Source organism: Mytilus trossulus, chromosome 2 (assembly GCF_036588685.1).
Source record: "Mytilus trossulus isolate FHL-02 chromosome 2, PNRI_Mtr1.1.1.hap1, whole genome shotgun sequence".
NCBI lineage: Eukaryota > Metazoa > Mollusca > Bivalvia > Mytilida > Mytilidae > Mytilus > Mytilus trossulus.
This window is the reverse complement of record NC_086374.1, coordinates 98,832,891-98,904,979: the sequence shown is the minus strand read 5'-3', so window position 1 is coordinate 98,904,979 and position 72,089 is coordinate 98,832,891. Positions and strand designations below refer to the sequence as shown.

At 32.6% G+C, this 72,089-nt stretch overlaps 2 protein-coding genes across 7 annotated transcripts in view; both read left to right on the top strand.

Annotated features, from left to right (window-relative positions):
• LOC134708510 (26S proteasome non-ATPase regulatory subunit 3-like) overlaps positions 1 to 681 on the top strand; it is a 16,535-nt gene extending 15,854 nt beyond the window's left edge. The window contains exon 11 of the mRNA XM_063569118.1: positions 1 to 681. This exon is cut by the window's left edge and continues 99 nt beyond it. The gene's annotated coding sequence lies outside the window, so the exon portion shown is untranslated.
• A 10,995-nt stretch (positions 682 to 11,676) lies between these two features.
• Positions 11,677 to 68,372, top strand: LOC134708507 (NGFI-A-binding protein 1-like). Of its 6 annotated transcripts, none has more exons than XM_063569112.1 (11): positions 11,677 to 11,770; positions 55,632 to 55,754; positions 57,238 to 57,375; positions 58,124 to 58,392; positions 61,908 to 62,063; positions 62,547 to 62,666; positions 64,423 to 64,556; positions 65,188 to 65,311; positions 65,986 to 66,179; positions 67,034 to 67,077; positions 67,616 to 68,372. In XM_063569112.1, the coding sequence occupies exons 1-11, from the start codon at positions 11,722 to 11,724 to the stop codon at positions 67,987 to 67,989; spliced, it is 1,725 nt and encodes a 574-aa protein (XP_063425182.1). In that variant the 5' UTR covers positions 11,677 to 11,721; the 3' UTR covers positions 67,990 to 68,372. The 6 variants fall into 6 exon arrangements, with proteins under 6 accessions (XP_063425182.1, XP_063425183.1, XP_063425187.1 ...); XM_063569113.1 differs by lacking the exon at positions 11,677 to 11,770 and adding an exon at positions 18,395 to 18,619 and having other exon boundaries at positions 67,616 to 68,370; XM_063569117.1 differs by lacking the exon at positions 11,677 to 11,770 and adding an exon at positions 18,677 to 18,748 and having other exon boundaries at positions 67,616 to 68,371.
• Positions 68,373 to 72,089: the final 3,717 nt, after the last annotated feature.

Here is a 72,089-nt window from a genome sequence, read left to right as displayed (position 1 = left end):
ATATAGTTGTTTTGGTATCATGTACCATTTGCATTTTATTCTTGTTTATTAAAACTACATAATTATGTAGCTTTAATGGAGATCTAATGGAGATGTTTCAATTTAAGGCTCATGTGTTGAAAAAATAACGACAAATTCACTTGAAGGGTGAAAATTCATTCATATGATTTATTAAGAAGTGCCGCCTTATTATTATGTTTATTTCAATGTCGAGATATTTTGATAGGTTCCAAGAATCCTTGAAATCAGCTTTTAATAGAAACTGATAAAGCATAGTTGGAATTTCTATTTATTAATAAGTTTTGGATTATCAGAATTTTTAATACCTTTTTTTTTGTCTTTATACAACTGTGATTTCATTCTGTTTTGTGGGTACTCATTTTTGTGTAATGAGTAAAGTGTCCTCTTTTAAAGAGAATTTACCTCCACGAAAGCACATTTCTATTTCATGTACTGCCATTTAACGACCCATGGAATTTTGTCTCCTTCATAAAATGAATCCATATCATTTCAACTGATATACATTATGACAAGGGTTGTAATCAAAATATGAAAGATTTAAGTAATTAGAGAAATTGTGATTGGAAATTCATCACAATATCAGTTGATGTCAAAGTACTATCAGTGTAATTTAATATTAGAAGAGTCTTTAGAATTGAAATAAAGTTGTATATATATTTATATTTGTTTGTTAATTTTAATGTGAGGTTCCATTGGTGTTCTCTTTTTGGTGGCGTCACTTTAACAGTTTTATAGTTATGCCCCTTTACAAATAGATTTTCTTTGTTTTCTTTTCCTAACTTTAGATTGCCTTAACCAAATGTTAAAAAACTTCTTCAAAATGCTTATTACCACAAAACACAGATCAAGTTTGAGTTTTGGTGGTGTCACTTTAATTGTTCTAGAGTTGTGCCCCTTTACAAATCGAAAAATTGCTGGTGTTACCTAAGGACTGTTCGAAAATTGATCCTGCTATTATACCATAAATATTCAATAATTAATCCACAAAATATCACTTAAACCACAGGCTGGATTGATCTGTTCATATTACAAAAAGACGTTACCATATCTACTGTTATTTGTCTAGCCTAAAAAAAAATGATGGGTAGCATGGCAGTTACACTTGCAAATGAGCTGCCTATAAAATGTATGTTGTATTTTAGAAAGTTAGCAGCCAAGCTTTAAACAGGAAATAATAATTCACCTGAGGTTTGAAGGTCTAAGGTATCGGAACTAAAATAAAGTTACAATTAAAGTTAGTTGAAAACAAAACTATTAGAAAAGGGATGATTTTAAGTCGAGCCTGCAACTTTTGTTGCAGAAAGCTCGACATAGTGATAGTGATTAGGCGGCGGGGGCGGCCTTAGCTTACTTCTTAAAAGCTTTATATTTTAGAAGGTATAAGACCTGGATGCTTCATACTTTGTATATAGATGCCTCATGTTACGAACTTTCCGTCAGTCACATGGCCAATGTCCTTGACCTCATTTTCATGGTTCAGTGACTACTTGAAAAAAAAGTTAAGATTTTTTGTAATGTTAAATTCTCTCTTATTATAAGTAATTGGATAACTATATTTGGTATGTGCGTACTATGCAAGGTCCTCATGCCTGTCAGACAGTTTTCACTTGACCTCGACCTTAATTCATGATCCGTGAACAAGGTTAAGTTTTGGTGGTCAAGTCCATATCTCGGATACTATAAGCAATAGGTCTAGTATATTCGGTGTATGGAAGGACTGTAAGGTGTACATGTCCAACTGGCAGTTGTCATCTGACCTTGACCTCATTTTCATGGTTCAGTGGTTATAGTTAAGTTTTTGTGTTCTGGTCTGTTTTTCTTATACTATATGCAATAGGGCTACTATATTTGGTGTATGGCATGATTATAAGGTGTACATGTCTAGCTGACAGGTGTCATCTGACCTTGACCTCATTTTCATGGTTCAGTGGTCAAAGTTAGGTTTTTGAGTTTTTTGTCTATTTTTCTAATACTTTATGCATAAGTTCAACTATATTTGGTGTATGGAAATATCTTATGATTTATATGTCTGTCAGACAGTTTTCACTTGACCTCGACCTTAATTCATGATCAGTGAACAAGGTTAAGTTTTGGTGGTCAAGTCCATATCTCGGATACTATAAGCAATAGGTCTAGTATATTCGGTGTATGGAAGGACTGTAAGGTGTACATGTCCAACTGGCAGTTGTCATCTGACCTTGACCTCATTTTCATGGTTCAGTGGTTATAGTTAAGTTTTTGTGTTCTGGTCTGTTTTTCTTATACTATATGCAATAGGGCTACTATATTTGGTGTATGGCATGATTATAAGGTGTACATGTCTAGCTGACAGGTGTCATCTGACCTTGACCTCATTTTCATGGTTCAGTGGTCAAAGTTAGGTTTTTGAGTTTTTTGTCTATTTTTCTAATACTTTATGCATAAGTTCAACTATATTTGGTGTATGGAAATATCTTATGATTTATATGTCTGTCAGACAGTTTTCACTTGACCTCGACCTTAATTCATGATCAGTGAACAAGGTTAAGTTTTGGTGGTCAAGTCCATATCTCGGATACTATAAGCAATAGGTCTAGTATATTCGGTGTATGGAAGGACTGTAAGGTGTACATGTCCAACTGGCAGTTGTCATCTGACCTTGACCTCATTTTCATGGTTCAGTGGTTATAGTTTAGTTTTTGTGTTCTGGTCTGTTTTTCTTATACTATATGCAATAGGGCTACTATATTTGGTGTATGGCATGATTATAAGGTGTACATGTCTAGCTGACAGGTGTCATCTGACCTTGACCTCATTTTCATGGTTCAGTGGTCAAAGTTAAGTTTTTGAGTTTTTTGTCTATTTTTCTAATACTTTATGCATAAGTTCAACTATATTTGGTGTATGGAAATATCTTATGATTTATATGTCTGTTATGCAGGTTTTATTTGACCTTGACCTCATTTTCACGGCTTATTGCTCAGTGTTAAGTTCTTGTGTTTTGGTCTGTTTTTCTGAATTTATAAGCAATAAGTAAACTATATTTATTGTATTGAAGAATTGTTAGCTGAACATGTCAGCCTAGCATGGTTCATCTGACCGTGACCTCTTTTTCATGGTTCATTGATCAATGTTTTGTTTTCTTGGTTAATGTTGAGTTTATGTGACAGTTGTAACAAAGCTTTATATTTGGTCTATCAACATTATATCTATGATTAGTAAAGAAGGCGAGACATTTCATCGTGTGCACTCTTGTGTTTCCAAAATAGGAACATTCCAATTATATGAAGTATCATTCCTACAGCGATTGCCTATGGAGTATAAATCTCCCCGATGATGGGATATTCCCTATATTAAAATAAAGTATGATTGCCAAAAGACAACTACTAGGCACCAGAGTTAAAATGTAATGGTAAAATTCTTTGGGCGGCTGTGCGGTTGAAAAAATATGCGTATTAACAGATTTAAGAAAATACTATTAAGTCAATTATTAGAAAACTGAGCAAAACTATATTGAAAACCGGAGACTCGGTGAGCAACACTATATTGAAAACCAAATTCTCAGTGAGCAACACTATATTGAAAACCAAAGTCTCAGTGAGCAACACTACATTGAAAACAAAGACTCAATGAGCATCACTGCATTGAAAACTGAAGACTCAGTGAGCAACATTACATTGAAAACCGGAGACTCAGTGAGCAGCACTACATTAAATACTGGAGACTCAGTAAGCATCATTGAGCAACACTTTATTGAAAACCAGAGACTCAGTGAGCAACACTACATTGAAAACCGGAGACTAAGTGAGCAACACTACATTAAATACCGGAGACTCAGTAAGCATCACTGAGCAACACTTTATTGAAAACCAGAGACTCAGTGAGCAACACTATTGAAAACCGAAGACTCAGTGAGCAACACTACATTGAAAACCAAAGTCTCAGTGAGCAACACTACATTGAAAATCAAAAACTCCGTGGGCAACACTATATTGAAAACTAGAGATTCAGTGAGCAACACTACATTAAAAACCGGAGACACAGTGAGCATCACTACATTGAAAACCGGAGACTCAGTGAGCAACACTATATTGGAAACCGGAGACTCAGTGAGCAACACTTCATTGAAAACCGGAGACTAAGTGAGCAACACTATATTGAAAACCAAATTCTCAGTGAGCAACACTATATTGAAAACCAAAGTCTCAGTGAGCAACACTACATTGAAAACAAAGACTCAATGAGCATCACTTTATTGAAAACCGAAGACTCAGTGAGCAACACTACATTGAAAACCAAAGTCTTAGTGAGCAACACTACATTGAAAATCAAAAACTCCGTGGGCAACACTATATTGAAAACTAGAGATTCAGTGAGCAACACTACATTAAAAACCGGAGACACAGTGAGCAACACTACATTGAAAACCGGAGACTCAGTAAACATCACTGAGCAACACTAAATTGAAAACCGGAGACTCGGTGACCAACACTACATTGAAAACCGGGGACTAAGTGAGCAACACTATATTGCAAACCAAAGTCTCAGTGAGCAACACTAAATTGAAAACCAAAGACTCAGTGAGCAACACTACATTGAAAACCGGAGACTCAGTGAGCAACACTACATTGAAAACCGGAGACTCAATGAGAAACACTACATTGAAAACCGGAGACTCAGTGAGCAACACTACATTGAAAACCGGAGACTAAGTGAGCAACACTACATTGAAAACCAAAGTCTCAGTGAGCAGCACTATAGTGAAAACCAAAGACTCAGTGAGCAACACTACATTGAAAACCAAAGTCTCAGTGAGCAACACTACATTGAAAACCAAAGTCTCAGTGAGCAACACTATATTGAAAACCAAACACGCAGTGAGCAACACTACATTGAAAACCAAAGTCTCAGTGAGCAACACTATATTGAAAACAAAAGACTCAGTGAGCAACACTGCATTGTAAACCGGAGACTCATTGAGCAACACTACATCGAAAACCGGAGACTCAGTGAGCAACACTACATTGAAAACCAAAGATTAAATGAGCAACACTATATTGAAAACCAAAGACTCAGTGAGCAACACTACATTAAAAACATAGTCTCAGTGAGCAACACTATTTAAAACCAAAGACTCATTGAGCAACACTATATTGAAACCAAGGTCTCAGTGTGCAACACTATTTTAAACCAAAGTCTCAGTGAGCAACGCTACATTGAAAACCAAAGTCTCAGTGTGTAACACTATATTGAAAACCAAAGTCTCAGTGAGCAACACTATATCGAAACCAATGTCTCAGTGTGCAACACTACATTGAAAACCAAAGACTCAGTGAGTTACACTATATTGAAAAACAAAGACTCAGTGAGCAACACTATATTGAAAACCAAAGTCTCAGTGAGCAACAAATATTGAAAACCAAAGACTCAGTGAGCAACATTACATTGAAAACAAAGACTCAAAAAGCATCAATTCATTGAAAACCGAAGACTCAGTGAGCAACACTACATTGAAAACCGGAGACTCAGTGAGCAACACTACATTGAAAACCGGAGACTAGGTGAGCAACACTTCATTGAAAACCAAAGTCTCAGTGAGCAACACTATATTGAAAACCTAAGACTCAGTGAGCAACACTACATTGAAAACCAAAGTCTCAGTGAGCAACACTACATTGAAAACCAAAGTCTCAGTGAGCAACACTACATTGAAAACCAAAGACTCAGTGAGCAACACTGCATTGAAAACCGGAGACTCATTGAGCAACGCTACATTGAAAACCGGAGACTCAGTGAGCAACACTACATTGAAAACCGAAGATTAAGTGAGCAACACTATATTGAAAACCAAAGACTCAGTGAGCAACACTACATTAAAAACAAAGACTCAATGAGCAACACTACATTGAAAACCATAGTCTCAGTGAGCAACACTATCTAAAACCAAAGTCTCAGTGAGCAACACTATATTGAAACCAAAGTCTCAGTGTGCAACACTATTTAAAACCAAAGTCTCAGTGAGCAACTTTACATTGAAAACCAAAGTCTCAGTGTGTAACACTATATTGAAAACCAAAGTCTCAGTGAGCAACACTATATTGAAACCAAAGTCTCAGTGTGCAACACTACATTTAAAACCAAAGACTCAGTGAGTTACACTATATTGAAAACCAAAGACTCAGTGAGCAACACTATATTGAAAACCAAAGTCTCAGTGAGCAACAAATATTGAAAACCAAAGACTCAGTGAGCAACACTACATTGAAAACAAAGACTCAATAAGCATCAATTAATTGAAAACCGAAGACTCAGTGAGCAACACTACATTGGAAACCGGAGACTCAGTGAGCAACACTACATTGAAAACCGGAGATTAAGTGAGCAACACTATATTGAAAACCAAAGACTCAATGAGCATCACTTTATTGAAAACCGAAGACTCAGTGAGCAACACTATATTGAAACCAAAGTCTCAGTGAGCAACACTATATTGAAAACCAAAGTCTCAGTGAGCAACACTTCATTAAAAACCAAAGTCTCAGTGAGCAACACTACATTGAAAACCAAAGTCTCAGTGAGCAACACTACATTGAAAACCAAAGTCTCAGTGAGCAACACTATATTGAAAACCAAAGTCTCAGTGAGCAACACTATATTGAAAACCAAAGACTCAGTGAGCAACACTGCATTGAAAACCGGAGACTCATTGAGCAACGCTACATTGAAAACCGGAGACTCAGTGAGCAACACTACATTGAAAACCGAAGATTAAGTGAGCAACACTATATTGAAAACCAAAGACTCAGTGAGCAACACTACATTAAAAACAAAGACTCAATGAGCAACACTACATTGAAAACCATAGTCTCAGTGAGCAACACTATCTAAAACCAAAGTCTCAGTGAGCAACACTATATTGAAACCAAAGTCTCAGTGTGCAACACTATTTAAAACCAAAGTCTCAGTGAGCAACTCTACATTGAAAACCAAAGTCTCAGTGTGTAACACTATATTGAAAACCAAAGTCTCAGTGAGAAACACTATATTGAAACCAAAGTCTCAGTGTGCAACACTACATTGAAAACCAAAGACTCAGTGAGTTACACTATATAGAAAACCAAAGACTCAGTGAGCAACACTATATTGAAAACCAAAGTCTCAGTGAGCAACAAATATTGAAAACCAAAGACTCAGTGAGCAACACTACATTGAAAACAAAGACTCAATGAGCATCAATTCATTGAAAACCGAAGACTCAGTGAGCAACACTACATTGAAAACCGGAGACTCAGTGAGCAACACAACATTGAAAACCGGAGATTAAGTGAGCAACACTATATTGAAAACCAAAGACTCAATGAGCATCACTTTATTGAAAACCGAAGACTCAGTGAGCAACACTACATTGAAAACCATAGTCTCAGTGAGCAACACTATTCAAAACTAAAGTCTCAGTGAGCAACACTATATTGAAACCAAAGTCTCAGTGTGCAACACTATTTAAAACCAAAGTCTCAGTGAGCAACTCTACATTGAAAACCAAAGTCTTAGTGTGTAACACTATATTGAAAACCAAAGTCTCAGTGAGCAACACTATATTGAAACCAAAGTCTCAGTGTACAACACTACATTGAAAACCAAAGTCTCAGTGAGTAACACTATATTGAAAACCAAAGACTCAGTGAGCAACACTATATTGAAAACCAAAGTCTCAGTGAGTAACACTACATTGAAAACCAATGTCTCAGTGAGCAACACTATATTGAAAACCAAAGTCTCAGTGAGCAACACTATATTGAAACCAAAGTCTCAGTGTACAACACTACATTGAAAACCAAAGTCTCAGTGAGTAACACTATATTGAAAACCAAAGACTCAGTGAGCAACACTACATTGAAAACCAAAGTCTCAGTGAGCAACACTACATTGAAAACCAATGTCTCAGTGAGCAACACTATATTGAAAACCAAAGTCTCAGTGAGCAACACTACATTGAAAACCATAGTCTCAGTGAGCAACACTATTTAAAACTAAAGTCTCAGTGAGCAACACTATTTAAAACCAAAGTCTCAGTGAGCAACTCTACATTGAAAACCAAAGTCTCAGTGTGTAACACTATTTAAAACCGAAGACTCAGTGAGCAACTCTACATTGAAAACCAAAGTCTCAGTGTGTAACACTAAATTGAAAACCAAAGTCTTAGTGAGCAACACTATATTGAAACCAAAATCTCAGTGTACAACACTACATTGAAAACCAAAGTCTCAGTGAGTAACACTATATTGAAAACCAAAGACTCAGTGAGCAACACTACATTGAAAACCAAAGTCTCAGTGAGCAACACTACATTGAAAAAAAAGGACTCAGTGAGCAACACTACATTGAAAACCGAAGATTAAGTGAGCAACACTATATTGAAAACCAAAGACTCAGTGAGCAACACTACATTAAAAACAAAGACTCAATGAGCAACACTACATTGAAAACCATAGTCTCAGTGAGCAACACTATCTAAAACCAAAGTCTCAGTGAGCAACACTATATTGAAACCAAAGTCTCAGTGTGCAACACTATTTAAAACCAAAGTCTCAGTGAGCAACTCTACATTGAAAACCAAAGTCTCAGTGTGTAACACTATATTGAAAACCAAAGTCTCAGTGAGAAACACTATATTGAAACCAAAGTCTCAGTGTGCAACACTACATTGAAAACCAAAGACTCAGTGAGTTACACTATATAGAAAACCAAAGACTCAGTGAGCAACACTATATTGAAAACCAAAGTCTCAGTGAGCAACAAATATTGAAAACCAAAGACTCAGTGAGCAACACTACATTGAAAACAAAGACTCAATGAGCATCAATTCATTGAAAACCGAAGACTCAGTGAGCAACACTACATTGAAAACCGGAGACTCAGTGAGCAACACAACATTGAAAACCGGAGATTAAGTGAGCAACACTATATTGAAAACCAAAGACTCAATGAGCATCACTTTATTGAAAACCGAAGACTCAGTGAGCAACACTACATTGAAAACCATAGTCTCAGTGAGCAACACTATTCAAAACTAAAGTCTCAGTGAGCAACACTATATTGAAACCAAAGTCTCAGTGTGCAACACTATTTAAAACCAAAGTCTCAGTGAGCAACTCTACATTGAAAACCAAAGTCTTAGTGTGTAACACTATATTGAAAACCAAAGTCTCAGTGAGCAACACTATATTGAAACCAAAGTCTCAGTGTACAACACTACATTGAAAACCAAAGTCTCAGTGAGTAACACTATATTGAAAACCAAAGACTCAGTGAGCAACACTATATTGAAAACCAAAGTCTCAGTGAGTAACACTACATTGAAAACCAATGTCTCAGTGAGCAACACTATATTGAAAACCAAAGTCTCAGTGAGCAACACTATATTGAAACCAAAGTCTCAGTGTACAACACTACATTGAAAACCAAAGTCTCAGTGAGTAACACTATATTGAAAACCAAAGACTCAGTGAGCAACACTACATTGAAAACCAAAGTCTCAGTGAGCAACACTACATTGAAAACCAATGTCTCAGTGAGCAACACTATATTGAAAACCAAAGTCTCAGTGAGCAACACTACATTGAAAACCATAGTCTCAGTGAGCAACACTATTTAAAACTAAAGTCTCAGTGAGCAACACTATTTAAAACCAAAGTCTCAGTGAGCAACTCTACATTGAAAACCAAAGTCTCAGTGTGTAACACTATTTAAAACCGAAGACTCAGTGAGCAACTCTACATTGAAAACCAAAGTCTCAGTGTGTAACACTAAATTGAAAACCAAAGTCTTAGTGAGCAACACTATATTGAAACCAAAATCTCAGTGTACAACACTACATTGAAAACCAAAGTCTCAGTGAGTAACACTATATTGAAAACCAAAGACTCAGTGAGCAACACTACATTGAAAACCAAAGTCTCAGTGAGCAACACTACATTGAAAAAAAAGGACTCAGTGAGCAACTCTACATTGAAACCCAAAGTCTGAGTGAGCAACACTACATTGAAAAAAAAAGGACTCAGTGAGCAACACTACATTGAAACCAAAGTCTCAGTGAGCAACACTTCATGGAAACCAAAGACTCAGTGAGCAACACTTCATTGAAAACAAAGACTCAGTGAGCAACACTACATCGAAAACCGAGGACTCAAAGAGCAACTCTACATTGAAACACAAAGACTGAGTTAGAAATGCTATATTGAAAACACATAGACTCAGTGAGCAAGACTTCATTAAAAACTAAATACTCAGTAAGCAACACTACATTGAAAACCGAGGACTCAAAGAGCATCACTACATTGATAACCAAAGACACAGTGATCCGGCAAACACTTTATTAAAAACTAAAGACTCAATAACAACACTTCATTGAAAACCAAAGATTCAGTGAGCAACACTTCATTTAAAACCAAAGACTCCATGAGCAACACTATTTAAAACCAAACACTCAGCGAGCAACACTACATTGAAAACCAAAGACTCAATGAGCAACTCTACATTGAAAACCAAAGACGCAGAGATCCGGCAAACACTTTATTAAAACTAAAGACTCATGAATAATAACACTAGATTGAAAACCAAAGAATCCGCTAGCAACACTTCATTAAAAACATAAGACTCAATGAGTAACACTACATTGAAAAACAAAGACTCAGTTAGCAACACTACATTGAAAACCAAAGGATCGGTAAGCAACACTTTATTGAAAACCATGGAAAGACTCATTGAGTAACACTCAATTAAAAACATAACAATGAGCAACATTAAATTTAAAAGCAAAGACTCGGGCGAGCAAAGCTTCATTGCGAAATAAAGACTCAGTGAGCAACACTACGTTGAAACCCAAAGACTCAAAATGATGAGAAACACTATAAATAAAACAAAAGACCGTCAGTTAGCATAATGAGCCCAATGTTAAATGTGCAAAAATAAGTACAAATTTCCAATTTGGGGCCTTCTTACCGTATCTCTGCTATTTTACATTGTTGTAGATACCATCATCCGTCGTAATCGATGCTACCGGTATCTTGTGAATGCTGCCAGTGGCCCACTTATCTTAATTTTCAGGGAATCAACGAAAGCAGTTGTTTGTTCATTTTATGAAAAAAGTCTCCGGAAAAAGAGATCGAGTGCATCGAACAGCCTAATAGGAATGCATTTAAACCATTCTATTTGTGTGCACTGCGCTTTGACGAGTACCAAAACTTACCTTAGTAACTTTGATGATGATTTTTTTAAATCTTGATGATTACTGCATTCATATTTTTTTTTAAAACCTCTTCCACATTTAAGACCTAAGTATTGAAATACATATAGTGTGTTCACGCTTCAATAACTCCGAAGATCTGACAAATCTTTATTCTACTTTCTGTTATTTTCGATATATATCATAGTCATATATGACGGTCAAACCAAACACACGCAAACAAACTTGATCCGCACCTTTCGGTGACCATTCAATTTGTCGTTGCTTTTCCTGATATCTTGTAACATAAATTTCATTATTTATCATACAAATGTTTTACTGTGAACAAACATGTTGTTCCTCTAGAACGAATCGTCATCGATCATACCAATGAACAATGTTATTATTACGGATATAATCGTGTACTTCACGGCACAGTTTCCGTATTTTATAAACATCCAAGTTCAGTAGCGGGGATTTCAGTCAAGATTTTAAGGATGCATGGTTCTAAATTCACAAGGCTCTTTCTTATTACATCAAAAAACAGTTGAGTATATAAAGAATAGTACTGATTCTGGTATCAACTTTTTTTCTAGAAAAGGGTGCTATAAACAGTTTCGTATAAAAAACTAGGGGTTATTCCCTGACTAAAAATAACCATGGAGGGAAACCCCTGTTTATTAACTCAATTGGTGCAAAAGTATCATGTTTTTTGTGTTTGATTGAAAAAAATAGTTAATTAGCTTTCAATTAAAACAGGTTGAATGATTGAAATATTTTTAAAAATTAAATTAACTTTACATGTTTTGAGGGGAGACAACTTTGTAAACATCCTGTTTTTTTGGCAGTGAAAATTGAAAACTTATTTGCAGCCACTGTAGCTCTTTTCGGAGCAGGAAACCGTACCCTGAAACAAGATTTTTTTGAAAGGCTAGGTAAAAACCTACAAATTTCATACAGTTTTGATTATGAAAAATGTGCATGGATCATGTCTTCATGTCTGTGCACATGACCTGGTTTCAAGTTTTTTTCTGTCAAAATTAGAGCTTTTTTCCCCCATGTTCATTGGATGGAATGTTTTTAATATATTAAAAGTACACATTATTTTTATTTCATTATAAACTAGAGAACATTCTGATTCCAGTGATATCAAGTTTTATACAAGTATCTTTATTAATCAGTCCACCACTAAGGGTCACTTATGCATGGTCCCTAAAAATGTGACGTCATAGAAAAAAACTGTTGATTGCACCCTTAAAGGGACAAATATATATTATAGTGATGTTTTAGCATAGAAAAGTGCATGCGAATGGAGTAAAATAATTCTGAAAAATATTGTACGGCATGTATACTTTAATTTAAAAGCATCAGTTTGGTATATTTAATGCAAATATTACAGATTTGTACATAGCAACCAGAAATAAGAAAACCAGACTCTGTGCGAATATTGAAGTTTTTTGCATCTTTTTGCGACGTCATGATATTTTATTTAATCTCTCATATATTTGAAACCATAGGTTGCACATTTAAAGTGTAGATATTTTCTACTTTGACCTTTACTACTGATCAGTGTGACATAAATCTTAATTCATTATATTATATATTTGGTACTTTTTATAGTCTTAAAGGTACATGTGCCATTCCTAAGAAAAACACTTTTTCCATATTTTTCTCAACTCAGCTATAACTTAGTTCACATAATACTAGGGACAAAATATATTTCAAGTAACTTTAGTCATGCTTATTTCATAGTTTTTATTCTATTTATTGAAAAGAAACCCTATTTTATGAATTATTTTCTTTGTAAAACTGATGAAAATGAGATACAGGAAATGTTTGGAATTAGCTGGTTTAACTGTTTGCCACTGGCCAATATGTCAGTACTACGCGACATGAGAAAAGAGCTGTATTATCACTATTCGTGGTCACAATCCTTAAAGTAAGACATCATTTTAATCGGTATAGTGTACAGATTCAGAAAAGCTAAGAAATTTTAATATATTGAATATAAAGTTTTGCCTTAAGGGTGCTATAAACAGTTTCGTATAAAAAACTAGGGGTTATTCCCTGACTAAAAATAACCATGGAGGGAAACCCCTGTTTATTAACTCAATTGGTGCAAAAGTATCATGTTTTTTGTGTTTGATTGAAAAAAATAGTTAATTAGCTTTCAATTAAAACAGGTTGAATGATTGAAATATTTTTAAAAATTAAATTAACTTTACATGTTTTGAGGGGAGACAACTTTGTAAACATCCTGTTTTTTTGGCAGTGAAAATTGAAAACTTATTTGCAGCCACTGTAGCTCTTTTCGGAGCAGGAAACCGTACCCTGAAACAAGATTTTTTTGAAAGGCTAGGTAAAAACCTACAAATTTCATACAGTTTTGATTATGAAAAATGTGCATGGATCATGTCTTCATGTCTGTGCACATGACCTGGTTTCAAGTTTTTTTCTGTCAAAATTAGAGCTTTTTTCCCCCATGTTCATTGGATGGAATGTTTTTAATATATTAAAAGTACACATTATTTTTATTTCATTATAAACTAGAGAACATTCTGATTCCAGTGATATCAAGTTTTATACAAGTATCTTTATTAATCAGTCCACCACTAAGGGTCACTTATGCATGGTCCCTAAAAATGTGACGTCATAGAAAAAAACTGTTGATTGCACCCAAAGGGCCAAAAGTGGCACACATCCGTGTGCAATTATGACTACCCAAGCATTCAGTTGAGAGACCATTATGACGCATGTGACGTGTTATATTCTAAAGTATTAGTAGACACTATTTGTGCTTTAGTAGTCTCGTTGTTGAGGCAGTTGCATCTCTGTTAAGAGTATATCATGATAGCGTGCAGACATGCTCAGTACTTTGTGAAGTCAGAGATTGCTATTGTCCAACAGCTGTTATTCCAGACAAGCCGGGGCCGTCCCGTGGTCTTAGCTTGTCTGACTAACTGACAAAACAGCCTATGGACCCACCGGGCGTCCCTCTACGGCCCAAGCTTGTCTGACAAAACAGTCGTTGGACTTCAGAGACATCTCGGACTATACTTTGTGAAGCTAATACCGTGAATAAGTCAGAGGTGGTACATTGAAAATGTATATAAAAAATAATCAATACTAGTAGTTCTTTTTACAACAAAACAGTTCTAACATTTTAATGTGCTAGATCTACCCCTAACAGCTTTTTTTTATAAAATGTAACGTTGATCATTGTTGCATCTAATACATGAGTAACATGTTTACAAACCGATTGTATAGTGCTTCCCTCAAACGTCTTACCTATGGACAAAGTGTAGTAGTCAGCTGAGAACCAGCTTAATATATATGAGTCACAAAATAACTTATTTTTTTAGAAGGATATATTTATGAGCTCTATATAAGGTATAAGTGAAGGTGTATATTTGATGTAGTATCTACCGTTCCTGATGATATCCGTCCTCATTGATTTACATATAGTATATATATATATATATGCTTGCTATTTCTATTGCCACTTGCATTGACACAAAAAATCAAAAGGGCTGGACTAGGTTCCCGATTTATGATGTAAAGGTACAGTGGGTGTTTTGTTTTCTTCCACCCTTGTGTGTCCCTGTTGAAAATAACTTACCATCAATGATTTGCATAATAAATATATAGTTTTGTGGGACGAACGTTGATCAGAGGGTAACCTCTCAGTCTGGAAATATAAACAACAGAAATACCTTCCGTAGTCGAATTGTTAAGAAGTTAGCAAGTGTTCTTATTCATGTTAATTTAAAAAAGTGAGTGTGTGAAGTGAGTAAGCACCCTTGTCCCCCCCCCCCACCCCCGGTTTCTACCCCTCTGAAAATTATATGTACTTTTCAAGTTGATTTCCTCTTTCTAAACCAGTTAGTGTTAATATTAAACAAATCATTCTTTTATAATGGAGATTTTTTAACATATGAAAACTTGAGTTTCTTGGTTTTGAATATTACATTCTTTTATTCGTTCGCAAAATAACAATACGTCATCACATCATCATTTCATATAGATCTGTCTCTTTGTAGTGGGTTCGTATGAATGAGTTGTACCAAGTCAATGAATGTCACCATTTATTTTAAAAGTATTTTTATGATTTGAAGTACCGGTCAAAACCATTCGTCGCATAGAGCCGGAAACAAAAGATATCGGACATGACTGGTAAGTTATCGGTTATAAATACCACCACACGTTGGAAAACAAAAACAAAATTATGCAGGTAGATCAGTCAGAATATTGATATATTTCAACTCTGATATACATAAGTTTTAAGTGATTTTCATATCATAAGCATACAGAAAATTTAAAAAAAGTGTTTTCAAATTTAAATGTTTACTGATCGTCTCTGAAAAGGATCATCATGCATCCTTTTCGCATTTAAAGGTTCAAAAGACTTTTAAGAACCCTTTAAAACAAAAGTATAGTATTTGTGCTACAGTTCTAGATATCCTAATTTTCCATGGGTAGACGAAATCACCAGCCTTCAAACCGGTCAACACCGTTTGCAGAACCTGCCGAGTTTTATCTTAAGTGTTCTCGTTCTGCATATGAATGAACTGTTTGCCACTGGGCGTTCAACAAATCAATGTTATAAAGAGAAACAAACAATGTTATTCAATTCAGTATTTATTGGAAAGAGCACAACAGAGGCGAGTTTTAATTACATTATACAAATAAACTAACTGAACAAACCAATCTTATTAGTTTACATATGGTATATAAATAACAAAATAAGTAATTATTTTAATTGATAGATTAATCATATTTCGTGTATTCATGCTATCATAGTAAAATTATTTTGTTTATTCCAGTCGTGAAATAAAGATACATATTATGGGTTGTCTATGAAGGATTGATATTTTGGGAAACAGCAACAATTTCAAATTAAACTTAAAATAGAGATAGAATGAGCAAAGATAATTCTAAGTCAATATCAAGATATTATAATTGATTTTTTTTATATTTAGTTGTTAATTTCAAATTTTCCGTATTGATACTAATACTAGTGATTATAAATATTAATATTCTAGTAATAATAAATATTTAACTTTATTGGTCATAAAATCACTAACCAGTGTACTAGTAACTATAGTTCTGAAAAAAAGTTCGAAGACCGTGCATATCGATCGTCCATAGTCACTTGTCGCAGAACTTTTTTCTATTTGCCTTAATTTAACACAAGCACAGGCACTTGTCTCAGAATTTTTTTCTACATACTTTAATATAACTAAATAAGGCATTTTGAAAAATCATATATATATGGAAGTGTTTAACGACCTTGACTGGCTTTTCATGAAAAATTATGAGACAGGTGTCTGTGATATATCGGCTTAGAAATTCGGTCTATACATGCAGGGTATATATATATCGACTGTTTATACTGGACTTAACCCTTCCCTTGCATATACAAGTACGCTAGTTGATATCACTTCTTATTTGAAGTATGCTGAAAAACACCCCACCAAATCTGGCACGAAATATCAAGAGATGAGGTAATATTAGTACGCCCATATATATAAGATTCCAGACCTAACTAATTGGCTTAAAGAACGATTTTTTCTTTGTTCGAGAAACTCTAACCATTTCAATTGTATCGGATAAAAAAATATATATGCCTCTTTTTTATTTTCTCTATAACGAACTGGCTGACTTATATACACGATTTTTTTTCTTCTTAAATACACAATTTGTACGTTGTGATGTGTAAACTAACTTCTGGTGGGTGTGTTCAGTCTGTGAAATGACTTGTTAAGCTATTCAGTAGGGCGTTAGTCTTTAGGAGAAAAGATCAATAGATGTGTATACCATTTGCATTTGAAGGAAGATTGATTCGGAGACATTTTTCGGGTGGTACGCGATCAATATGGACGGGTTTTGTGGTTTTTAAATATCTTCGCTTCATTGTTAATTCAATAGTAGTTTTCCCCCGAGAGATCATAAAACGTCTGGCCCGTATCCAAGTGGTATGATATTTAAATTAGATGTTAACCGTACCGGGGGTCGACTACCGCTGTAAGAGGCTCCATACGGGATTCCTCTGAATATCGTTGTTGGTGAAGTTTAAAATCGTAAGGGATTATTTTTTTCAAACTGATACTTTTCAATATTAGCCCCAGATACAATCAGGACTGTTATATATGATAAATATTTTATATTTGTATAACACTATACATTATAAGGGAAATTAAAGATTTTTTTTTCTCACGCTACAACAAGGATTTTTTTAATACATTTCCTGCTACAAATTATGCAGAGGTAAGATGATGACATTACGAAGAGTGTGAATGCTGTTTTGAATTACATGATTATATGAAGTCTTGGAATTAAATTATTGAATCGATCGACTATTTTAATAGGTATTAACAATAAAATTTTCATTTAAATCATAGATTCTGTTCCAATTTAGATTATACGGCAACTGAAAAAATAAAAAAAATAAATTTGGATGGTTTATTGCATCTATTTGATTATCTGTAGATCTCTGTAGTTCATTGATATAGATATATATACATATAAATATTTATATACTTCTTTATTACTATACAAATACTTGATCATGTTGATTGATTGACTGTTGGTTGCTTAACGTCCAGTGGCAAATATTTCATGCATGTTTAGGACGAACAAATACTTGATAGAGACAGGCAAATTTATCAGGTTTTTTTTGTGGCCTCATGATTGAAATCTACGGTTATAATTATTCAAGCTCGCCTTGCATCACTTTCTATAATACTCTCCTACTATACAAATCCTTGTTCTAGTACAAAATTAAGTTATGTTTGTGTAAGAAAGAATTCAGATTTTAAAATTTAAGTTTTAATTATTCAGTAAAAAAAGTATTGTGTAACAGCAAGAACTATCTTTGAACGGAAACCAATTGAAAAGATCCGATTTGATGTATGTTTTTATAAATATACATATTGCCAAGGCCAATACCTTCAATATTCAAGTTAGATATAAATATCCTAGCTCTTTGGAATTTTTTATTTCTATTATTAACTTATTCTAAAATTACTTCTTTTATTTTTTTATCTTATAAAAACTAATTATTTCCCCATCAGCTGTTGATACTTAATAAATCATATTTGTAATCCGCTTATACTTGTTTGAATTCCCCCGGTTAATGACCCCCACACCCTCCTGGGGAAATACGTCATAAGTTCCTACCCACGACAGCAAATATTCACGTGGTATCCTGCCCAATCAGGGTCGGGATATGAAGGCACGAGGAACTATAGTGTAGTGACGTAGATCGATCGACCATATATGGAAAATTAACCCCCACCCAGACGTACGATACCAGGGACGGGAAGTCATTTACTTTAATATAGACATAGCACATTGTTAAAAAATAACAGAAAAGGGAATATAAACAAAACAAAGGTAAGTGAAACATACGGATGTAAACATTATAGACACGTGTACACAATGTGCAGACGATAAGTCGATTATGTACCGACCCCCGGGGTCATGGGAACAACGCAGCTTGTTTGTGTATTATTTATCTACACGGTAACTCTTTGTGTAATGGATTCATCGTAATGTATCAAAGTGTGATTAAAACACGAGTTATTTTTATTTAATAATAGTGTACACGAAATATTGTCAAATTCGCGGAAGTATGGAAAGTGGGTGGAAATGGGAGAGAGAAGCCATGTCGGTTTTTGTTTGAGGTACTCAAAGGGGTAAATTTTATGTAAAATTTTAGATGGTATGGTAGATTGGAGGTTGAACATATTCAAGCATCTATAACGGGGGTTTTATTTGTAGAATCACACAATGACCTTAATGACAGGATACAAAAATAATATTATGATCTGTATACCGGTTCATCTCTGATACATACCCCCTTTTATTATTATTAAACTCTAGATGTATGTTCTTAAGAACATGATGTTTATGCATTCAAACAATTATTAAAATAGTCTGTTCTTTCATTTTCATTTTAAGTAGAATACTGCTGTTACTGTATTTTAAATAATAACCTGTATAGTGGATTGTAGGAGTTATTCCCCTTTTTACAAAGCTGAATTTGTGTATTGAATTAACAGACAAATACACAATGAAATTTAATTGTCCACAATGTGATGATAACTCTGGAATTACAACATAAATAATTACAATGTAATTGATAAATGTTTGATGTACATTTACATGTATATTGAATTTTAATATCTTTCTATACATGTATTAAAATGAAACCCAGCTAAATGTATTGAATTTATCTTTGTATACAAATGTACATGTATTAAAATGAAACCCAGCTTAATGTACAGAAATGTTGTATTTGTATGTAGTGTTCTCCTGTATATAAGCAATCAAATATTTTTTTTCATCCTGAATGAGGTTCTTACATTACTATTATAAATTTTATCCAGTCCAGCTAGTATTAATTTAGCTTTTAAGAAACCAAGTTTGTAATTATAAATCCCTTTGTACCTACAGTACATGTAGATGGTATTAGTAAATACAAATGTAGAAATATTTGTTCAAATTCAATTGATTTAAATTATTTTACCTGCCTGGCTAGTTTAGAATTCATATGATACAATTTCCTTAGGAAAACTTTTTTTTTTGTGCTTTGTCTCTGGACATTTTGTTATTCACATATATATTTGTCCTGTGACTTTTTGTCCTACCAAATTTGTGACTTTATGTCCTGTGACTTTTTTGTCCTGTGACTTTCTGTCCGTTAAGCATTTTACCTATATGGATACTTTAATTGTTTCATGGTTTAAACTTTTGACAAATTCTAAATACTATGCTATACATGAATGTATTTCATCAAACACTTTCGTTAATGGTAAAGTTGAACAATTATTACCCATACATGTATTTATCCATTCTCATAATAACTAGATTATTTTACATTGTCTTATCGGGGCCTTTTATAGCTGACTGCGGTATGGGCTTTGCTCATTGTTGAAGGCTGTACGGTGACCTATAGTTGTCAATGTCTGTGTCATTTTGGTCTTTTGTGGATAGTTGTCTCATTGGCAATCATACCATATATTCTTTTTTAAATATTTGTTGAGAGTACTGTAAATTCAGAAATTAGTGTGATTTTGTCATTTGAGACTTACAAAATGACTTAAATGAGATTTGAATTTTTGCAATATTGAGGAAAAAAACCTGTTTAATTTAGATAGAAAATTTCAATATGCAAGTTTAAATTATTGCCATTATAAGCATTTTTTATTTTTTGCAATTATTAAAACATTGCAATAATTTCTGAATTTACAGTGAGTAGTATGAATTCTCTAATGTAATTCTGTTCACACATTTACTTTGGACATTACTCTGAAGAAGGTTATGTCTTTTGCACTGTTTTAACATTGATATTTTGAAAGCCTGCATAAAATTGTAGTAGCCAATATTTGAGTACTTTGAAGAAGGTACACCATTATTTCTGTTTGATCAGTAAAAAGCATTGGTACATTGAGTTTGCATGTAAAATGATGATTCTTTTATAATTTTATCATTTTGATTCAAGATATATCTAGTAATTTCCAAGCCAAGGTCACGGATATAGGGCAAAGTTTAGTAAAAATTTATTTGTTTTGCTGTATGACTTCTAGAATTATGTGCAGTTAAACAATAAAAATCTGTTTACTCAATATTTACTATGAAATTTCTATTCAATTTGATGAAAAGAAAATTCATAATATGGAGTCCTATATTGTACTGGACCAGTCCTAAAATGAGAAGTTACATACTAATTGTATAGTGCTTTATGAACCATGGAGTCCATTTGAGGTTATATAGCACCTACAACAATATACAATGTGTTTCTTTTCATTGGTTGAAAATTAGATTTATATTGTACAGTGTAATGTATCAGTCATTGGCATCTTAGCTTAGCGCACAGTCTGACAGTAACTGGCAAGGGCCAGATTTGGGAAATAATTTATACATGTACTTAAACTCCTAATGCAAGCTTTCAGCTCAAAGGCCAGAAGTCACAGCACCTGTGCAAGTAATGTAACAAATTACTATAAACAGTATGTGAATGATTTTAAAAAGTTGATGAAGAACTAATCAATAACTTGTTACTACATTTTTGAGAACTTTTATTGTAGACAATTTCATTTAGAATTATGTCCAATGACCATGCTTGCCAACCAAAAAGGCTGATATGACTAAAAATAGAACATAGGGTTATATGTGAGTTTTGTCTATCACTCTATTAATTTGAAACTTTTTATAAGACTGCAAAATTTGAAAAATTTTCATCGTATATATTGCTATCTGGTTGGCGTTGTCGTCCGAATACTTTTAGTTTTCGCACTCTAACTTAAGTAAAAGTGAATAGAAATCTATGAAATTTTAAAACAAGGTTTATGACCACAAAAGGAAGGTTGGGATTGATTTTGGGAGTTTTGATCCCAATATTTTAGGGATTAGGGGCCAAAAAAGGCCTAAACAAGCATTTTCTTGTTTTTCGCACAGTAAAAGTGAATAGAAATCTATGAAATTTTAACACAAGGTTTATGACCACAAAAGGAAGGTTGGGATTGATTTTGGGAGTTTTGGTCTCAACATTTTAGTAATTAGGGGCCAAAAAGGGCCCACATAAGCATTTTCTTGTTTTTCGCACTATAACTTTAGTTTAAGTTAATAGAAATCTATGAAATTTTGACACAAGGTTTATGACCACAAAAGAAAAGTTGGGATTGATTTTGGGAGTTTTGGTTCCAACAGTTTAGGAATTGGGGGCCAAAAAAGGGCCCAAATAAGCATTATTCTTGGTTTTCGCACAATAACTTTAGTTTAAGTAAATAGAAATCAGTGAAATTTAAACACATTGTTTATGACCACAAAAGGAATTTTGGTATTGATTTTGGGAGTTTAGGTCCCAACAGTTAAGAAATAAGGGGCCAAAAAGGGACCCAAATAAGCATTTTTCTTGGTTTTCGCACCATAACTTTAGAATAAGTAAATAGAAATCTATGAAATTTAAACACAAGGTTTATGACCATAAAAGGAAGGTTGGTATTGATTTTGGGAGTTTTGGTCCAAACAGTTTAGGAATAAAGGGCCCAAAGGGTCCAAAATTAAACTTTGTTTGATTTTATCAAAAATTGAATAATTGGGGTTATTTGATATGCCGAATCTAACTGTGTATGTAGATTCTTAATTTTTGATCCCGTTTTCAAATTGGTCTACATTAAGGTCCAAAGGGTCCAAAATTAAACTTAGTTTGATTTTAACAAAAAATGAATCCTTGGGGTTCTTTGATATGCTGAATCTAAAAATGTACTTAGATTTTTTGTTATTGGCCCAGTTTTCAAGTTGGTCCAAATCGGGGTCCAAAATTAAACTTTGTTTGATTTCATCAAAAATTGAATAATTGGAGTTCTTTGATATGCCAAATCTAACTGTGTATGTAGATTCTTAATTTTTGGTCCCGTTTTAAAATTGGTCTACATTAAAGTGCAAAGGGTCCAAAATTAAACTAAGTTTGATTTTAACAAAAATTGAATTCTTGGGCCTCTTTGATATGCTGAATCTAAACATGTACTTAGATTTTTGATTATGGGCCCAGTTTTCAAGTTGGTCCAAATCAGGATCCAAAATTATTATATTAAGTATTGTGCAATAGCAAGAAATTTTCAATTGCACAGTATTCATCAATAGCAAGAAATCTTTAATTGCACAGTATTGTGCAATAGCAAGAAATCTTCAATTGCACAGTATTGTGCAATAGCAAATATTTTCAATTGCACAGTATTGCACAATAACAAGAAATATCTAATTGCACAATATACTCAAATGCACTCATGTTTAGCGAACGGTCCTACGACACGATCAATGAACAAAACTTAATTGGATCGACACGTAAAGAAACGATCATTGTCATTGGTCGCTTCAAACCTGATTCGACCTTCAAGTGCCGAAGCTCCGCCCAAACACACAAGCTAACAGCTCACATGATAAACATAGCAAGAGTTTTGTGAATGAATCAATGGGTGAAATGTGTATTTGTTTACACATATGATCGGGAGTTCCCCTTGCATATCTAGTTATGATGTGTGAATTATATAAATGTATAAGTATTATTCAAGTCTTTTGTTTTACGTTTGATTAATGTTCTATCTTTTCACGGCGTCACGGAGATATAAAGTCAATTAGATCAAGTCAAGAAGATTACGTCAATAATTAATAAACGACAAAAATATCCAAAAAACTATCCAAGGTACAAATTCAATTAGAAAGGAAAGCCTTAAATAACTAACTAAACCATACGCTCCACTATATGGTCAATCAACGGAAGGGATGGATGTCATGTTCCTGACTTGGTGCTGAATATATGTTGTTGTTACCAATTATACGTAAATCAAATGTATTTGATTTTATGCCCTTTATGGGCCCTGTAATTTGGGAAATACAAAATTGTCTATTCTATTGTATTATATATGTCGGTCTAGTATACTACATGCACTTCGAATTAGTGGATTAAATTTCATCGGGCATGGAAAATCTTAAACTTCAGTGTCAATAGCAAAACCAACATGTAACATTGACACAAAATAAAAAGCTAATAAAACATGTTTAACTCCGCCACATACTAATTGTAAGAGCCTGTCCAAACCAGGAGCCAGGATTTAGTGATTGTCGTCTGTTGATGTGGGCATATTTGTTTTTCGTTTATATCGATTTTACATAAATTTTGTCATTAGAGTTTTTGTTTAAACTACATTTGTCATTTTGGGGCCTTTTATATTGGACTATGCGGTTGCTCGTTATTGAAGGACGTACGGTGACGTATAGATTTTAATTTCTGTGTCATTTGATCTCTTGTGGAAGTGTCGCATCATTGACAATTATACCACATCTTTATATGTACCAAATATCAGGCGCTTAATTATTTTTCTTTTGTAAATATGTGACAAATGCTAAACATCACAACATAACAACAGCGAGAAGTTCCTGCACCCGGGGGCGTCCTTCGGCTGGCCCCTGGGTAAATATATATATACTAGTTCAGTGATACTAGTAATGAACGCCATACTAAACTCCAACTTGTATACAAGAAACTAAAATTAAAATAAAAACAAGACTTACAAAGGTGAGATGCTCCTGACTTGGACATAAATAGTTTTCTCATTAACAATCATGCACATTGCATTTCACCAGTGGGGGTAGGGGAGGAAATTAAACTTCTATTAGACGACGTGTCATGCCCAAGGTTAAGAATTTAATATATAAATTACACAAAATTGCCGAAAATAGGCCGTCTGGTGGTTACAGTTATTTTGGCTCAACAAACTGTACGATAAGGGTTTTACTATTTGTTGATGGATTTGTTCATATATAAAAATAATCTTTTTATCCGATGGATAGATGGCCCATTTACAATCATACTACATCTCCATATTTGTACATTAGGATCCGAACATTCGAAATGCAACAGGGGCATTATTAACGATTTTGCTTTGCTTGGTAAGAACTGAACTTGTCACAGACAGGATGAAAACTTATATATTGTCAAACAGACTACGAAAAGGACTTTGCCAAATGTTGAAATCCAAGCCAGAAAAAAATTATACCTGTTATAAAAGAAGAAAGATTTTAAGGAACTTGTCAGCAAAAACCTTAAATTAGCCGTGATAAAAGCCATTCAGGAAATAAATCAGACTGATATTCAAGGATTTTATAGACATACCGGCTATTTTAATGTTTAAATATTTTGTTTTGTTTCATTGCAACAGTGAGTAGTTGTAGTAAATTCTTTTGTAGTCACGTGGGATCATTGATGAAATTAAATCAATACTATGATTGTTGTGTTTATCTTATTGGCCAATGAAATCGATCGATACATTTCAATTTCTTCAATACAAAGAACTTTGTTAGTAGTGATCGGGCAATCGCTAAACATGAGTGCATTTGAGTATATTGTCCAATAGCAAGAAATTCCAATTGGATTTCTATTGGAGTTATCTTTCTTTGTGCAGAATAGTAGTTGAATCAACTTAAATCATTGTTTTATACAATATACAATGTATATTCACTTTTACTACCAACTGATAGATTAAAACAATATTTACCATTCAGTGATAACAAGCACTTTTTTTACATTTTAATATTTTATGATGTATTTAAATGAGCAGTTATTGTTGCAAACTTCATTAGAAATTTGAATTGAGATCAGTTTTGAAATAAGGGATAGGGGGAAGTGAAAAAAAATTGGGGTTCAATTTTTTTCATTTCAGATTTCGTAAATAAAAAGAAAATTTCTTCAAACATTTTTTTGAGAGGATTAATATTCAACAGCATAGTGAATTGCTCAAAGGCAAAAAAAATTTTTTAAGTTCATTAGACCACATTCATTCTGTGTCAGAAACCTATGCTGTGTCAAGTATTTAATCACAATCCAAATTTAGAGCTGAATCCAGCTTGAATGTTGTGTCCATACTTGCTCCAACCCTTCAGGATTCAACCTCTGCGGTCGTATAAAGCTGCGCCCTGCGGAGGGCAGAGCATCTGGTTGTCTATGCTACAGGTAGGGATAAATTTTAAGGGCATACGATACAGTTTTGATCCTGTATTTACAAGTTCGTGAAACTTTGCATATAGGCTATTTTTTACCTGATTAACTCAAATATGTAATCAAAAACATACCTTCGTGTGCTACTTTTTGAGTAAAATGAGGCCGAAATTTTGTATATTTGCTTAAAATACAGATTTGTGGCCGTAATTTCTTTTTCGAAAGAAAGACATAACTTTTTTGTTATAAAAGATAAACACAAATTGTTTTTTGTTAAATAATCGGTAATTTCTGTATTTTATAAGTAACCTAAAAAATTATGCATTTGTTATTCAGAAATAGCTCATATTTATCAAATGTTCATGAATTGAGGAAAATATGTCATTTTTTGCTGCATGTTTATCAAAATTAAAAAAAATCCTCTATTTACAGTTTTATAAAATTTGGGTCACATAATCTCCCTGCAAAATGAAACAAATTGCTGTTTTGAAAAAAAGGGGTCCATGAACTCGTTTTCAAATTAGATCAGTTTGAATGATAAAAATCAGTCGAAAAATGCATCTTTTCCCGGTATTCCACAGTTTGACGTCGCGAAAATAACATTTTACGTTAGCAACGTCATTACCTCCCCTGTAACTGTATCGTATGCCCTTAACCTGTTAAATGATTCGCAAAATAAATTCTTCAAAGAAGTCCACATGGTGAAATAGTTAATCAAATTCATATTTGAGTTATTGCCCTTTATTGTTTGATTTTTACCTTTCTTTAGGCGTTTATGCTTAATGTCTCTTAAAAATTATATGAGATAGTTAGAAACTTTAAAAGCAAAAGAGAAGATCAACAGCATGAGAAGATCTACAATAGACAATATGGAAGAAATTGTCTTTAACTCCTCATTTGAGTTATTGCCCTTTGATGATGATTGTCACCATTTTTATTGCGTTTTGCCTAATATATTATAAAAATTATAATAGATAAATAGACACTTACAAATCTAATTTTGCCGATATAGTTAGTGGACTGTCACTCTTTATAGAAGTAGTTATTGCCTATAAATGAGAATTTGCTTACCCTGTTTCCCCCTGGATCCTTCACTGTTTTGTGGGTACAGATGGTAAAGGCCTAGGACGATAATTACTACAAGTTTAGATGTTCAAAGAAATAATACTCTTTACTGGCATGGGAAACCAGGTTGTATGCCCACTTTGGCCAAACAACAAAAATCAAATATCCCCAAAAATACAACGCTTCCCTCAATCCATAAAAATTCATACCCACAAAAAATAAACCTGATACATTGAAAATGAATCCACAGTATATGGCTGAGATAAAATGCTTACATACATGTATATAGCATCCTATTATAATAATGTGTATGAATATAGAAAATGATTATTTAACATGACACTTTGTACATATTGTTAGAGGAAACTTTGTACCTTCTATTACGTAAACATGTTAATTTTGTTTTAAGAAGGAAATGTTTTATTTGTAAAAAAAAAAACGGAAATAAAAACAAAAATTATCATAATTGTAATACTATATTTCGTGTCCAACATGTTCTTATACATGTATAATTTGCATGTTCTGTTACAGTAGATTTTATTTATATGAAATGACGACATGAAAAGTGAGAAAAGTCGGTTAGTCATGATGCAATCTTGTTTCTTTTCTATTTTATATTTTTTGCACTTTTAGAGACAAACGAAAGAGCATATATATCAATAAAATTAAATGAGCGTTAAACTTTAATATGATTGGAAATTCCAAGTCTTATCTCAATTTTGATTTACAATTATATCATGCATGTTATCGTGTTACTTTTAAGTGATGAGTTTAGCGTAATCTCCTTTTGTGGTCAGTTGTTATATTGTTTGTTTTTTTTACAAAATGCATATCTTTTATCATCATGATCATGTTCATTGGAAATCCCACATCATTTGCTTTTGTAAGGAACTATTGATGTGGATTTTCCAGTAATTATAAAAGATAAATTCTTTGAAGAAGAAAAAAATGTATGATCATTATTTAGAGCTGAGATTTATTTTACACTTTAAATACAGAAAATAATATTTATCCTGCAATTGGGTGTCCTACTATTCAGATACAGCCCTACAGATATCGCTATGCTGTATCTGTATACTAAATAATATTTATCCTGCAATTGGGTGTCCTACTATTCAGATACAGCCCTACAGATATTGTTACGCTGCCTCTCTGGCGTTAGAGTCGGGCACCAGAGATAACAGGGTTACATAAAAAGGAACCTATTAGAGGTAGAGAAAGGTGTCTTAATTTAAACCACCGATCTAAACCCGAAATAGGACGAAGGAATTATATACCAATAAAGGTGTATTAATGCGCTATTGTAGTCCTGTTTTCATAAGTATTATTAAAATAAAAATAGAATAATAATGAAGTTCAACATTTTATTAATGAGATAAAATACTGGAACGAGTCTGGACTCTCGGTGCTGTCACTGGTCAGTGCCCCCGGGTATGGTTGGTCTTACAATTATTCACGAGAGTGAATACTACTCATAAACTATATATTTATAGCTTTTCTTTGACACAAATCCTTAATATTAAGGTTTCAATCATAGTTATATAATGACTCTTATTAAACAAGATCAAAAGCCTTGTTCTTCATCAAACTGTTATATTAAAAACATATAAATATATATATGTTCTTCAATTAACTATCTTTGTTACTATCTCAATAGTCACGGTTATATTTTCATTAATTTATATTATACACATCTGAATCTCCAAATCTGGTGACAAAAATATTTAGTCACCGTCACCCGCAAGTATAGTCACCGTCACCGATATTATATAGTCACCGTCACCGACAGCTATAGTCACCGTCACCGATATTATAGTCACCGTCACCGAGATTTAATCACCAGGACTTAGATTTGTCACCGTCACCTTTAATAAACTATAATTATATAATATATTTCACAATACTAACTTTTAAACTCATTACATCCGACATAATTGTATTTTAGTTTATCTATCTATTTCATACGACTCTTTCCACAAGTTTGAGCTATCTCCCTTGACGCAGTCAACCACACGTATTTATATCCTTAATTGACCAATGAGAATTGAGCTTATATAAAGACGTCCAATCACGAGCCATCACTCTTCTTAGGGAAATTCCCTTAACGGTGACAAAATAGTAAACAATGCCATGTTCTTCACGAATAAATATAGTTTAAGTATTTAAAATGCAACTAAAAGCTTGGAAAACTTTTGTAATGGATACAAACAGATACAAACTACTGGATAAAGCAATCGAAAGTCAACAAATAACGAGCATTATAACCAATACACATCAAACATGTAAGTAACACCTAGATCGGTGACCAACATTGAAAATCGGAACGAGAGTTATTTACAGTCTTTAACTGTTCCGAGAAATTAGCAATCATACACAAAAGAAACCCAAACATAACGAATTATAAGATGTAAAATTATGCCGACATGAATCACCATTTAATTATTATTTACCGCCGTAAACAAAAATCTATGGCCTACTTTCATTTTCCAACAGTACGAGAATAAACATCATCTGTCTCAAAAACAATGATACTCAGTTTTAAATCATACAAATTAATAGTTTTATATATACAAAAATAAGCCTTTCCTGACTTATCAAACACATTCGATAACCAACTTCTGATCATGGATCATAACAACAACATACATGCATATTAGAAACTGAATAGCTACGGGGAGCCGGCATAACATTGCCCCCTTCCTTAAGGATTTGGTCCCCAAATATATGAGCTTAGTAAGCTTATTGATACAGCTTAGGAAAAACTCATCAAAGTAGCTATATTTTTTTTTTCAGCTGACAGTATGCCTGTACTTTGTGGATTTAACAACAAAGATATCATTTCATTCCCAAGATAAATTTTACTAAACATATTAGCAACAAACATCAAACTACAACAAATTTAACAACAAAGTCTAAAAACTACTGAGTCTGCATGCACATAAGTCATTCAATCTCTCCTGTACTATGGAAACAAGCCCTGACAGTTTGTAAAACTTTGCCTCCTGTAATAACTCATACAGATATATGTGTTCTCTAGGTAGATATCTTTTTTCTACGTTGCAATTGTTCCTTAAATAATTAAGAATGATCTTAAAGTGAGCTGGATCTCGGTCAAAGAAATACACGTTGTTTGATGGTCGGAATGGACTTAACGGTTGCAGCATTAATGCAAATACACATGAAGGATCTGCTCTGAGTGTGTTTTTACTTGTTTCTATCTTCATCCCTCCAACATTGAGGGTAAGTGTGTTTTCTTGTGTGTCCTGTAGGGACTGTAAGAAGGTCTCTACCAATTCTGTTTTAGCAGAAAATTCAACATTCCTGATTGGATCGATTTCGGTCTCTACAGGTTCTTCTACAACGTTCTCCGTATTTTGTGGTCTACTGTCTGGAGTTGGTTTCTTTACTGTCCTTGAGGAGTTAGACGAGCTAGACGACGTTCCTGACGATGTTGTTGAGGAGGAGGAACTCTTGTTATAGTTGTCTGCTTTCTCTAACGTCTTCACTTCAGTTTCTGATACATGCAGCTCGACTTCTTCCTCTAACAATTGGCTGTTTGTATTTCCCTCTACTTTATCTGCCTCTGGCTCTACCGATATGGTTATGGTTTCCCCATTCTCACTCATAAGATCTTGTAGTACGTCTTTTATTTTCTTCAGCCTTTGTTCTTTTGTTTCTGATGGTTTACAAATCTTTGCAGGAGTTGGCCCGGAGAGGTTGCTATTTTCTTTGTTCTCTTCTATGTCAGATCTATCAGTTCTTTTTCTCGATGTTTCCCTCAATGAGCTTCCTCTCTTCTTCCACTCCACTCCTTTATTAGTACCAGTGGTTCTATAGCTGGTTTCGCCCATCTCTGATTTGGCATATCTATTACGTCTGGGTGCCAGTTCGATCTCATTCCCATTACCATCTACTAATTTGATTTTCTTTGGCATTTCCTCAGTTCTAAACTTTTCAAAATCTTCTTCCGCCTCTTTTCCCCTACGTCCGGAGCTGTTCTGAAAGCATATCATCTGGCTTTCTAGAACCTTGCATCCATGGCTTGAATTCCGTCTTTGGAATAATTTCTTGCATTCTGGACACTTCCAGGCAAAGTCTGAGTGTCTTTCTAGTATGTGTCTCTCCAGGAACCACCTCTTATCAAATGTCATATCTTCACAGATAACACACATCCATTTACTCTATAATAGAATAAAATAACAATCATAAGAGAGAGATACATAATCATGGACTGATCATTATAATAATTTATATTTTTACAACTCAACAACGTATACAAAGAGTAGTAAAACTAATTTAATTACCAGTAACGGTCATACCTATATATGGTTTTTTTTTTTTGGTATTCAATATTTAATCATATGTAATAATTATAGATATATATATATATATAAAGATAACCAACATGCATACAATACAACTTTGATCAAAGAACAAAGTTAAACTAAATTTGATAATTATCGACTATGAAAACCAGGTTGGACCATGATCTCCCAAATAAGGTTTGAGTTTATCATGGTGAACCACTTTCGGTTTCATTCTTGGACCTAGCTGAATTCTATATAAGACGTCATTCAGTCGATGGGTAACAACAAATGGACCATGCCAAGGTCTCTGAAATTTTGGATTTACACCAACTTTCCGTTGATATTGGTAATACCAGACTGGATCACCAGGATTGAACAGCTTTAAATGAATGTTATGATCATAGTTTCTCTTCATAACATCACTAGCAACATTTAAATTGGTTCTCGCAAATTCATGAACAGTCAACAATGTATGTTCAAGATCATTTACAAAGTCAGAAATAGAACTTTTAGGAGTGTCAGGAGATTTACCAAACAATAAATCTACCGGTAGATTGATTTCACGTCCATACATCATTTTACAAGGTGACACACCCGTACTTTCGTGTTCAGCTGAACGATATGCCATCATTAGAATGGGCACAAATTTGTCCCAATCCTTTTGGTGGTTCGATACAAATGAAGACAACATATTTTCCAGGGTTCTCATAAACCTCTCAGCCATTCCATCAGACTGGGGTCTCATAACCGTGGTTCTTGTTTTGTCAATATCTATCAACTTGCAAAGTTCTTTAAACAGATGAGACTCGAAATTAGCCCCTTGGTCCGTATGTATTTGTAAGGGGACTCCAAAGATCGAGATAAAATTGTCTACTAATGCTCGAGCTACCACCTCTGCTTCCTGAGATTTTAGTGGAATGGCATGTACAAACTTAGTGAAGTAATCACCAATTACGAGTAAATAATTATTTCCCTGAATTGACCTAGGCAAAGGCCCCATTATGTCCATAGCAACCCTTTCTAGAGGCGCACCGACATTATATTGTCTCATAGGTGCTTTTGGCTTCCTATTTGGTCGCTTTCGTGAAGCACATACATCACATTTGTTACACCAATTCTCAACATACTTTCGTACTCCAAACCAAAAGAATCTTTGTCTAACCTTACTTAAGGTTTTCTTGATACCTAAATGACCACCAGTGACACTATTGTGTAACTGCTTGAGCACACTTTCTTTCAAATTTTCTGGAATTACTTTTTGCCAGGTGACCTTTTCCCCTTTTTCACTTTCCCATTTTCGACATAGAATACCGTCTCTTATCTCAAATGATTCAATTCTATTCCAGAAGTATTTGATAATCGGACTGAATTTTGATATTTCTGACCAAATGGGTTTGAAATTGTTTACTAGCCAATCTCTAATTATCTTTAGTACCGGGTCATTTTCTTGTTCATTTTCTAAATCAAAATCTATCTCAACAAATTGTGCATCGTGTATCGGAGATGACGAGCTCTGTTTTTGTTGGTCCAAATGATTAGGTGTCATACTTCGAGTTTTAACTACTCCTACCCGTTGGTTAATTATGTTTTCAGGGGTCTTTGATTTGCAAACATCCACTGATGTTTCTCCTGTAAATCCTCTTTTCCCTTTTATTTTCACGGACCTTTTCAAATTGGGAACATTTAAAGTTTCAGAACTACTTGATTTACGAGCATCATATGATGCCTTTAAAGCAAATCCACTTTCATCCTTCACTTTATCAGATATGTTCACACTTTCATTTTCATGTTTTGTACAGGGTTTAGAAGCTTTTAAATCGTCTGATCTATAACTAGCATAAAGTTCTGCTGCTTCATGTTTCTTACTAGTCTCTAGACGTTGACTACCTTCAACTTTAACGGCGCCTGTTAAAGTATTCGTATCATCAACCACAACTGACTTTACTACCACTTCTTTAGCTGAAATCTCGTTATTTATTTCAACCTCTCCTAAACCCACATTTGAAAATTTATTCTCAACTTTCGAGCAATATGAACAATCATCTGGACAAGGTTTACGACTCAATGCATCAGCATTTGAATGAATACGACCAGGGCGATGTATTATTTGAAAATCATATGCACCAAGTGTTTCCAACCAGCGGGCAAGCTGACCCTCAGGATTTTTGAAATTTACTAACCATCTAAGAGACCCATGATCTGTACGAACAGTAAAAGATCGACCATAAAGATAGTGATGAAAATTTTTAACTGCACGGACGATAGCAAGCAATTCTTTTCTGGTGACACAATAATTCCTTTCACTTTTAGAAAACGTTTTACTAAAATATCCAATCACTCGTTCTACCCCATCTTGGATTTGAGATAAAACAGCCCCCATTCCTACATTGCTAGCATCTGTATCAAGAATAAAACCACCATCATCCATTGGATAACCTAAGATAGGTGCAGATATTAACAACTTTTTCAGATGCTCAAACGAGCAATTACAAGCTTCTGTCCATTCAAATTTCTTACACTTCTCGGTTAATTGATGAAGGGGCTTTGCAATAGTAGAGAAATTTTCTACAAATCGACGATAATATGAACAAAGTCCGATAAAGCTACGTACATCTTTTACATTCTTGGGAGTGGGCCAATCTTGCACGGCCTTAATTTTTTCATCGTCAGTACTTATCCCTTCATGACTAACTTTATGTCCCAAAAAGGTTACTTCCTTTTGAAGAAGGAAGCACTTCTTAGGATGTAATTTTAAATTAGCTGATCTTAGCCTATCACAAACTTCACTTAAATTTTTGAGATGCTCATCAAAAGTTTTGGAGAACACAATAATGTCATCAAGATACACTAAGCATATCCTCCAAGTTAGACCAGAAAATATTTTCTCGACTAACCGCTCAAAAGTCGCGGGAGCCCCACATAGTCCAAAACATAGCACTTTAAATTGCCATAAACCACTACCAGGTATTGCAAAAGCTGTTTTCTCCCGATCTTTCTCATCTAAACCACATTGCCAGTAACCACTGCGCATGTCCAGAGTTGAGAACCACTTACTGCCGCTTAAAGCATCCAGAGTGTCCTCTATACGAGGAATCGGTTGGCTATCTTTTTCAGTAATATCATTAATTTTCCTAAAATCTATACAGAATCGAATACTCTGGTCTTTCTTTTTCGTGACCATGACCACTGGGGAACACCAAGCACTACTTGAAGGTTCTATGATACCCCTTGATGCCATGTCTTGTATCTCTTTCTCTGCCACCTCTCTCTTTGCCAAAGGAAGTCTATAAGGTTTAAGTTTGATGGGTTTTGCATTGCCCGTATTTATTTTATGGTTAACGATTTCAGTATGCCCAATATCAGATGGAGATTTTGAAAAAACATCTTGATAAGAACATAAAAACTCCCTTAACTTTTTGACTTCAATATTATCCAAATCTTTGGAACTTTTCTCAAATACACCCTTTAAATGATCAGGAATGTCCACTTTAGTGTTACTATCTGCACAATTGACCCGACTTACAGTACTCACTTCATACGTTTCTAAGTCAACAGGTTCAAAAGTACCCACAATTGTGTTTTTATAAACCTTGACCGGCTCTGAGCTAAAATTAGCAACCCTTAAAGGTATGATATTTGAATTTGGCTGAACTACTACTCTGGCTAACAACAAACCAGTTTTCTCAATAAACGACCTGTTTGTCTCCACAAGACCTACTTCATTAAATATAACCGGGCCACATGGAACTCCTTTTATTATCATTTCACTATCAGGCGGAATATCAACTGTTTCCGCAATTGAGATTCGACAACATGAGCTATCACCTTTATTTGTAAAACAGGTTATAAACTCATCCTTAATTCTCAGGCAACCTTTGCTAAAAAGAACATCAATACTATTAGTCATCAAAAAGTCCATACCAAGTATAGCCATATCTTTGATTTCAGCTAACAAAAACTCGTGTTTGAAAACATGTTTTCCTAATTTTATTTCTAAATTAACTTTTCCAATAAACTCTGAAACCTCTCCAGTTGCTGTTAATAAATTCATTCTGACTGGCATAACTTGAGGTCTATTCTCAAGTGCAAGGCTATCAAAGAAATCTTTTCTCAAAATGGAGACACTCGCCCCAGAATCAACCAACATATTTACAGACATAGAATTTATACTAGCAACTACAAAATATCCATTATCTTTTCCCCAAGAAACATTTGAAATAACTGTGTTGGGTCTTTTTATCGTGGTCGAGCCGCGACCCCCGCACTCGACGCTTGGTAGTTTTCCGAGCTGTTATAATTTTGGTTGTTGTTTCTATTCCCAAAATTATTTGATCCTCTTTGCTGACGTGAACCATTATTGTTATTATTGGTATAACGTTGACTATTAGTATTATTTTTCTTTATGGCCCCTACATCATTTTGTAGATTTCGTATGCCTAGTTTTATTTCTTTTATTTCACTAGCCAATTTACTATCATCACTGTCACATGCATCAGCAGTTCTCACTGATCGCCCTTTTTGTCTATCTGCTAGTCTTAAAGCTTCAAGACGAACAGCAATATTTTCAGCTTCATATATCGTTTTTGGACCTACTTCTCTCAATCTTAGACGAATGTCAGTTTCAGTTATAGCGTCAATAAAGTAATCAAGCGCAAGGGTATCCCTGACAATAGGGGAAGTACCAGGATATGCTCGCCTTGTAAGTTTTTTAATTGCCTGTGCCAGTTCAGGCAAACTTTCGTTCCTTAATCTAACTCTAGTCTGTAGCTCAGCTCTAAAAACTTCTGACCGATTTATAGAACCAAATCTGCTTTTAAGCATTGTCACTAAACATTCAAAGTCATGCCTTTCACCCTCTGTCATTTCATTTAAAAGAGCACGAGCGCTACCTGTTAGACTACTTGCCAACAATAAGGCTTTAGACCTTAAGTCCCAATCATTAAGTTCCGCCAAAAGATAAAATTGTGTGAGATACTCTTCTAGATCGTCTGATCCGTCATACAGCTGAGGTTTAATTTTACATTTTATTTCAGGTTTAGCCCTGATGTTCTCAGTGAAATGGCTATTATTCAAATCTTGTTTATTATGTTTGGCTTCTCCACTCGCACTTATAGAGGAACTATCATACCCCCTTCCCAAAATTGGAGTGGTTTTATTTGTTAAATGATGGTCAAATTTTGCCAACATACTGTCCATTTTCTCAGAAAAATCTGAAAGACATTTATCTACCATAAATTTCATTTCAACTTTAGCGTCAGCAACCCTTCTATCTGCTGCTACATTGTTTTCACTACTAGAAGCTATCACTTCATTCGATAGTGTTTCATTTACCTCATGTCTACTCCCAGTATTGGGACCGAACGTAACGATATTTGAATCGTCCATTTCTATTTTTACAACAACTTTAGATTTTGATATACAAACAATATTAGACTCTAATATATTGAGAGTGGTATCCCACCGCTGCCACCAATTGTTACGCTGCCTCTCTGGCGTTAGAGTCGGGCACCAGAGATAACAGGGTTACATAAAAAGGAACCTATTAGAGGTAGAGAAAGGTGTCTTAATTTAAACCACCGATCTAAACCCGAAATAGGACGAAGGAATTATATACCAATAAAGGTGTATTAATGCGCTATTGTAGTCCTGTTTTCATAAGTATTATTAAAATAAAAATAGAATAATAATGAAGTTCAACATTTTATTAATGAGATAAAATACTGGAACGAGTCTGGACTCTCGGTGCTGTCACTGGTCAGTGCCCCCGGGTATGGTTGGTCTTACAATTATTCACGAGAGTGAATACTACTCATAAACTATATATTTATAGCTTTTCTTTGACACAAATCCTTAATATTAAGGTTTCAATCATAGTTATATAATGACTCTTATTAAACAAGATCAAAAGCCTTGTTCTTCATCAAACTGTTATATTAAAAACATATAAATATATATATGTTCTTCAATTAACTATCTTTGTTACTATCTCAATAGTCACGGTTATATTTTCATTAATTTATATTATACACATCTGAATCTCCAAATCTGGTGACAAAAATATTTAGTCACCGTCACCCGCAAGTATAGTCACCGTCACCGATATTATATAGTCACCGTCACCGACAGCTATAGTCACCGTCACCGATATTATAGTCACCGTCACCGAGATTTAATCACCAGGACTTAGATTTGTCACCGTCACCTTTAATAAACTATAATTATATAATATATTTCACAATACTAACTTTTAAACTCATTACATCCGACATAATTGTATTTTAGTTTATCTATCTATTTCATACGACTCTTTCCACAAGTTTGAGCTATCTCCCTTGACGCAGTCAACCACACGTATTTATATCCTTAATTGACCAATGAGAATTGAGCTTATATAAAGACGTCCAATCACGAGCCATCACTCTTCTTAGGGAAATTCCCTTAACGGTGACAAAATAGTAAACAATGCCATGTTCTTCACGAATAAATATAGTTTAAGTATTTAAAATGCAACTAAAAGCTTGGAAAACTTTTGTAATGGATACAAACAGATACAAACTACTGGATAAAGCAATCGAAAGTCAACAAATAACGAGCATTATAACCAATACACATCAAACATGTAAGTAACACCTAGATCGGTGACCAACATTGAAAATCGGAACGAGAGTTATTTACAGTCTTTAACTGTTCCGAGAAATTAGCAATCATACACAAAAGAAACCCAAACATAACGAATTATAAGATGTAAAATTATGCCGACATGAATCACCATTTAATTATTATTTACCGCCGTAAACAAAAATCTATGGCCTACTTTCATTTTCCAACAGTACGAGAATAAACATCATCTGTCTCAAAAACAATGATACTCAGTTTTAAATCATACAAATTAATAGTTTTATATATACAAAAATAAGCCTTTCCTGACTTATCAAACACATTCGATAACCAACTTCTGATCATGGATCATAACAACAACATACATGCATATTAGAAACTGAATAGCTACGGGGAGCCGGCATAACAATATCTCTATGCTGTATCTGTATACTATACAGATATCGCTTTAAAGCTCCGCCCACTGCCGGACTGAGTATTGTTTGAACCTGTGTGACCTCAGAATTTGTATTCCAGTTGCTTTCCAATGATTATGACGAAACTCGGCTCGAAACAGGTGTAGTAGCTCGCTAAAAGCTCGCATACACCTTGTTTCTTAGCCTCGTACAAATACAGCTGATATTTATAGACACTAAACAGTTATTGTCTATGTACGTTGTTATCTAAAAAATAAAGACATACTTTTGTCTCTAATATTTAATTAACTGTGCATTTGTATTCAGATATCGCAGATCAAATTTATTCGTTCTTTGTGTAATCATACGTTTTTTGATTGAGTTAAGTCTGCTAATTGATATTTTATCGTATGTTTTTATATGTTGTGATGTTATGCTATTGTTTTAGAAAAAGGGAGAAGGTTTGGGCCCATTAAAACGTTTAATCCCGCTGCAAATGTTTGCACCTGTCCTAAGTCAGGAATCTGATGTACAGTAGTTGTCGTTTGTTTATGTAATATATACGTGTTTCTCGTTTCTCGTTTTGTTTATATAGATTAGACCGTTGGTTTTCCCGTTTGAATGGTTTTACACTAGTAATTTTGGGGCCCTTTATAGCTTGTTGTTCGGTGTGAGCCAAGGCTCCGTGTTGAAGGCCGTACTTTAACCTATAATGGTTTAATTTTTAAATTGTTATTTGGATGGAGAGTTGTCTCATTGGCACTCACACCACATCTTCCTATATCTATTTTGGTATGATTATAATTTATCATATATAGACTGCACTTTGTATTTTGAAATCAAAGATGAATTTCACATTTAAAAACTGAAATAAGTCAGAACGAAATGTAAGTTCTCCTTCAGGCTTAAATATGAGAGGGGGAAAAAATATGTCTGACTATGTTCTATAGGAATAGAGATATCATTTGTGTGATATATATGTAGCTCAGGGTGATCTGATTATTAACCATAGAAAAAAATGTTCAATTTATGACACCGTTTTAGTCCATGTAGTTCGAAGATGGTCAATGAATTGATCATTCATTACCTTGACTATTAAATTTATTTCTCAAAACTTCCACTGTGTGAAAAAAATCTTAATTGTGTTTTAACAGTTAATCTACATTAGGCCAAATAAAAAAGCATGTGTGTTTCCTGTTTCCCTACCTACCCTATATTTTAAGCTTAGAAATAGCCTACCCTAAAGTTTTTTTGGTCATTTTTCAATAAGCACTGTTAAAGTCAGGATTTCTCTCCCATAGACTCAATGTAAAAAAAAATGGTAAAATAAAAAAAAATCCCTACCTACCTACCCTATTTTTTTCAAAGAGGAAACAGGAAACACACATATTATTTTATTTGGCCTTAACATAGATTAGACCGTTGGTTTTCTAGTTTGAATGGTTTTACAATAGTTATTTTTGGGGCTTTATAGGTTACTTAGATGTGAGCCAAGGCTCTGTGTTGAAGACTGTTCTTTGACTAATAATGGTTTACTTTTACAAATTGTGACTTGGATGGAGTTTTGTCTAATTGGCACTCAAACCACATCTTCTTATATCTCTATATGTACATGATATACATGTACGAATGTAGTAGGAATTCCAAATTTCCAATGAATTATCAAGTGGGTCTCATTGGGGTCAAGTGACACTGGATTACCAATTTTTTGGTAAGCGTGACACCTGAAAATTATTTTGCTGTGAAAAAGGGAAATGAAGTCGAGCAGGACACAGGAAATTACTTATGTACATAGTTTAAGTGGGATACAGGAATCTGACAAAACAGTAAGCAGGGTCTGGGATCAAAACTCCCCAATGAGACCTCCTATCAAGAGGATTGACTATCACCGCCCCCCTGATACATTTATGTATTCAATCTTTCAAAGGAGCAAAAATCTATATATGTATTTAACTGAATTTGATGTTTGGTGAATATAAAAATGTATTTCGTACTCTAATACTGACAAAGTTTTATGACCAAGGGCCCAGGTTGTTGACACTGAAGTATATACCCTGAACATGTACAACATACAAGAGATGTCTTCCAAGGTAAATGGTATGGAAAGAAAAAAAATAAAAGTGCACTTCCTCTTTCTTTCCCTCATAGGCATTCTAATCACTGGTTTTGTAATGTTTCTGATTTGTGACAACTACACGGTTTTTAGGAATTATTGTTTAAAGCTTGTTTAATTTGGGGAGATTTAAAGAGAAGGATTATGTATTATCATGATTATATATATGGTAAGGATTACATTTGTGAAACATTACCGAAATCTAATTTTCAAAAATGAAGTTGATCATGTACATCATGTATTAGATACACACATGAGCTTGAGAGTGTGTATCTTATTTACACTAAGATATTATCGTTAAATCAAAATGATAGATTTCAATATTAAATTTAGGAGTGGGGTTGGGTTGTTCAGCGATTTTAATTGATTAAATATTATAAATGCAACACATCAAAGTACATTTATAAGGATATATTGTGGTGTAAAATAAAATGACTTTTGGACTTTGGCAAGTTAACACTTTCAACATTAAAGCAAGGGACTGATTTTTCATTTTCACAACTATATTTATGATATTTGAAAACATACAATTTTTAAATGATTTGTTTATTATAGATAATATAGTCAAGTCATTATGTACCATTTAATCAGAATAAATCATCATCCTCTGCAGAAATGAATCTTTTATATTCCCAACTGCATATACATGTATTGCATACATACATACTATTAAAGTTTGGTTTTAATTAGCCTCTTTTAAAAGTATTGTCAAACATATTTCACCGAGTAGAGTGAGGCACAAACATTTTTGAAGGGTTTTGGAGCCACTGAAGGCCCAAGAAGCTATAGAACAAATGATGCAAAATCTTGCTTTCTGGGTGTTGCGAAGACCCTTTCATAATCTTTAAATGCAAGTTTTGTTTTAATAATTTTTTGACAATATTTTGGTCTCAAACAAAATGTATAAATTCAGTGTAAGACTTTCTAGGGACAACATCAAAAGACTAATTTGCATGATAAAGCAAAATTAGAATTCACATAGTTAAGTCTGTGGCTGCTGTTTATTTTAAAACTCATGATCAAGTTGATAACAAAATTAATAGATTACAACAGGAATGCAACACTAACAGAGTACAGAAGGGCAATCAATGAACAAAAGACAAATAAATAAGAAACATTGATCCTGAAAAATCAGGGCTAAAATTTTGCGGTTGTATATTGGTATGACATTGTCGTCATCATCGTCATCGTTGTCGCCATTGTCTTCGTCGTACGATAACACATTGGTTTTCGCACTATATCTTTAGTTTAAGTAAATAGAAATCTATGAAATTTAAACACAAGGTTTATGACCACAAATCCGGGTCCAAAATGAAAGTTTGTTTGATTTCAACAAAAATTGAATACTTGGGGTTCTTTGATATGCTGAATCTAAACATTTACTGAGATTTTGGATATTGGACCCTAATCATTAAATGTCCAATTTAAAAATTTTAAGTTTTTAAGTTTAAGTTCTTCAACCACATTCATTCTGTGTTAGAAACCTATGTGGTGTCAACTATTTAATCACAATCCAAATTCAGAGCTGTATCAAGCTTGAATGTTGTGTCCATACTTGCCCGAACTGTTCAGGATTCGAACTCTGCAGTCATATAAAGCTACACCCTGCAGAGCATCTGGTTTTCCAATGTTACCACACAAGATAAGTTATATCAGTGAAGAATACCATGTCAGTCACCAAAGGGTATTAATTGCATGCCAAGTTAAAGGAAAGCAATCAAACATGGCATCTATGTTACTATAAAAGGGAGAGACCTTTTTCATTCAGCAGCATTACTCCTCTGAAACCATACAAAGTTTGAAATGTTTGTGATTTGATGTATAAATGTAGTGTTTAGTACAATCTTAAGGAGTAGGTCCAGTAAGACCCCTTTTTGGCCCCAAAATATAGCAGTTTTACAAAATTGTTAAAATGTAAACTTTTAGTTATTTATTGTACAACAGAATGCTTCTGCTACATAAATATGGCATGTTTTTGACAATACAATGCACACATATCAGGTATTAGCACCATTAAGTCATGCTAAATAACTGAAATCTTCACAATACTGCCATTTTAGTTAAAATGTAGACGGTTTTCATGTGAAACGAAAGTGGCCGCATTCGTGTTCAACCTTAATATTAAAATGTAAGTTGTATTTTATGATAATACATAAAATATATAAAGATTGAGGATGAACACGAATGCGGCCAAGTGACATTTTTCGGCATATTTTATAGATTTTTCATTTTGAGCTTGAATCGGGTCGTTTTTAATGACTAAATCAGTTTAAAACTTTCACATACAGTAATTGATTCAATTGAAATAGATACTTAAGTGTTTAAAAAAAGGTCAAAATCTTTCGTCAGATGAACCTGAAATTTGAGGCCAAAATCGGTCCTTACCGGACCTACTCCTTTGTCTTTGAATCAATCTTTTTTCCACAGAACATGCAAATTTTAGCGAAAATATTTGAATTCACAGACACTGTTATCTATCAGTGTCTTATACACTTTTCACTCCTCTTGAAAGGAGTAGGTCCGGTAAGACCCCTTTTTGGCCCCAAAATGTAACAGTTTTACAAAATTGTTAAAATGTAAATTTTTAGTTATTTATTGGACAGTTGAATGCTTCTGCTACATTAGTATGGGCTGTTTTTGACAAAACAATGCACATATATCGGTCTGTAGCACCATTAAGTCATGCTAAATTACTGAAATCTTCAAAATTCTATCATTTAGTTAAATTTTAGACGGTTTCCGTGTAAAATGAAAGTGGCCGCATTCGTGTTCATCCTTAATATTGAAATGTAAGTTGTATTTTATGATAAAACATAATATATATAAAGGTTGTGGATGAACACGGATGCGGCCACTTTCATTTTTGACAAAAAACATCTGAAAAGTGTTGTTTTTTGACAAATTTGAGAGATTTTTCACATTTGAACTTCAATTGGATCGTTTTTAATGAGTAAATCAGTTAAAATCTTTCACAAAAACTAATTGAATCAAGTGAAATAGACACTTAAGTGTTTCAAAAGTGGTCAAAATCTTTCGTCAGATGAAACTGAAATTTGAGGCCAAAATGAGTCCTTACCGGACCTACTCCTTTAAAAACTTTTTCCTAATTGTAAAGTGATTTAGTCATGTTAGTGGGCATCTTATAGTAACTATTAAGGAAGCCAAGTTAACACTTTTATATAAGAATAGGTCATAATAATACTGATGCCAAAACATTAATCAAAGTCCAAATGATACAAGTCACTACAAAATGATCCAAAAATGCAAATGTTTTGTTGTTGCTTGAATTATAAGGCTGAGCTGATTCATTTTTTAAGTTAAATGTTGAGTTGAGTTTAGTTGACAATGTGTTCTTTTGAGTTGTCGGTTATTTTTTGGGGAAAAAAATCCACTTGAAAAACTTTTACATCTAAGTACACTTAATTATAACAAACATTTTCTGTCAATGTTGCAATAAAGGAAGATCAGTTGATTAGATTTCAGATACCAAGCATGATATATGCTTAAAATTTGGAATAAAATGGAAAACGTGCCTTAATTTTTTTAATTTCAGAATGCAACATGTGCAAAGCACTAGTCTTTTTAAATTGTTGCATTTCACCATCTACATATACCAATTTTGAAATGAGTTGGCTTGCATATCATTATGAAAAAGTCTAAATAACATGTGCAAATTTAACATTAAAAATAAATTTGTAAATCTGTTTTATTATGTTTAAGTATTAATGGTCTTGCTTGTTTTGTTTTTGAATTATTTGAAACTGACAATATTTTTAATTAGAAATGAAATAGAAGTCTGAAATTCTGAATACATATATACATTTTGTAATTCAAATACTTGGCTTGCTTTTGTCAAATTGAAAATGCAAATGAATCTGACAAAAACAGAAATCATTAGTAATTACGTATTGATTTAAAAGAAAAAAAGAAAAAAAAAAGGAACATTTATTTAAAAATTCTGCACTGATAAACTTTAAATTTATTTTTCCTTTCCGTATATGTTATTGGATTGCATATATTTAAACAAGCTCCGAAAGTATGTTACACAATACAAGCTGTGAGTCTTTTGATAAAACGTTGGGAGAGAATTTAACATAAAAAGTAACAAAAATGGACAAATCTGTTGAATTTACATTTGTGACATATTCCTTCACAAAAGCATGATCTTTAATATCATTTATTATTTTCTTCAAATGTTGCTAGAGTTATATTTCAAAGACGCATGCATCAGGTGAAAATCAGAGAATCTTTCAAAAATTTTCAATTTCTTCATGCTATTTATTGATTTAGTTCATTTGAAGTGGAAATAATTTTTTTAATTTCATTAAAAAGTCAGGTGTAATTTGTAAGTACTCAGATCTTTTACAAATCTCATGAAATTTTCATGTTAAAAAAACTGTTTAATGTTTATTTTGTAAAGTTGAATCTTCATGTAATAACAATTTTGTTCATAAGTTTTATTGCCTTTGGATATGCAAGCTAATCACACATAAAAGATTCAGAAGGAGGGAAAATTTAAAATATCATTTTTTCGGTCATAATTTATCTTTTAATATGATGGATTTTTAGAAGGTATAATACAAACGAGTATAATAATGATGTAAAAAAATATATCAGTTTCTTAAATTTTTATAGTTCATTAGATATTCGAGATTATCATTAAAAATTCACATTGAAGACTTAGAACTCAGAGTGTCACAACGTTGAAGATTAATTTTACACAATGTATACTTACATTGAGCCAGATTATTGTGGCTATTATGATGTGGCAAATTATGGAAAGTGGCATTACACATCAAGAGAATATGGAAATCAATTGCGAAATAAAGGTAAGAAAATCGAAAATTTGTCTAAAATTTGTCAGAAAATGTTGATTTTTTTACAATTTTTCAAATTCCCATCTTTTATCTTTAGATTTTCCAGTATTGATGACTGCATCTGCTTTCAGATTTTTTTGCTTTTACAAAGAAAGGAATTGTTTGAAGTTGCCTCCATTTACTAGAGTTTTTGTTACAGAAGTGTCATATATCAATGTTTTAAAGACTATGTTTTTCACTGTTTTATGAAAGTTTTCTTTGATTGTAATTTGATGTAAGAAGAACAATGTAATTTGTACTTCTGTAATTTTTGCATTAAATGGATCAAATTTGAATATAAATTTAAAACATAAAAATTAATATGTAACTATAGCTTGACATGTAGAAAATAGAAATACTGAATTAAAAATGAATTACATATTAAATGAAATGAATTGAGTATTACATGAAACCCTGTTTATGAAAACCTTCAGTTTCATCACTACTGGTATATATATTGAAAATTCAAAAATATTAAAAGATACATTAAAGACAACAGCCCTTAAAGTATTCTTATAGAAAAAAGAGAAAATGTACTGTGGATATTTGATGTTATGGACTTGTGACAGTGTGCATACCTACCAGACTTATACAATTAATTCTTTGATAAAACTGAGGTTGGAAATAGGGAGAATATCAAAGAGACAACAACTCAACCAATGAGCAGATAACAGCTGAAGGCCACAAATGGGTCTTCAACACAATGAGAAAAACCTACCCCTGGAGGTGGGCTTCAGCTGGCATCTAAAAAAAGTGTGCTAGTTCAGTGAAAATGGATGTCATACTAAATTCAACTACACATTAATGCACTAAAATCAAATAAAAAGCTACAAGACTAACAAAGCCAGAGGCTTCTGATTTGGGACAGGCGTAAAAATGCAGCAGGGTTTAAAACATGTTTGGTGAGATCTCAACCATCCCCCTATACCTCTAGCCAAAGTAAAATAAAGAAACACACAGCAATACACACTTTAAAACTTGGTTGAAAAGAATTCTGAGTCTGATATAAGAAAAGGTAACAAAAGAAACAAAGCAAAATGACAATACCAGCTTGGATTATTTGTAATATCTTCAATTTTTCACTTATTTATACAACATTTGTATAAACTTCAAGATTATAAAAAAACGTTTTTTTTTCTAAAGTGAACATTGATTGGTTAAATATTTCTCAGTGTGTTTGAATTTGTTTGTTAGCTTTTTGGTCATGAATGTTTGTCTCTAATATTTAATTTACTGTGCATTTGTATTCTGATATCGCAGATCAAATTTATTCGTTCATTGTGTAATCATACGTTTTTTGATTGAGTTAAGTCTGCCAATTGATATTTTATTGTATGTTTTTCTATGTTGTGATGTTATGCTATTGTTTCAGAAAAAGGGAGAAGGTTTGGATCCATTTAAACGTTTAATCCCTCTGCAAATGTTTGCACCTGTCCTAAGTCAGGAATCTGATGTACAGTAGTTGTCGTTTGTTTATGTAATATATACGTGTTTCTCGTTTTGTTTATATAGATTAGACCGTTGGTTTTCCCGTTTGAATGGTTTTACACTAGTAATTTTGGGGCTCTTTATAGCTTGTTGTTCGGTGTGAGCCAAGGCTCCGTGTTGTAAGCCATACTTTAACTTATAATGGTTTACTTTTTAAATTGTTATTTGGATGGAGAGTTGTCTCATTGGCACTCACACCACATCTTCCTATATCTATTTATTGTTCAAAAATGACAAATGGATTAGACACAAGTTTTTCAACTTAGTAACGTCTTCTCCAAAAATTAGCAAAGGACTACTGCCATGAACTGGTTTTTTGAATAAATATGTTTATTTCTGATGTAAAGACCCTATCAGTGAATCAATGTTAATACCAACATATGCAATCCTTAATGTCATAATGACATGAAAACAGTATCTTAACTCTATTGAAAGGTTTTGTTAGCTTTTGAGGTGAATGCTGACATTTTTGTGCTTTTTAAAGAATATTGCCTAAAAGAATTTGGATTTGAAATTCCTAAACATATAAGATGTTTGCCTGTTGATTTATATTTCCGAATGATTTCCTTGCACTTGTGTTAAAGTTAGTAAATGTTTTGTGATATCAAAAATTCTGGTGTAATATTTTTCCAGTAATACAGAGATTTCTTTCGTTAAAATAATTATTTTATATACATGAGTAAATTGAACATTAAAGTTGAGATGTTTAAACACAAGAAGATGTTGACAATGAAACATTACCATCTAAAAATGGATAATTAACAATATTAACTCTTTTATCTTAAATTTTGGTGTTTAGTTTTACCGTTAGAGATATTGATATTTTGTCATAAATTATAATGCGTTACAAATCAGAAACCGGTCAGCAATAAGTAGTGCACAGATAGTCCATGGGAAAACCTATAACGGTCCCCCCTTTAAGTAGGGAAAATTTGGTTGATTATATAGGGAATCACTGGAGCATGACTGGAGTGCCCCCCCCTTTTTTTTAGGTCAGTCAGTGGGTCCCCCTTCTGAAAAGTGCTGGATCTGCCACTGAATTGACATTGTTCTTTTGTTTGTTATTAAAAAAGGATCTAAAACAGTTGAATTTATATAATATCATGTATATATTCACATTTTGACTTTTTCAATGCCCATTTAATCAGGTGTGTAAATTTTTTCCAAATAAGATTATGAGGCAAATTGGTATTACAAATCAAATATTTTATATAGGGAAGAAAATGAAAACTTTGAACAGATTCGCAAGCACCAATTTAGCATGCAATTTATTAAGTACTTCCAATGATTTTTTTAAGCTCCAAAAGTAATCAATTCCACAATTCCTTATTTGAACAATTTATTACCAGGTTTTTGATTGTACCAAGTGTACTAGTAAGTAAAATAGATAGTTCAGAAGGGGAACAAAGTCTTAAAGACGAAATAAATCTAAATTTGTAAGGAGTTCTGTGCAGCTTCAGAAACAGCAAGTCAGTACAAAGTTTGAACTTTCATTTTATATGGTTCTGCTTGTAAAAAGGTATCTAAAAGTTTATGTTTGTTACAGATGTTTTTTTCCGAAAATGGAGTCAGTTGGAATGTTTGTGAATTTGTGATTTCTGTTTTCAGACCTCAATATAAAATTTACGTCAAACAAAAATGATATAAATAGCAGCCTTATCAGCCGGGACGAAAACAAATTCCTTGACCAGTTCTTTTAGCTTGCGTTTTATACAAGAAATAGGTCTTTAACGGTTGTTGTTAGTAGTAAAATATTCTTTAAAATGTTGAATACCTATATTAACTCCGTGTTATCCCCAGGGCCTTTTAGCATCATGGTATTGTGATGCTATCTGAAGTGGTTTTTCTTAAACATTATGTTATGGATGTGATGCCATAATATTTAGAAACAGGATGGTGTTTCAATTTCCCCTGTTTACCAGGATGCTATATGAAATATCTGGGGACAACACTGCAACTATGTCATGCAATTTTGTAACTCATTACCAAATAAAAAAAATAATCTGCTAGTACGATTATAATAAAATTGTACTACAAAGTAGTCATGTCTGCTAACTGTTACCCTTGTATTCAGAGTTTCTTAAAGTTGTTGGTCCTACCTGTTTTGAACACTATCATTTAAGTTCCAAAGGTGTGACACAATTTAGATACTATATATACATTAAAAATGATATGTGATGATCAGGCAATTTTTTTTCAAGGACTTTCCCTAATCCATTTGTAATTTGGGAATCTCTTTAATTTAATTTAGTGAAAATAAATCTTTTATTTATTTTCAATGTATGAATATAAAATAACATGCAATATGGTATTAAATTCTGAAAAAGTTTGAATTTAAGACTTCTAGAAAAAAGATATTTTCAAATATTTCTACATAAAACAATGATTAATCTTCTAGTGTGTCACGAAAGCAGGCAATAATATTTCTAATCAGCTGTTTTTACTTGCTTGGAACATTAATCTAGTACTTAAAACAAATAAAAAAATAAATACATTGGTTCAAAAAAAGTTATTTGCATATGCAAATTAGGATGTAGTTGATAATTTATTGCATGTTTTTCAAATTTTAGGTTGGAGAAAAAGTAATGTTAAGTTTAAGGTGACATAAAGTTCTAGAAAATCATAAAGGAATGTCATAGAGTGACATGAAATCTACATGGTTTGAAATGAAGTGATATAGACACTTTGTAGGGATCACCTGATTTTTTATTAAAACGTCAAATTCTCCATGAGCAATGGATGAGAACTGGTTCAAATGAAAAAGACCAATGAATTAAAACTACATGATATGACAACTTAGAATATTTGTTATGCAGGAGTAATGGATCCAGCAATACAATATTTAATGTAAAATATCACTTTTTCTTAGAAAATTTTGATATAAATTGTGAAACCAATTGATGCTCCACTAGCTTCAGAGCTGTAGGTCCTTATGCTATGAGCTATGGTTCCACTGAGCTAGCATACCCCATACCATCTATATTTAAAATTAGATACAAAGTCCATAAGAACAGCATCATAAGAACTGTCTGAAATGGTTAATAGACATATTTGTAGGTTTGACTTTGGGCAGATGTTTTGTTTTGTTTTGTTTTGCAATGGTATACCTTAGTACATGTATTACTGTTGCAATTATTAGGGGTCTTAACATATAAAAGACTTACCCAAGGGGTATCAAATCTTTCGCATGCATTCCGACCTATAGAAATAAGAAGATGTGGTATGAGTACCAATGAGACAACTCTCCATTCAAGTCACAATGTGTAAAAAGTAAACAATTTTATAGGTCAAAGAACTTCCTTCAACACAGAACCTAGCTTGGCGCACACTGAACAGAAAGCTCTTAAGGGCCCCAAAGTGTAAAATAATTCAAACAGGAAAACCAATGATCAAATCTATATAGAGGAATGTCCTTTCAACAACTGGGATTTCTCTTAAAGTGGCACTTTTTTTCTTCTTTTTTTAGCTCACCTATCCAGAAGGGACAAGTGAGCTTATGCCATCACTTGGCGTCCGTCGTCTGTCGTCGTCCGTCGTCGTCGTAAACTATTTCAAGAATCTTCTCCTCTGAAACTACTGGGCAAAATACTTTCAAACTTTAACTGAATGTTCCTTAGGGTATCTTATTTTTAAATTGTATCCGAAGTTTTGATCTATCAACAAACATGGTCGCCATTGCTAAAAATAGAACATAGGGGTCAAATGCAGTTTTTGGCTTATAACTCAAAAACCAACGCATTTAGAGCAAATCTGACAAGGGGTAATATTGTTCATCAGGTCAAGATCTATCTGCCTGAAAATTTTCAGATGAATCAGACAACCCGTTGTTGGGTTGCTGCCCCTGAATTGGTAATTTTAAGGAAATTTTGCTGTTTTTGGTTATTATTTTGAATATTATTATAGATAGAGAAAAACTGTAAACAGGAATAATGTTCAGCAAAGTAAGATTTACAAATAAGTCAACATGACGGAAATGGTCAGTTGACCCCTTTAGGAGTTATTGCCCTTTATAGTCAATTTTTAACCATTTTTCGTAAATCTTAGTAATCTTTTACAAAAATCTTCTCCTCTGAAACTACTGGGCCAAATACTTCCAAACTTTAACTGAATGTTCCTTAGGGTATCTTATTTTTAAATTGTATCCGAAGTTAAGATCTATCAACAAACATGGTCGCCATTGCTAAAAATAGAACATAGGGGTCAAATGCAGTTTTTGGCTTATAACTCAAAAACCAAAGCATTTAGAGCAAATCTGACGTGAGTCACATTGTTTATCAGGTCAAGATCTATCTGCCTTGAAATTTTCAGATGAATCAGACAACCTGTTGTTGGGTTGCTGCCCCTGAATTGGTAATTTTAAGGAAATTTTGCTGTTTTTATACGACCGCAAATTTTGAAAAAATTTTCGTCGTATATTGCTATCACGTTGGCGTCGTCGTCGTCGTCGTCCGAATACTTTTAGTTTTCGCACTCTAACTTTAGTAAAAGTGAATAGAAATCTATGAAATTTTAACACAAGGTTTATGACCATAAAAGGAAGGTTGGTATTGATTTTGGGAGTTTTGGTCTCAACATTTTAGGAATTAGGGGCCAAAAAGGGCCAAAATAAGCATTTTCTTGGTTTTCACACTATAACTTTAGTTTAAGTTAATAGAAATCTATGAAATTTTGACACAAGGTTGATGACCACAAAAAGAAAGGTTGGGATTGATTTTGGGAGTTTTGGTTTCAACAGTTTAGGAATAAGGGGCCAAAAAAGGGCCCAAATAAGCATTATTCTGGGTTTTCGCACAATAACTTTAGTTTAAGTAAATAGAAATCAATGAAATTTAAACATAATGTTTATGACCACAAAAGGAAGATTGGTATTGATTTTGGGAGTTTAGGTCCCAACAGTTTAGGAATTAGGGTCCAAAAAGGAACCCAAATATGCATTTTTCTTGGTTTTCGCACCATAACGTTAGTATAAGTAAATAGAAATCTATGAAATTTAAACACAAGGTTAATGACCATAAAAGGAAAGTTGGTATTGATTTTGGGAGTTTTGGTTCAACAGTTTAGGAAAAAGGGGCCCAAAGGGTCCAAAATTAAACTTTGTTTGATTTCATCAAAATTGAATAATTGGGGTTCTTTGATATGCCGAATCTAACTGGTGTATGTAGATTCTTAACTTTTGGTCCCGTTTTCAAATTGGTCTACATTAAGGTCCAAAGGGTCCAAAATTAAACTTAGTTTGAGTTTAACAAAAATTGAATCCTTGGGGTTCTTTGATATGCTGAATCTAAAAATGAACTTAGATTTTTTATTATTGGCCCAGTTTTCAAGTTGGCCCAAATCGGGGTCCAAAATTAAACTTTTTTGATTTCATCAAAAATTGAATAAATGGGGTTCTTTGATATGCCAAATCTAACTGTGTATGTAGATTCTTCATTTTTGGTCCCGTTTTCAAATTGGCCTACATTAAGGTCCAAAGAGTCCAAAATTAAACTAAGTTTGATTTTAACAAAAATTAAATTCTTGGGCCTCTTTGATATGCTGAATCTAAACATGTACTTAGATTTTTGATTATGGGCTCAATTTTCAAGTTGGTCCAAATCAGGATCTAAAATTATTATATTAAGTATTGTGGAATAGCAAGTCTTTTCAATTGCACAGTATTGTGCAATGGCAAGAAATATCTAATTTCCCAATATTGTGAAATAGCAATTTTTTTTTTAATTAGAGTTATCTTTCTTTGTCCAAAATAGTAAGCAAGTGATATCTTATTGCAAGATTTTTTTTTTAATTGGAGTTATCTTTCTTTGTCCAGAATCAACTTAAATCTTTGTTATATACAATATACAATGTATATTCACTTTTTACTACCAACTGATAAATTTAAATAATCTTTACCATTCAGTGATAACAAGCAGTTTTTTACATCTTAATATTTTATGATGTATTTAAATGAGTAGTTATTGTTGCAAACTCCATTAGAATATTTTAATTGAGATTAGTTTTGGAATAAGGGAAAGGGGGATGTGATTAAAAAATTGGGTTCAATTTTTCTCATTTGAAATTTCATAAATAAAAAGAAAATTTCTTCAAACATTTTTTTGAGAGGATTAATATTGAACAGCATAGTGAATTGCTCTAAGAGAAAACAAAAATTTTAAGTTCATTAGAACATTCATTCTGTGTCAGAAACCTATGCTGTGTCAACTATTTAATCACAATCCAAATTTAGAGCTGAATCCAGCTTGAATGTTGTGTCCATACTTGCCCCAACCTTTCAGGGTTCAACCTCTGCGGTCGTATAAAGCTACGCCCTGCGAAGCATCTGGTTGTTTATTATCTTGAATATAATTATAGATAGAAATAAACTGTAAACAGCAATAATGTTCAGCAAAGTAAGATCTTCAATTAAGTCAATTTGACCAAAATTGTCAATTGACCCCTTAAGGACTTATTGCCCTTTAAAGACTTTTTTCACAATTTGTTCATCATTGTTATGAAAAGAGGAATGTCCAAGCGGTGGATTCTTTTCATAAACAAATATCAAAAATAGAATTATAACGTTCAGCTACAAATATTTGAGATAACGGAGAAAGTTGTAGAAAATGATGATTTAATTAACACATATAAAATTATGATCACAAATCGGTATAAAATGTCACAGTTCCTGAATACTTAATAGTAATCTGAATAAAGTCCGTAAATATATGCTATGCTATGGAACAGTTCTTCTGACGGAAAAGTTAAGAGTATGTCCAAGGATTGCTCATTTGAATATATACGAATAATAACAAGCCAGACCGATGTATTAAATCACTGGAGCTCTATATTCTATAAACCACTTCAATACAGCATACTATAAAATCCTTTCTTTTCGTGCCCTTACTTCACCACACCCCGTGTCTAACGTCTCCAAAACAAAAGTACTCATCAACGTCATCAGCTTGCAAAACCCGGGAAACTGTACAACGTTGTTAAGAAATAATGTTCACAACACTGCCCTCCTTTTTAAAACAATTTCGTCCTCGAAATAAATAACAGTTCATCAGACCACGTATGTATAATAATCGTAATACTACAAACAACAAACTCCATGTCTCCTAATTCTATTGGCTGACTGTTTAGAATCAAGAATTTTGAATTTCTTAGTACATGCTTTCAAACGTTTTACATTAGCACAACACAATTCCTTACTAAATATATTGCCAGATGTCAGTTCTTTGTCTCTCATCTCTGGTTTGTTTATACATTTCCTCAAACGATTTTCAACAGTCACCAGGTCTATTAATTTTATTTTAGGGCATGTCCGTCTAACATGTCCTCTCTCTTTGCATTTTGAACACTTTATTTTCTTCACAGAAGTCCTCACTTTCTTAATGGACGAAACACAATGCAAATCCGTGGTTTCACACGTTCTTTTACAAAAGTCACTATTTAAATTTTCATGTTGTTTTGAATTCCCTGTATCTTTACGAAAAGTCTCTTTACAAAGTTCCTGCCAATACATTTCCTCTATAATCTCGCCAATGTTGACAGGTTGCTTAATCATTACATTCAACGCTACGCTGGAATCAGTATATCCCGATAAAGCATATTCTGTAGTGAGCTTTACCAACAAATTATTGTCTATTCCAGGAAACGATTTCCTTACCATAATCTCAACTCTACAAACATATTCCTGAATAGATTCATCTTCCGATTTTGACACATTTCTCAGTCTAAGTCGGCACATCCCGGGTGTTTCATTATCCCCAAATCGCCATTTCATAGAAGAATACAGTTTCTCAATATTAGTACGAATATCAATAGGCAAGTGTGCTGAGTATTCTAACGCTTGGTTCCTCAATGCAATTAAAAAATAACAAACCTTGTCATAATTGTCCCAGCAATTACGTTCTGCATAAATTGAAAACTGCATCCAAAATCCCTCAAATGAACCTGTTCCATCAAATTGAAGAGAATATGAATCTGTCATTGTTTTTATATCAATTTCCTCCTCTTTTTGAAAAAATCGGTTGTCTTTTGCTTCAGTAAAATCCACACTTCATACTGCACACGGTAACTTTCTATACAGTATTCAAATACTTCAATCCAACGTTATTCTTATCTTATTTAAAAACACAATTTACTTGTCACAAAACGTAGGTAAGTTCGCTGCCACCAGTGTTATGAAAAGAGGAATGTCCGAGCGGTGGATTCTTTTCATAAACAAATATCAAAAATAGAATTATAACGTTCAGCTACAAATATTTGAGATAACGGAGAAAGTTGTAGAAAATGATGATTTAATTAACACATATAAAATTATGATCACAAATCGGTATAAAATGTCACAGTTCCTGAATACTTAATAGTAATCTGAATAAAGTCCGTAAATATATGCTATGCTATGGAACAGTTCTTCTGACAGAAAAGTTAAGAGTATGTCCAAGGATTGCTCATTTGAATATATACGAATAATAACAAGCCAGACCGATGTATTAAATCACTGGAGCTCTATATTCTATAAACCACTTCAATACAGCATACTATAAAATCCTTTCTTTTCGTGCCCTTACTTCACCACACCCCGTGTCTAACGTCTCCAAAACAAAAGTACTCATCAACGTCATCAGCTTGCAAAACCCGGGAAACTGTACAACGTTGTTAAGAAATAATGTTCACAACAATCATGTTGACTTACTTTAAAAAATCTTCTCCTTTGAAACTGCTGTATCAATTTCAGCCAAACTTTGGCTAAATGAGTTTCAGAGTATCTAGTATAAATTTTATATTTTATTTCCTTGTATGTCAAGAAACATAGCTACTATGGCTAAAATAGAACATAGGAGAAAATGATTATTTTTTTTTGGCTTTTGAAGAAAATAGGACGATCCAAAAAACATTTAAATAAATTGAAAAGCCAAAATAATCATTGATGAGAGATTTAACCAAAAGAATTAAGGTGAGCGATTCAGGCTCTTGAGAGCCTCTTGTTTCATTCAAACTCTGTTGGTTTTTCAATGACAATCATACTACATCTTGTAATTTTTATATTGGGACTAACTTAACTTTATTTTTATTTTTTCCAGAACCTCCATTCTACGAAGGTGAGATGACGACAAACCAACCTAAGAATACATCAGAATGGCAGTTACATAGAGTTTTACAGAGAGCTAATCTATTACAGTATTATGATACGTTTATTAGTCAAGGTACTTTGAAGTTTCATTTTATATGGTAAAGGAAGGCACACTATTTCTATTAATTTATAAAGGAAGAGATATGATAATAAGCAAATTTTCCTAAACATACATGTAATAGTTGTTCTCTTATTCTCAGAAACGTTGGTTTTCCCGTTTGAATGGTTTTACACTAGTAATTTTGGGGCCCTTTATAGCTTGTTGTTTTCGGTGTGAGCCAAGGCTCTGTGTTGAAGGCCGTACTTTAACCTATAATGGTTTACTTTTTAAATTGTTACTTGGATGGAGAGTTGTCTCATTGGCACTCACACCACATCTTCCTATATCTATTGAGGAAGGATTCTAAATTTGATTGATTTCACGTTATCTAAACCTTTTTTAGTTGAACAGTATACATGTTTTTAAGAGTCACTTCCTGTTTGACATTAATTTCATTTGAGCCATGATAAAAAAAATTATCAGAACCAAAGTCTAACAGCATGTTCAGGTGAACTTTGCATATTTCATGCAAAATTCTTTCAAAATTCTATAAATTAAAGTCTGGTCAATTTCCAGTAGCAAATATTTGATTGTGAGTAGGATGAAATATGGTCATGGGTTTTTATTCGCTCCAGAATTGAGGGTTTGGAAATTTAAAAAAACCGACAATTTGGGTAAGAGGCGAAATTCTACGTTTTTAGAAAGTTGGTCCTCAATGCTCTTCAAATTCACACTTTTTTTTGACTTTTTGCCATTTTCTTATTCAAGCATCACTGATGAGTTGTTTGTAGACGAAAAGCGCGTCTGGCACACATTTAAAATTTCAATCCTGGTATCTTAATACATAGAGAATGGCACACTTTTAACATGGAACATCTTGTTCAAGTACATATTCGGATACATTGTAAACTTGTAAAATAAATAAAAAATGAATTGATTATGTAACATTGTATGACATGTACGTCATGGATTGTAAATTCTGATTGTGAGCATACACTATTACTATTTCGGTTAATACTGATTACCATAATTACAAAAACTTGTTTCTAAATTTAACATGTTATTTTTTTAGCTTTGCCAAACCTATCACATCAAAATTTTTGCAATATTTAATCATCACTTAAATATTTGAAATTACAGTTTTACTAGTATATTTTTATGTCCAAGCGGAATGTTAAGTTTGCCTCAACCAGATGTAAGAAACTTATACACATTGCTTATTACCACAAAACACAGATCAAATTTGAATTTTGATGGCATCACTTTTACCTTTCTAGAGTTATGCCCCTTAATCAGTGTTCTCCCCAGGATTTTTGGATAGGGCTGTGGTAAGTGCGTAATTTTCAACAATTCTCAGTAACTTTGTCGCGGTTTGTTTGTAATTGATTTGTTATGTGTTTTTCTTATATCATGCTATTGATGTTTTGACTTGTAATGATGTCCTCATCATGCTCACGGAAGTTACCCCTTTGTGTGTTAATTTGACATTGTAATATTTGCTGACTAAATTTGACAGGTGGAGATGATGTACAACAGTTATGTGAGGCTGGAGAGGAGGAGTTTCTGGAGATTATGGCTTTGGTAGGGATGGCCAGTAAACCTTTACATGTCCGGAGATTACAGAAAGCTCTACAAGAATGGGTAGCTAACCCTGGTAAGTTCAAAGTTCATATCTCAAACTGTTTAAGAGATCAAGGGTTCTCAACCAGTTGTTTCTTATTAAATACTGTTGGTTCATTGGTGGGGAACTATTTTTGAAGGATTCTTTAGGTAAAGGTTTAGCACAAATTAAATTGATCAACAAAATACAAATATAATATAAGATCATACAGTATGCATTCTGTACATTAGTATATGTGAAAATATATATCTTTGCTTAATCCAGAAAATGTAGTATAAAATGTACTCTCTAAAATAGATGAATTTTGTCAGTATATATTTAAAATTTGTATTTGTATTTGAAAGCAAAAGTGGTCATGGAAAGATGATCCATTGTCCACCATGTACAGTTTGATGTAACAAAACATTCATAGTTTATACCACATAGATCTGATACAGCTTATGTCTTGTTTAATGGTAAAGAGAAAATGTAATGAGGAAATTACACTTGGAATTGAAATATACTGTGGATTCAAAATATTTGTTGGATACCAATTTTCGTGGATTTCGTGGGTACAGAGCAACCACAAATTTAAATGTTCAACAAATCACATTTTTTTAAAAAGAATATACACAAACTTTGCCAAAACCCTCAAATTAAATGTCCAGGAATTTTACTGTATCCACGAAAAGTTGGTACCCAAGAAAATAAATAAATATACAGTAAACAATAAAATCGGAAGTAGTTTTATAAATATAAATAATTCTGCATCAAATACATTGAAACTGTATCAATTTTTCAGCTGCTTTCCAGGGCCAGATACAAATGCCAATGATTGGAACACCCCCAGGAGCAACAGGCAACCAGTCTTCTCAGCTTGGTCAAACTGTACCTAAAATGAATCTTAATGGTGGTCAAGTCAACAGGGACCAGGCTAATCCATATCAGATGCATTCTTCTACATCACCAGTAATGAATGCTAGATCCTGGAGCCCTAGTCCTCTCATACAACCCACTACCAGTCCAGGACCAGCAAATATGGTTGGGGGAAACCAGTCAGAAATCAAAGAAGTGAGTCAATTTTCTTATAGCTCAGTAAATACTAATGGGCTCAAATTGATATTGAAGAAAAAGATGAATCTACTTGTTAGTGAAAGGTTTTCATAGAAACATATATTTAATTGAACTTACAAAAATTAAGATGCTTATGAATATGGATTTTAAGTGTTGGATTGATTGATTGATTGGTTGATTGGTTGCTGAATGTCAAGTGGCAATAAACGGTTGGACAACTGGTACACATTTCTTAAGAGTTATCAGTTATATCATACTAGAAAGTACTATAAAATGTCAATGCTTTTATGAATTTTCTTTTAAGTTGATGTCCTTTCCTCCATAATGACACCTTTTACGTTTCTTCCTCTATTATTTTATACCTGTTTGTTGAAATGTTTTGCCTTCTTACGTCTATATCAGACTATCAGATTTGTAGTTAACAATGAAATATCCTATATGGATTATGATTATGTGGAATGGTATCATTTGATGAAAAAGTTATCCATGGTGGTTAATTCATTTGTATTTAAGAGGGGGAAGGAGGGGTCCTGGTCCCAAAATCTCGGGCTTAAAAACGCAAAATCCTGAGGACCTGAATCTAAATAAATTTAAATGCTGAAATTCGGAAAAAGAATTCCTGGATCCTGATAGGGTCAATCCTGAAATCCTGAGCTTAAAAACTTTTGATCCCGGAGTCCTGATAAAGGTTCTTATTTAAAATATTTAAAGTGGACTTTTATAAGACTTTATTAAGTGAGAAGTCCAGAAAAAATATATAGTATAGATGTTTTTTTTTTAAAGTTTTAATTCTAATTGTAAAACTTTTTTTTGATGAAGCACTTTTATTTGTTAAATATCATGAATTCTTTGTATTTCAAGCTTTTATTGGAAGAAAAAAATCTTCATTTTTATTGCACGCAGCTTTTTTTAAGATGGTTATTTGCCACGTGCATGTGTTCTGGTTAACAGGTCATAAATATTAAAAATCTTTAAGACACAAAAAAAATAATTCAGTAGATTCTAAAAATTGTATTAATAATAGATAATTTATCTAGTTATAATACATTATTTCAGAGCTATATGCACTTATTTGAACAAAGAAAACAATTCTTCTTTGATTTTCAAAGTTTCCAATAAAAGTGAGAAAATCGTAAAAAAAATCATTCACTGACCACATTTAGAATGGAATCAATTTAACAAAGGACCATAAAATGTAAAAACGGAAACTACATAATCTAAATATAGCTCTATTGTTTAAAGGAGCTAGTGAATTCTCTATAAGCTGAACACATTTTGTACATGTTTAAATTTATATCTTTAATTTGAGCATGTATTAATATCTTAATTGTCATCGAAACTTAGGTGTGTAGCATACTAGTCCATGGCTATTAAATTACACAATTCTTTTATATACATTATACCCATACAATTTGTTGCAGGATTTCACATATGACTTTTTCTAAAACAATCATTTCTAAAAAATACAAATCATACAAATATATTTATAAAAATTGTTGAAAGTAACTGCAGATGTATTAAATGGTACAACTTTATTCAAATTAGACAAGAAATCTCATTTGGAAAAAAATTATTTAAGTGTGATTTTACATAAAATATATAGCAGAATTTATTGAGTGATAAATCATTTTTGACCTCTGACTGTATGTTGTACATAAGTAATAATATTGCATGACTGAAATGAATTTTTAAAATCTGTTAAACTTAATATATTTAATACATATTTCTAAAATACAGAGAGATTTTATTGAAATCGAAGCAAATATACAATGGGAAAATTCTAGCTTGTAAAGTTTTACATATTTGGTCATCAAGAATTATTGTGGATGGGGTTTTTTTCAACCAATAAATCTGTTAGATGATCTCGTTATTATAGTTTATGCCAATTAAAATGTCTTCAGATATAGTGAATAAATTATAGAATTTTGCCATAAAAAATGTGTTTTCCAGAATTATTGGCTTCATTTATTTCCCTGAAAATGCTTATCTGTAATAGTGAAATCTGATAAGACAAAAAATACCTCCTTAACAAAAGATTCTTCAACGAATTTGTTAACAGATAAAAATTATATCTCAAAAACTAAATTTAGACTTACATTTTTTAATCTTGATGTCTTATTATCTAAAAATTAAAAATTCATCTAAAGTTGATGTATAATATAACATCTCAAATATTCCTTTTATATGAGTTATCAAGATATTAACTCAAAAAACAAAACTCATCAAGTCAAGTTGTTGTAATAACAGAAGATAATCTCTGTGATAAATATCAGGTTTGTAATGATACAGTCTTTTTTGCCTATTGGAACTTCTTCAAAGTAACTTGATAACAATTGTGTTTAGTAAATTGTTATTCCAACCGACCTTTCATGCCTGTAATTTTGTAAGGTATGGTTTAATTGTTGTATATTTGTGAAAGAATAAAACTATCCATATTTCTAAATTTGAGAAAAAAACATTTTATATTTTTTATTCTTAGTATATCCCACTCTGTGCGTTAGTCTGTTTGTTCATTCATTTGTAGTTTGTCAGTTCATCTGTTCCGTCTCAGTGTTAAAATTTGGTCAAGGTAGTTTTGATGAATTTGAAGTCAATAAAATTGAGAATGGAAATGGGGAATGTGTCAAAGAGACAACAACCCGACCAAAATAAAAAACAACAGCAGAAGGAATCTACTTGAAACACAGTAAACATGTTCCCTATAGCCATGATATGATATTTATAATTTCAATGCCATATTAGAGTTTTGACCACAATTTTCACGGTCAGCTGAACAAAAAGATGACAGTGCCAGTGGGGCATCTGTTTACTATGAACACATTCTTATGTTATTTATAAGTTAAAGTTACACAATATTGACTGCTGTACCCCTATTGTTGACATTTTTACTCTTTGAGTATGTTTGTTTTGTTCATACATCGTTGACAATGTAATGGAATTTGATGCGACTGTCATACAAGTGAGAGGTTTAGCTAGCTATAAAACCAGGTTCAATCCACCATTTTCTACATTAGAAAATGCCTGTACCAAGTCAGGAATATGACAGTTGTTATCCATTCGTTTGATGTGTTTGGACTTTTGATTTTGCCTTTTGAATTTGGATTTTCCTTTTTGAATTTTCCTCGGAGTTCGGTATTTTTGTGTTTTTACTTTTTTCCAGCACTGCTGACAAGAATTTTTTTTCCAGCTGTGCTAATAATGCATGAAATCAATTCTAATATATGGACTTAGCTTTTTAATGTTACCATTTAATTAGTCTTGTGTCAATAACTTTGTCAAACTTTCATGGACTGCTACAAAACTTGGACAGATTAGTGTTGCAAGTTTTGTATTAACATGAGAAGGGTCATTTGATATTATCCATGTAGAGAGTCCCTTTATATATGTATTAAAAGTTCTGTATTTTATTTTGCAGGAACAGAATCATACCCAATCCCCTAATCTTACCCCATTGCTGATAGACAGTCACTTTATATCATGAGGTTATAAAAGTTCTGTATTTTATTTTGCAGGAAATTAATCATTCCCAATCCCCTATTCCTACCCCAGTGCTGGTAGAGAGTCAGATCAACGCTATAGCAGAAGCAGCAACAAATATTGCTAAGGCTATACCTTACTTTGAGGCCAAACCTCTCAATATGAAGAAACAAATCAACAAAGACATAATGGTAGGTATTCTATGTGAAGTGTCAGAACCATCTCAAATTGGGTTACCTCAACTCGTATTAGTATATTGGTGATAAGGAGTCAACCTGCCGAAAATCAGTACAAAAAATGAACTTAATTGCTATGACAGTAAAGTTTTCTTGTCTAAATGAGAATGTCTTTGTTCTTTCTTACACTAATAGTAACTCTTATCTCCCTTGCAAACATTTAGGATAAAAACTGGCTGCCACAAAAGAGTTCAAAAGTGGAGCTTAAAAGTGGCTTTTATTAAAACACACAAAATCTAATCAATGCAAACATTTATCAAAATTACTGCATTTAGACACAGAGTAAGAGCCTTGAATGGAGAGAAGGACCACTTCTAGGTTTTAGATTTAGCTTAATAAAAACACCACCACAATAAATACAACTCGGATATGCAAACCATATTTTTGTACAATATTTAAGGTTCAATATTATCCCATTATTATGATTTCTTGAAACAGGCTCTACAACAACAGCCAGATGATTCTCCTAATAGATTGGATGAGATGAGAAAATATGCAGCAATCTATGGCAGATTTGATTCCAAGAGGAAAAATATTAAACCTATGTCAATGCATGAGGTAATTGTTGTTGGTTTTATGTGTCATATTACTGTCGAGATGAATTGTTCATGAAAAAAAATCAATTGCACCTATCCCTATGTGCATATGCATGTCCGAAGTCAAGAATTTCCTCAGTGTTTTTCTTTAATTATTTCTTTTATGTGATTAGTTGATTCACATTGTAATGTAATGCTATATTGCTTGAATTTGATGATATCTGAATTTCTTATACATTATGTTATGGATGTGATGCTATAAATTCTAAAAACAAGATGGTATTTCAAAATTCCTTGATGCTCTTTTAAATAACAGGTTAGGTATTGCTGCAAGTTTTCTTCAGGTACTAAATCTATATTCGAATAACAATTTTGAAAAATTCTTGTAAAAATTACAGATTTCAAATGGTCAGACAGAAAGAGAAAAGTAATAGTAATAGTATCTTCCTGCTGAAATGTTTGATTTTTTGTCTCAATTAAATCTGAATTTAAATGTGCACTTGAAAATAAATAATTAACAAACTGAAATGTTTTTTACTTTATTAAAAAATTATATTGTTAACTTTATTTTGTAATGCTAATTTGTTTAAATTTAAGAGCTTAGTTTTAAATAATTAATTTCGTTTTTGTGAATTAAAAATAATAAACAGTGGGGACACTAACAGTCAAATATGTATGTTCTACTGTAATTTCAGAAATTATTGCGATGTTTAAATTATTGCACTGGTTTTTTTATTGGGAAAAATGCAACAGGGTTATAATGGCAATTATTTAAACTTGCATTTTTTTTTATATGAATTAAAACAAGATTTTTCTCAAAATTGCAACTTTTAAAATCCTATTTTAGTCCAAAACTGACAAAATTGTAACAATAAATGCATGCAATAATTTCTGAATTTACAGTATTTCTTTTGACAAGATTTCCATTATTTAACTTACTAAAAGTACACCACTTGATTATAAGAGAGGGAAAAGATGTTCATTAATTAACTAACTTAAGTTCAACAAGGACAAGATTTTAATAATTCTCAATGAAGTACATATTAGTAATGCACCATTAGGTATTCAACAAAGAAAAACTCTTCCCTTGACAATCTGTGGACAGATTGTACTGTAACATCTGGTTTTACTGTAGTTTTTTGACAGTCTGTTAGTTGGTGTTTGATACAACACATGTTTAATACACTTGCTGATTCAGAATAAAAAATAAGTTTATGTATCATCTTTACCTAAAAAAAATAAGATTTTAAAAATATCAAATAGATTCTGAGAATTAAGATAATTGATTTAGATATAAATTTTCCTCTTTCAAACATGGTTTACTTTTACAAACTGTGACTTGGATGGTAAGTTGTTTCAACGACACTTGTACTACATCTTCTAATATTTAAGACAATTATTCTTTGTAAGATTATTTTTCTATATCATTCTTAAAATTTATTCAATGAGCAAAAGAATAGCAGTACCAGTATTCCTGTTACTACATTATACTCCATTTAATAAAACATCTACAGGACACTTGCATGCCTTACTGGCTCTATTATTATAACAGAAATTAGAAGCTGACATGCATTTTTTAAATATTCTATTTTGACCCACATGATAAATGAGTAGGAACCTTTGGATAGCTGTTAGATATGAATTGAATAGACTTGATATAGGATTATTCTTTATTGCAATTTTGTATTTTACTTATAAACAAATAACTACATTGTAGTGATTGGTTTTTAAAAATTTCAACATATAGATGAATTTTAATATCCTATGACTGATTTCAGATTTCAGTAAATGAAGCAGCAGCACAGCTATGTTTACATATGCCAACCCTGTTAACAAGACGAGAAGATTTATTCCCCTTGGCCAGACAGGTGGTTAAAGATAGTGGATACCAATACTCAAAAGGACATTCTAGGTTAATATCTTCAACAACTTCAGCACGGTAAAATGTATATAGATATAGAAGGATGTGGTGTGAGTGCCAATGAGACAACTCTTCATCCAAATAAAAATTTAAAAAAAAGTTCAACCATTATAGGTCAATGTACGGCCAATTTTGCTAAATTTGATGCAAATTCTATCTTTGATGAAAAAGAAGGCATTTCCTGTATTGATACTTGACATAAAATAAATGTAAACTTTGTTGAACCCAAAGCAAAAATAAAAAGCACTTTTATATCTATATGAGATCACCAATCCATCCTTTCTCGCCTTCAACATCATCAGAAATATACAAAACCAGCTATTGCTATATCTTAAATATTAGTAATAATTACTTGAATCTTATTACTGGTACTTATTCCATGGACCATCAAAATGTGATCAAGAAAAAAATTAATTGACTATTTATAAAAAAATATTATTTGAAAATAAATGTATGAAGAAATTCAGGTAAAATGTTCTGTAAACTGATTTGAGAAGCTTTTATTTTAAGTAGTAATATTTACTCTATTTTTGTGTACCTATTTTAGTTTTATTCTGTTATTTACTCTATTTTTGTGTACCTATTTTAGTATTATTCTGTAACATATTTGTCTTATCAACAGGTCTGGTGAAACAGTTTTACCTTCAGCAAAGAGATCACGCTTGGATCCAACTTTCTTAAAAATGTTAGAAACTTATCCTGGAATGTATGTTCCATTTGAGTTCGAAAGGTCACAAGTGATGAATGTAAGTTTTTATCAAACCTAGAAGTTATTTTCCTATATAATGGTCTAATGATTTATATGTAAAACTACTATTCTTGTCAATTTATTAACTAGATCACATTTTGACAAAATTTATACCGTAAATCTTCTCTGACCATATGAGGGCTTAAAGCCAGTCAAGGTTGTTAAAACTTCCTTCATCATCATAAATTGTATGCTTCATATTGAAGACAACAAATTGTCTCTCTCAGATTTCTAAAAAAAGATTCAGAAAGATATGCTTACAGATGATCTATTAAGACTCTGTGATTGGCTTTTAACTTTTAAAGGACTCTATAGTTAATACAAGTAATGAAGACAATTTGTACAAAAGCCAGAACTGACGATTGATTCCTTATATTGTTTTGCTTGTTACCATCCAGTATTGGGTTGTGAATAAATTTTGTTCTTGGCATTTTGTTACCTGTTTGATGTTAACAATTGATCTTTTAATTCAGAGATGTTTTGACTATTGTTGACCATCATCTTTCAACAGAATGTATTTAATGAGATCTCTTTAAAATATGAAAAATAAATGTTACAGATATAAATTTCAAACTCATTAGGAAATTTGTATCTTTGTCTAAAGTTAGTACATTGTATTTTAACTGATTGACTTAGGATAGGATATTAAAATAGCCAATTGTTATAATTTAGGATAGAATGTCAGCTGTGATAAAAGAAATAGGTTCACTGAATCAGACTCAAGATGAATTTAAAAAGCAGATACAGGCAGCCCAGGAAAGAGGTGATATAGACACGGCTAAACCTCTTCAGGATCAGTATGATCAGAATGTCACTAAACTGGAAAAACTACTGTCTGAGCAGGCAGAAATGAAGAAAATAAATAAGTAAGTCAATACATGTATTCTAAAACCTGGAGCATAGTCTTAGCTTAGCCATTTTGTTTCTGCTTGAAAGCTTGAGTTTTCCATTGTGAGTTGTAATCCCTATACAGGTAATAAATAAGCAATAATAGTACATGTTTTATAAGTCCCTATAAGCATATGTGTTGTTAACTCTTGAAGTATGCTTTTATGATAAAAGTGCAGTTTATGAACCATCATTTATGCAGCTTTTCAATTGTTTAATCTTCTTGGTTTTTTTTTAAAAGTGGTTCTTGGCTCATCTTCAATTGATATTGGAAATATTTCTAAGCAAGGAGAGAAATGACCGCCTTTACCACCACTTTGAATTCACTAATTGATTTTAGTAGACTACCTGGAGAGAACCATAGTCCATAGTCATCAGCAGAAAAACTGACAATCCTTGTCAATTAAGATTGAAGTAAAACACACCTGCTCTTGTGGGATTGAAACTCACAACCTCAGTGATCACAGGCTAGTGAGATAAAACGTCAGTTTGTCATAAAACAATTGAGGACTTATAATTCAATCTAGACTGATTGTTGTTACCAAACGCAATAATAGGAAATGAGTTTGCACATCTGACATAAAGAAAGTGTATACTTGGAAAATCTACAGACAAATTGACAGCATTAGCATAAGGGTCACTTCACTGGATAACACCAGCCTTTCTAGCACTTCTGTGCTTTGATTTTGAAATCATGTAAAAGTGCTGTAAGAAATAATTTGTTGTAATAATTTATTTAATGATGTGTGGTGTGATTCATGTCCATAGATTTATGAGTTTAACCAAGATTTTTATGCCTGCTAAAACATGTTTTTTTCTACCTATTTTTCAGATTTTCCAGGATGCCCAAACTTGGTTTTGATGATGATGATATTAGTAAGTCAATTGATAACATTAAAGATCATTAAATACTGCAATGAATATATTGTTGTTTATTCTGCATTAAATGTTGATGTTTTTGGTAATAAAACTACTAAGATGTTTATAGAATTCTACTTATTGTCTGAATAATAAGTTCAATAATTCCAATAGGTTGTAGTATTTCCTTATACATGTAACCTGCTGAAACTTAATAACCATGCCAGTTTTATTAGGAGATTGAGTTGTTTTCACACAAGTTTGTGAATATGTACTTTCTCAGTGTGATGAGACAATGTAAGTTTATATTGGCTATAGAATGATAAAACTTTTGTAGTTTCCACAATTGTATGATTTCAAATTCTTTATTTCCTAGTCACAGGGCCCTTTCAAGCATTACATAATTTAACACGATCATTCACCATTCACACTTTCATACTAATCTTTCAATCTCCTCTCGCTCTGATTATAATTATTAGATACAGTACATTAGAACATACTTTAGATTCTATATGACAAAAAACATGATAAATATAATATTATTTTGATTTTTTAGGCTCAGATTTACAAAGTGGTGGATCTTCCCCATCTAACTCTGCGGATGGAGATGATTTTGCTGCACATTTACGTGCACAGTTCGACCCAAATGCAAAGACAAAGTTATTGAATGACACATTGTTTGATGAGGGACTTAGAATTGCACAGCAATACGGAATGGCAGATTTTGCCAAAGAATTGAAAGGGCTTCAAGTACCAGGAGAAGAGGATGAGGAACCATCTAATATTCCAACATTCAACAATAATAATGGACAATCTCAAAATTCTATAGTAAAAAATCCAGCCAATGAAAGTCCACAAAATAATCATGTGACTAGTGACACTTGTGAAGATGGAAAGACAAATGAACTTCCTGTAAATGGAGATTCCTGAAAAAAATTCTCAGATTTTGTTAAGTGTTCATATTGTTTTGTAATAAGTCATATTTTAACTGATCATGTCACATTGATCTCCTTAACATAAGATGTTTTCATCTTTCATAAGCCATTTTACCTCAATTCACAATTATCATTTTGTTGATTTTGGTAACACAGATTGATAGTAAGGAAAATTGTAAATTGATAATGAGAATTTTTACGTTAAGTTTGTTGCTAATTTATTATAACTAAGGTATGATGTAAAAATTGAGTACTTTTCATATTTATGTGAAATATTATAACTTGAGTGCTATTTATATATTGTTGAAAATGAGATTTATGACTTTTCTGTTGATGATAATTAGGTTAATGACTACAGATACTTTATATCTGATTTTCATAGTTATATTAATTATTATGTCATAAAACTTCAAACTTCTCACCTCAAACAAACAACAATCAATCAATCAATTATTGCGTACATTTATTATTGCGATTTTGTCCTTGTAGACTCAAATGCGATTTTAATTTTTGCTATATTGAAAAAAAGTCTGTTTAGTTCATATAAAAAAAATCAAAATGCGAATTTAACTTATTGTGATTACAACCCTGTCACATTTTTCGTAATAATAAAAACAGCAATAATTTCTGAATTTACAGTTACTACAAAATACACTTTATTTGCAGATTGATTATATTAAGACCCTCTCAGTTGAAATTGTTTTCTTGGTTGAGTCAATTTCCCAGATACCAAGGGTGGATATAGGATTTTTTTTTTAAAGAGGACATTAATTTTTAAGCTTAAAAATATTTGGATATGATAAAAGATGATATATTTTTCAATCTAAGGGTAAGTACTCTACGCCCCTTGGATCTGCCACTTTATACTCTAAGCAATTTGTGAATGATTGTAAGGTGTACATGTCTGCCTGGCAAGGTTCATCTGACCTTGTTTCATTTTCATGTTTAGATAGGTTTACCATTTAATAGTTTTCATGATAAGGTCTGTTTGTCACATACTTTAAGCAATAAGTCATATATATGTATGTGTTTGGTGTATGGAATGCTTGTTTAGTGTACCTGTTTGTCTGCCAGTATACATATGACCATGACCTTATTTTCATTGATCATTGATATTGTAAAATTAATGTTATACCAGAAGTAATGTAAAATTTATGTGATACCAGTAGTAAAACCTTGATCATAAAAACTTTCGATAAAAAGTTCAGTTATAATCAGTAAAGCAAGCAAGATTTATTTAGCTTGTGCATTCTTGTCTTTGTTAAGGAGGCATCATAATAATTTTTCAATATCTTCATTGATTTTTATTATGCATACAGATATAGTTCTACATCTTTTTTGAGATTTTGAAGAAAATAAATAGAATTATTCACAGGGTTTTAAATCGGAACAACTTTATCTAAGAGCATTATAAGTGGATTGTAGTCAAAGTAATGTAAATTCAGAAATTATTGCATCCATTTATTATTGCTATTTTTTCAAAAATGCTATTTTAATTTTTGAGATATTAAGAATAATTATGTTTAATTCAATTAGTAATACCAAATTTAAAATGCAATTATAACCCTGTTGCATTTTTTCGCAAAAGTTATAAGCTTTTGAAATATGAAATTTAATTAAAAGATTTGATTAACTTAAAAGATTAAAGACCTGCACATATATAAAATTCTAATTACTAGATCAAATATGTAATAGGCAAATAGACACTACATAGAAATTTTACCATAAAAAGAATCAGCTATTTATAATCAGATTAAGTACTTCCAATGAGATTTATTTTGCAAGTGGATTTACCAAAACCAGACCCACATTCTTACATCAGTTTACAATAGTTCCTTGCATAAATGATAGAAATAATGCATTTAACATCAGATCATTTTAAATGACTGTATTTTTTGTTTTCGATGTTGTTTTAAATTATTGTAAAATGTTATGTCTGTTCATAGACTTTAAATGTAATCATGTCAGAATTTTTTTATTGATATAAAAACAATTAATAAAATGTTGAATTATGGGAGCAATGATGTTTGTGATGAAAATAAATTTATTTATAAAAAACTTTTTAATTGTTTCAATAAACAGGTTAACTCGTTATATAAATAGTAGCGCAGTACAGATGTACATTCCAAATTGTTTTTTCTTCTTCTATTTTTAGGTTAAGGAACTTTTCTCTCAAGTCCTTGAACAAATCAAATATATACAGTCAGCCAAAACTTGTTAATAATTTGATTCGGGTAGAAAACTTATTTGACCTACATCACACACATTGATGGTTTGGGTAAACTTACAGCTTAACCCAATTATCTTCATCGTCATCTGCTACACAGTTTATCTCTTCAATTTATCCCTTTCTGCACCCATTGTATAATCTCTTCAATTTATCCCTTTCTGCACCCATTGTATAATCTCTTCAATTTATCCCTTTCTGCACCCATTGTATAATCTCTTCAATTTATCCCTTTCTGCACCCATTGTATAATCTCTTCAATTTATCCCTTTCTGCACCCATTGTATAATCTCTTCAATTTATCCCTTTCTGCACCCATTGTATAACAAAAATGTAATCAACATGTGGATCATTTGATTTCAGTACTTCATTTGTTAAAATCTGATTATGACGTCAAATATTTTTGCTTTCCTCTGAAATTCCTATTGTGACGGCATAAAAAAAGGCAACCATGCCTGATGACGTCACATAGAAAGAACACATCTTTTTGCAGATCATTCGAAAAGAAGGAATAAGTGTGCCTGCATAATGTTAGAAAATCATTAGAGAAACAGATTCCACCAACAAATCTTGTGTAATACGATATTTATTCGCACTTGACAGTTAAATTTTAAATATTTAAAATGCTCAGGCAAGCCTTGCGTTTTAAATTTGAAAATTTAGCTGTCTCGAGTGGATAAATATTGTATTACACCCGATGCAGTGGTAAAATCTATATTTATCCAACTTCAGAGAGATATTTTCAAATTGATGTGCTGGCCGGTCTTATACAAGAGCAAAAACTTTTCAGCTTTGAAGGATTGTATAAAATTTTCGCCCATGATATAAAATGAGGACATGTGGTATGATTGCCAAAAAGACCAACTACCCAACTTGATAAAAAAAACATTGATTAAATCAATTACAGGTCACTCAATGGACTTCAACAATGAGTCAAAGTGGCACTGTTTGGTGGCTATAAAAGAATCTTAACACAATAAAAACAGTACAGGAGAAAAGACATTTCAGCGTGTACATTTACTTTTCTTCATTGGCTAGAGGTATAGCGGGAGGGTTGAGATCTCATAGACATGTTTAACCAAGTCACATTTTTGCGCCTGTCCAAGTTAGGAGCCTCTGGCTTTTGTAAGTCTTGTATTATTTTTCTTGTGTACAATTTGGAGTTTAATACTTCTAAATTGACAACAACACTTCAAATGGTCTGCAATTTTATTTGCTATGATTTACATAATTTGACAACCCGGCATACCAAGGTATCCACTTCAGGGACTCTATCGAAATGATTCATACAGGCGTTGGTTCACCTTGTGGAGTTTAATTTGGAGTTTAGTATGTCCTTCATTATCACTGAACTAGTATATATATTTGTTTAGGGGCCAGCTGAAGGACGCCTCTGAGTGGGGGAATTTCTTGCTGCATTGAAGACCTGATGGTGACCTGCTGTTGTCTGCTTTCTGGTCGGGTTGTTGTCTCTTTGACACAGTCCCCATTTCCATTCTCAATTTTACTATAATTTATTGTTACCTGCAAAATGTTACATACAAATTTGCAAATCATATCTTTTTGTTTGTAGCATCTCGATACTTTGTCCTGTGTTTGTCTTCATTTACTTGTTTAGTATATATGTCATTTGACATATCAAAACATTTATATGAGTAGAAAATGCAATGATAAATTGAAAGCACAATCATATATTGGATACTACTTTTGGAGGAAACACTGACAGCAAAGAAAAAATTGAACCTATAACTGTTAAACAAATTTACTGTTGTTTAAAAGAGAATGTTTTTAAATTTTGTTGCCCCACCTACGATAGTAGAGGGGCATTATGTTTTCTGGTCTGTGTGTCCGTTCATCTGTCTGTCCCG

What these genes read in the sequence shown, in the direction of transcription:
- LOC134708507 (XM_063569112.1), top strand. Translation starts at nt 11,722, where the DNA reads ATGCATGGTTCTAAATTCACAAGGCTCTTTCTTATTACATCAAAAAAC. An exon ending in AAATCAACAAAGACATAATG is followed by an intron (nt 62,064 to 62,546) that starts GTAGGTATTCTA and finishes TTCTTGAAACAG; the next exon opens with GCTCTACAACAACAGCCAGA. An exon ending in AAAGGTCACAAGTGATGAAT is followed by an intron (nt 65,312 to 65,985) that starts GTAAGTTTTTAT and finishes GTTATAATTTAG; the next exon opens with GATAGAATGTCAGCTGTGAT.